At 34.2% G+C, this 72,089-nt stretch overlaps 1 protein-coding gene across 6 annotated transcripts; it reads left to right on the top strand.

Moving 5' to 3' along the window:
* Positions 1 to 12,794: 12,794 nt before the first annotated feature.
* LOC131804077 (C-type lectin 37Db) lies at positions 12,795 to 68,352 on the top strand. Of its 6 annotated transcripts, none has more exons than XM_059126389.1 (5): positions 12,795 to 12,966; positions 13,668 to 13,901; positions 32,336 to 32,436; positions 57,308 to 57,416; positions 67,993 to 68,352. In XM_059126389.1, the coding sequence occupies exons 2-5, from the start codon at positions 13,811 to 13,813 to the stop codon at positions 68,238 to 68,240; spliced, it is 549 nt and encodes a 182-aa protein (XP_058982372.1). In that variant the 5' UTR covers positions 12,795 to 12,966; positions 13,668 to 13,810; the 3' UTR covers positions 68,241 to 68,352. The 6 variants fall into 6 exon arrangements, with proteins under 6 accessions (XP_058982372.1, XP_058982371.1, XP_058982377.1 ...); XM_059126388.1 differs by lacking the exon at positions 67,993 to 68,352 and adding an exon at positions 63,945 to 65,034 and having other exon boundaries at positions 12,812 to 12,966; XM_059126394.1 differs by lacking the exon at positions 67,993 to 68,352 and adding an exon at positions 63,945 to 65,034 and having other exon boundaries at positions 12,818 to 13,181; positions 13,689 to 13,901.
* The last annotated feature ends 3,737 nt before the right edge of the window (positions 68,353 to 72,089 follow it).

Below are 72,089 nucleotides of genomic sequence, written 5' to 3'. Positions count from 1 at the left end.
AATACCCTCGGGTCAATGATTTCCAAGAAGTCTTTGAACCTTGTGCTCGTGATGGTTTAACATTTTGTGATTCACATATCCACAAGGTAAGAGCCGGAGATTTATGGTAACTTTGCCGCGAAAAGATAACAATTATGTTGTGAAACCCAAGAAACACCTTTCAATCGTAAATTTTGTCGTTTTCACAACAAAGCCAAGCTAAGAAAAACAGCAACGGCAACAACAACCACATCCCAACCGTCTGCAGAAGCCAAAAGAGAATGTATGACTAATATTTAGGAGACAAGTTAAATCGTTTGAATAAAATTGATGGCTATAAGCTGAAGCTAATAATAATACGGATTGTGAGCGGGTTATTTTTTTGTTGGGGTTTTTATACCCTACACCACAAGGTGGTCAGGGTATTACGTCTTTGTGCACGTGTTTGTAACAGGCAGAAGGAAACGAGATAGACCTATAGTTCCTTTTGATGATCTGCATAGAATCACATTCTGAGTGGATTTATGCATGTCAGTCCGTCAGTCCGTCTGTCCGTCCGTCCGTCTGTCCATGTATTCTTGTGAACAAAATGCAGGTCGCATTTATTATCCGATTGAGATGAAATTTTGCAAACAACATTTGTTTGGCCCAAGGACGAACCCTATTGTGAAATTGGGATAATCGGAGAAGTGAAATTGGAGATAATCGGTAAAAATTTAGATATAGCTCCCATATATATCTTCGTCCGATTTGCCTTTTATTGTGCACCAAACGTGTAATATCAGCCCGAATTGTATGGAATTTTGCATATACAACCAAATTAGGCCTGAAAGTAAGTATGCCAAATTTGATCGAAATCGGTTCAGATATAGCTATAGCTCCCATATATATTGTTCATCCGATTTGTTATTTTTGTCCTCCGCAGCCGTAATATGCACTCTGTAACAACAATATTTGGGGAAATATATCAAATGCAGCTCAGAAATACCTTTGCTAAATTTTATCGGTTCAGATTTGGATATAGCTCCCATATATAACTTCGTCCGATTAACATTTTATTGTGCACCAAACGTCTAATATTTGTCCAAATGGGATGGAATTTGGCACTTACGACCGAATTGAGTCTAGAAGGTAGTATGCCAAATTTGGTGAAAATTGGTTCAGATATAGTTATGGCTCCCATATATATTGTTCATCCGATTTATTGTATTTGTTACCCACAGCCGTAATAACGATATTCAGGGAAATATATGAAATACAGCTCAGAAATATCTTTGCCAAATTTTATCGAGATCGGTTCAGATTTGGATATAGCTCCCATATATATCTTTATACGATTTCAAATTAATTGTGCACCAAATGGGCCATACAATTCCGAATTTAAAAGATACAAATGCTTCGGCATATTTAGTCCTTTGAACTTTAAATTATAATTATAATCATAGCGTGTATGATTGAATTCTCCCATAAATTTTTTTAATTGTTATGTGGAGCTCTACTAAATTAGCAAAGTGGTGTAGGGTATCATAAAGTCGGCCCCGCCCGACTTTAGGACTTTCTTTACTGGTTATGTATGGAGATATGTCGGTATGCCTTCCATTGGTTTTTTTATGAGAACACGTAGTGGGTTTCTAAAAAAAGAGGTTTTACGGGAGATCTAACTGATCTTCAATACAAGGAAATGTACTTACTAAGAAGGCATTAAAATCGTCTATGAGAAGAAAAGTTTTTTTCCGGGACCATTTGACGCATAAAAGAGAATTTGTATACCCCCAGCCATAGACTTAAAAGAGCTAAAGAGTTGCTTCGCTTGGCCAAAAGTGAAGGACTGGCGAATTTTGTTTCCTCCGATGAGAAAACATTCCATGTCCAGCAGTTTGTAAATAATCAAAATGATCGTGTTGACTTGGCAAAGAAGTCAGCTGAAAATGTGCACCTTCGGTTGGCCACCAGAACTATAGCGCCGGCCATGGTGATGGTGTGGGCTGCCATAACAGCCGAAGGTCGCTCGTGTTTATCGACCGTGGCATCAGAATAAATGCCGAATATTATCGGGTGTATTAAAGCCTTGGGCACGCAAACATTTTGGCCGCAGACCTTGGACATTCCAACAGGACTCAGCACCACCGAACTCATCACGCGCCACCCATAAATGGTTACAAAATGAAATTCCTCGCTTCATTTCCATCGCACGAATCTCCGGATACCAATCCGTTGGACTATTGTGTCTGGAGTATTTTGGAAAGCAAAAAAATACCAAAGTGTCGATCACCTCAAGCAAGCATTTCGCCGGGAATGGGCCAAAATTCCGCAGAACAACATTCGGGCAGCGTGTGACGGTTTCATTGGCCGTTTGAAGCCCATAATTCGTGCCGAAGTTGACCAATTCGAACAAATCTAAACTTATTCTAAAATTTGATGCTATTTCCGACATTTTTTGGCTTTTAATTTAAAAAAATTTTTAAAATTATGGCGTTTGACTTTGTTGCAGTTTTTTTATCTCACCCTGTATGTCTTCAACCGATTTCGGGTTAATTGTTACCAAATGGACAATATCAGTCCAAATTACCTGCATTTAAGCAAATCCGACCGAATTCAGTCTAGAAGCAAGTTCGCCAAATTTGGCGTACTGTTCAGATATAGCTATATCTCCCACATATACGCTTCATCCGATTTGGGGTATGTCCCTCAAATGCGTAATATGCACTCGACAAGAATGATATTTGGTACCAGATAACTTATGGAGCTAAAAATACGTATGTCAAATTTTATCGAGATCGGATCAGGTTTTTTATATTGCCCCAAAATATATATCTTTATCCGATTTCAGGTTTATTCTGCACCAAATTGCTAATATAAGCCCAAATTAACTAAATCTTGGCAATTCCGACTGAATTCATTCTAGAAACAAGAAAAGTTTTGTGTAAGTACAAATTCGGTGATAATCGGTTCAGATATAGTTATAGCTGCCATATATATATGTTTTAACCAATTTGGGGTTTAAAATCCCTCACATGCGTAATATGCATGCCACAACAATGATCTTTGGTATCAGATATCAAATACATCTCTAAAATAAGTGCATCAAATTTTGTCAAGATCGGTTCAGATTTCGATATAGCTCCCATATATGGCATCAACCGATTTCGTGTTAATTGTGCACCAAATAGCCAGTATCAGTCCAAATGACCTGAATTTCGGCATTTCGAACCGAATTCAGTCTGGAAGCAATTGCGTCAAATTTGCAGAAAATCGTTTCAGATATAGCCATAGCTCCCATATATATGTTTCATCCGATGTGGCATTTTAATTTGCACTCTACAACAATTATATTTGATAGAGAGCATCAGATACAGCTCGAAAATAACTCCACTAAATTTTACTGAGATCGGTTAAAATTTTTATATAGCTTCAATATACATCTTCTTCCGATGTTATGGCTATTGCTCACCATATATGTCATATCAGCCCAAATTTAGATTTTTCATATTTAACCAAATTTTACCATTTTGTGAAACTCCGTCCGAGCTCCAATAAAAATTTTTTTAATATAATCCTTATCGTATCCATATCATGGTTCATAGGTGGTGTGATGTACTTCACATAAATTCCCAATATACTCTACCGAAAGCGCATAGTTCTGTAGGGTATCATATAATTGGCATCGCCCGACTTTTGACTCTTCCTCACTGATTATACCCTACACCACAAGGTGGTCAGGGTATTATGTCTCTGTGCATTTGTTTTTAACAGGCATAAGGAAACGAGATAGACCCATAGTTCTTTTTGATGATCTGCATAGAATCACTTTCTGAGTTGATTTATGCATGTCAGTCCGTCTGTCCGTCCGTCCGTCTGTCCATGTATTCTTGTGAACAAAATGCAGGTCGCATTTATTATCCGATTGAGATGAAATTTTGCAAACAACATTTGTTTGGCCCAAGGACGAACCCTATGGAAATTGGAGATAATCGGTAAAAATTTAGATATAGCTCCCATATATATCTTCGTCCGATTTGCCTTTTATTGTGCACCAAACGTGTAATATCAGCCCGAATTGTATGGAATTTTGCACATACAACCAAATTAGGCCTGAAAATAAGTATGCCAAATTTTATCGAAATCGGTTCAGATATAGCTATAGCTCCCATATATATTGTTCATCCGATTTGTTATTTTTGTCCACCGCCGCCGTAATATGCACTATGCAACAACAATATTTGGGGAAATATATCAAATGCAGCTCAGAAATACCATTGCTAAATTTTATCGAGATCGGTTCAGATTTGGATATAGCTCCCATATATAACTTCGTCCGATTTACCTTTTATTGTGCACCAAACGTCGAATATTTGTCCAAATGGGATGGAATTCGGTACATACGACCGAATCTAGTCTAGAAGGTAGTATGTCAAATTTGGTGAAGATCGGTTCAGATATAGCTATAGCTTCCATATATATTATTCATCCGATTTGTTATATTTGTTACCCACAACCGTAATATGCACTCCGTAACAACGATATTCAGGGAAATATATCAAATACAGCTCAGAAATATCTTTGCCAAATTTTATCGAGATCGGTTCAGATTTGGATATAGGTCCCATATATATCGTTATCCGATTTCAAATTAATTGTGCACTAAATGGACAATACAAGTCCGAATTTAAAAGATACAAATGCTTCGGCATATTTAGTCCTTTGAATTTTAAATTATAGTTATAATCATAGCGTGTATGATTGAATTCTCCCATAAAAACTTTTAATTATTAAGTGGAGCTCTACTTAATTAGCAAAGTGGTGTAGGGTATCATAAAGTCGGCCCCGCTCGACTTTAAGACTTTCTTTACTGGTTTTTATTTTGATTTTTTTTACAATACCAAAGTTCGAGGTTCTGTTGTAGAGTTGCAAGGCCATAAATGCTTTTAATTTTATGATAATTATTGTAAATAAATTGGTTTTTATGCAAAAATCGAAATTATTATTATTTATTTAATCAAAAAATTATATACATTTTTGTGTGTTATTTATTACCCAACAAGTTTGCAAATGTGAGTAAAGTTATCTGATCATAAATCTTCTTCACATTCCGCCTAATATCAATCATAAATGGTAGGCCTTGTAAACGCTAATTTTACAAGGCCATCATAAATAATATCTTGCAATTATTCTCTTGAGGATGGAGTATTGCCCTAGCCAGCAGCATCTTTTTGTGGGTAGCAAATGAAGTTGTTGAAAAAATACAAAAAAAAAAAAAAAAAAAAAACACAAGGTTTACCAATGACTTAAAACTATTCTATGATGACATTGCATAGCAGTAACAACAAATTCCATTTTTCCTCTCAAGTTTTGAAATAATAACTGAAGAACATGACACAATCATGATTGGCAACAAGTAATAACAACATACACACAACTTTTGTTGTGTTACGACGTGTATGTAGTACATGTACATATGTTTGCCAACACCCAATGCTGTCTGCAAGGAAGTACATTCATGGGGGGGGCATTTTGAAGTGTTTTATTTGATGAGTTTGACCACAAAACATTAATTGATAAATGTACTCATCCGCCATAGCCAGCAATAACTACTAAAACATAAAGTTTGATTAAATGCATGGTCAAATATTTCAACATTCTCAGTGAGGTATCAAAATCTCTACAAAAAATATGGAGTTTTTTTTGGGTGGAGAATACAGTTTATCAAAACACGCAAAATCATTTATCATATTCTGCAATTGGCCGAGGAGTTGTTTTTGTGGTATTTATATTTATATGTATGTTGTATGGCATAAATGGCATTCCTAAGTGTCTGTAATCATTATTTTTATTATCACACACACATTTGTATGTATGTAAATATCAATAATTGGTTTTTGCTATTTTCGCCAACAGTTTTGGTTGTTCCTTTTTTCCTTACGAAAAAATCATCTACCGGTTTCCCCAACATTATTGGATCCGAATATATATATGTTTTTGGTATCACACCATAAAGCGCATACTCACACATACTTACATTACTGACACTTTAACTGGCCATATGGAGCCACTTGATAATATACATATGCATGAAAATTGTTGGTCATTCTACATAATTTTCCAAACTCGACGCAGCAAAAAAAAAAAAAAATGTTGGCCAAATAATTGTGTCAATTACCAACAAGGTTTTTGCCACTTGCCTTAGTTACAGATTTTTCAGAGTTATGACACCATAGGAATTATGAGTGTGTGTGAGCCATTTTAGCCAAAATTTGTGCGAACAGCTTTTAATTAATTTCGAAAAAAATATAATATTGTAATTACATGGTAATTACAAATGTCGATATGTAAAATTGCCGCAAGAAGGAAATAAATATTAAAAATAAAGTAAAAAAGCAGTAAGTTTGGCCGGGCCGAACTTTGAATATTCTCCACCATTTTCAAAAAAACAAAATCCATTAACAATTCTGTTAAAATCTTAGAAATATCGAATATAGCCGTTATATTAGGGTCTATATGAAGACGTGAACCTGCCAACTTTTGTCATAAGCCATTACAACATTCAAATACAAAACTGAACAAGTTAAAAAGCAGTAAGTTCGGCCCGGCCGATCTATTAATACCCTCCACCATTTGCAACGAATTTGAAAATTTTCAAAAAATAAAATCCTTAAAAAATTCTGTTAAAATTTTAAAAATACCGAATATAGCCGTTGGGGTCTATACGACGTGGACATACATAGGCATTGTTTGTCATAAGCCATTACCATATTCAAATTCGAAACTTGAAATAAACGGTGAATAATGTAGCTAAAATCATCAAAATATCGTATATAAGGAGGTGTCGTTAAATTGGAGCTGTGCGAAGACCTGGACCAGCATAGACAATTTTCTGTCACAGGCTGTAGCATCCATTACGAACTTCAAATACAACATATCAAAATGAACATGTGTGCAAAATTTTAGCCATCTATCTCAATTCATTCGAAATATAGCGTGATTACAACAGACAGACGGACAGACAGACAGATGGGCATCGCTAAATCGACTTAGAATTTTACGCTGATCAAGAATATATATACTTTGTTGGGTCTGACATGAGTATTTCGAGGAGTTACAAACGGAATGACAAAGTTAATATACCCTCCATAGTATGGAGGAGGGTATAAAAAATCCGGTGAATAATGCATCAAAATACCGGATATGGATTGGTACCGTAAAATTGGGGCCATTAGGAACGTCAAATACGAAATTTCAAACAATTTCGGTGAATATTGTACCTAAAATAGTTATAATACCGAATATGGGGAGGTAATGATACATTTGGGTCTATACGAAGAACTGGGCCTGCATAGACTATTTTCTGGCATAGACTGTAGTTCCCATTACGAACTCCAAATACGAAATTTGAAACAACTCCGCTGAATAATGTCCCTGAAATCGTCATAATATCGACTATCGGGGGGTACCGTTGTATGTGGGCTGTACGATATCTTGGACCTATATAGACATTTCTCTTCCAGGGAATAAAGTACTTGAAAGAACTTCTAGTATGTATTTTCAGACAATTCCATTGCCAAATTTAGCAAAAATCGTCAAAATACCGGTATAGGGAGGTACTTAGGGAAGTAAGCTGGTCTTATAGACATGCTCTAAAGCTAGTCTTTATAGACGAGCTCTGAAACTGGCCTTTATAGGCGAGCTCTGAAGCTGGTCTTTATAGGCGAGCTCTGAAGCAGGTCTTTATAAATGGGCTCTGAAGCAGGTCTTTATAAATGAGCTCTGAAGGTTTTCTTGAAAGACGAGATCTGAAGCTGGTCTTTAAAGATGGAATGAAGCTTACCTTTATCGACGAGTTGAAGCTTTAGATACGAGCTCTGAAGCTGGTCTTTATAGACGAGTTCTGAAGTTTGTCTTTATAGACCAACATAAGCTTGCTTCTCTTGTCTCGACGAACTAAAAAGGGGTTTTTTGTAGAAGACCACCGGGAGTCTATTTCTACGGAGCTGAGTCGTTTTGAGTCAACATATTCTCATTATTGAAAATGCTTATTATGTCCCCAATTTAAAAGACTAGACCACATTCCTTTATATCCAAACCGTTGGAGTTCATTACTCACTTATAAAAAAATCCAACTCGGTTTGAAATTTCAGAAATGATGTTTCTAGTTTTGCATGGTGGAAATGGTAATGGAATTTTATTGCAATACCCTTGAAAAGTATTTTTTTTTTCTTCGACAAACTATTCGTGCAATGTATCGCTTTTTTGCAATATTTTCTGTATTTGTCAGACAGGCAACCTACGTAGTACGAACCAACAGACAACCATTCAACCAGTTATGCGCTTTGCCATCAACCAGTGTCCAATTGCATTGTTATAATTTTTTATGTCCAGTTTTTGTAAGTTTTTGCAACAACTCCAACGACACTTCTTTATGTCGTGCCAAGATGTGAAGGGCAAAATATGTTATTAACGAAGTGCAGTTATTGTTCGATGGTTGGTTGGTTGGTTGGTCAGCCAGTTGCCTATCCGCCTATAAAAAAAAAAACGGGTTGATTGCACCAACGGTTCCGCATAAGCAGCCTGAATTCACGGTAGTTGATGTAACTTGGATGGGGAACAACTGTAATACCTTTTTTCGCTTGGACAAAAAGTCAGGCCAAGTATCGAATATGAAATGACAGGTAAATGTTGCCTCAGACAAATCCAAAACAACAAAAAGGCAGTAATAAAAAGTAATGTGGACAATATGTATACATATGTGTAATCTGAGATAATACCAAGATGTTGTATGATTTTGTAAAACCAAAAAAAAAAAAAAAACTGCTTACAACTTGGCGGTTATAAACCTTAACTAAGATTGGAGATTTTGTTTTTTACGGCACCAACTACCGCAGAAACTACGAGACTAGTGATTTACTTTATAATAAGTCATACAAAAGTCAATGTCGCATAAAATCCGGTGTGAAATGTTGGAGTCGTTGTGTGTAACGACATCTCGTTTTGATTTTTGTTTAGTTTCTCTGTCGATAGTCTCCTTGCAATAGCATTCGCAAAAAAAAAACACTTTCCATGTCCATTTGGGATTCCAAGTAGGCAGTCAGTAACGTGGATAATGTCACTTCCACAGTTGCCGATGTATTTCATTTTATTAGATGTTAATTAAAAATCACTCGAATCGTAGGATTTGACGTGGTGGGAATTCTCTCCTTTGGTAGGATTACAAATAACAAGTAATCAAAGGCTATATTTGAACACTAAAATTTGTGGTAATGTTTCTGCAAATCTGAAACCCTTTTGAAAGTAAAATGAAGGTTTCACTACGAAACATTCTCATATCTACCAAATAATAAAAACCAGTAAAGAAAGTCTTAAAGTCGGGCGGGGCCGGCTTTATGATACCCTACACAACTTTGCTAATTTAGTAGAGCTCCACATAACAATTAAAAGTTTTTATGGGAGAATTCATCCATACACGCTATGATTATAATTATAATTTAAAGTTCAAAGGACTAAATATGCCGAAGCAATTGTATCTTTTAAATTCGGCCCATTTGGTGCGAAATTAATTTGAAATCGGATAAAAATATATATGGGAGCTATATCCAAATCGGAACCGATCTCGATAAAATTTGGCAAAGATATTTCTGAGCTGTATTTGATATATTTCCCTGAATATCGTTGTTACGGAGTGCATATTACGGCTGTGGGTAACAAGTACAATAAATCGGTTGAACAATATATATGGGAGCTATAACTATATCTGAACCGATCTTCACTAAATTTGACATACTAGCTTCTGGGCTCAATTCGGTCGTAAGTGCCAAATTTCCATTTGGAAAAATATTAGACGTTTGGTGCACAATAAAAAGTAAATCGGACGAAGTTATATATGGGAGCTATATCCAAATCGGAACCGATCTCGATAAAATTTAGCAAATGTATTTCTGAGCTGTATTTGATATATTTTCCCAAATATTGTTGTTGCAGAGTGCATATTACGGCTGCGGAGGACAAAAATAACAAATCGAATGAAAAATATATGTGGGAGCTATAGCTATATCTGAACCGATCTCGATTCCGATTTCAAATTTGGCATACATATTTTCAGGCCTAATTTGGGTGTATATGCAAAATTCCATACAATTCGGGCTGATATTACACGTTTGGTGCACAATAAAAGGCAAATCGGACGAAGATATATATGGGAGCTATATCTAAATTTTGACCGATTATCTCCAATTTCAATAGGGTCCGTCCTTGGGCCATTTATTAATCTGTGCAAAATTTCATCTGGATCGGATAATAAGTGCGACCTGTACTTTGTTTACAAAAATACATGGACAGACAGACAGACGGACGGACATGCATAAATCGACTCAGAATGTGATTCTATGCAGATCATCAAAAGGAACTATGGGTCTATCTCGTTTCCTTTTGCCTGTTACAAACAAATGCACAAAGACATAATACCCTGACCACCTTGTGGTGCAGGGTATAAAAAAAATAAAAATAAAGAAAAGACATTAAGTTCAGCCGAACAGAATGGAGGTGGTTCCCGAAATGCGTACTATAATTGTACGAAAAGTAGCAAATTTAAATAAATTTGCTATTGGTTGGATGGAGCTGAAATCCCGATATTTGATATTGAGGTTTATGTTGGTATGTGGGGTTGCGATCTGGTTGTGGTGGCGATTGGGGAAGTTCTGATATTTTATATTGAGATCACTGTTGGTTTCTAGGTTTATATTTATGGAGGCGTTGAAAGATTTTTGGTCAGAAAAATGTATGTGTGTCCATTTTCCAATAGCCTTATTAATACCCCTTGGTCCTGTGATACTTCCCGAAGAAGGAAAAACTTGGTTAATATGTAAAACCTTGAAAGACTAAAAATTTAGTACGATATTTGAAGTTTACATTAAACAATTAAAAAACCAGCTAAGTTCGGGGCCGGGCCGAACTTTTTATACCCTCCACCATTTGGAAGAAACTTGACAATTTTCAAAAAAATTCTGTCGGAAAATACCGCTCAATTGCAAACCGTTATATGATGGCTATACGAAGACGTGGTCCTGCATAAGTAATTTGTGTCATAGGCTGTAGTACCTGTTTCGAACTTTATATACGAAATTTGAAACAATTCCGTTGAATACTGTTGCAAAAATCATTAAAATACCGAATATTGGGAGGAACCGTTATATAGGGGATATATGCTATAGTGGACCTATATAGACAATTCTCGTCCAGAGGGTAATGTAATGACAAGGAATTTCTTTTGTGGATTTTAAAAAAAATGCCATTGACAGATTAGGCTGAAATCATCAAAATACCGAATATCGGGGGGCGCCATTGTATGGGGGCTACACGAAATCGTGGACCAATAAAGATAATTCTCCTCCAGGAGATATGTACTCACAAGAATTTCTTTGTGTGGATTTTAACACAATTCCGTTGAAAAATGTGGCTAAACTTATCAAAATACCGAATATTGGGGGTACCGATATAGGGGGCTATACGATATCGTGGACCGATATGGATAATTCTCTTCCAGGGGATAAAGTGCTCACAAAGAACTCCTTGTTTAGAATTTCAGACAATTCCAAAATGTGGCTAAAATCATCAAAATATCGAATATCGGGGGTACCGTTATATGGGGGCTATACGATATCGTTGACCAATATAGCCCATCTTCGAACTTGACCTGCCTGCGGACAATATACAGATTTCTGCAAAATTTTAGCTTCTTATCTCAATTATTTTTGACTGTAGCGTGATTACAACAGACAGACAGGGCTAAATCGTATTTTACGCTGATCAAGAATATATATACTTTGTTGGGTCTAAAATTATTTCGGAATGACGAACTTAATATATCCTCCATACTATGTTGGTGGAGGGTATAAATATTTGTGAAACTGAACAAATTAGGCAATTTGAGTACTAAAAAAGCCTAACACGAATTATTGGAAAGAATTTAAAATTGTTGAAGTGGACTTTTCGCGGACGAAGTAGCCGATACTTGCTAGTAGATTATATTAGAAAAAAGCGTTTCTCTTTAGAAAATTAAGGAAATTTGAAAAAAAATTGAAACAGGCTCAGGGAGAGAGTATATATTTGTATATCAACTCACGCCGTAAGACTTGATTTTTAAATAGTTTCAATATTCCGTTACAATATTTTTTAGATTTTCCAAAAAGAACTCTTTAATCCCTATTCAATTGCTTATTGCTATGTACACATACAAAATATCATTCATATATATGTGTGTACATGTGGTCAGTTGCTGAGCTTTTAAAGATTCGTTTTCTCAATGGGTTTTAGCTTCTTGGAATTCCCTCTTGTCTGTGTGAGCATATTAACCAACAAATAACTAAAAGAGAAACCAGCCAGACAAGTCCGCTACAGAAAAACCCAAGCTAAGGCTATAAAAAAATTGCTCGTTTAACTCCAATTGTTGGCCAAGTTAAAAAGCTGCTCTCTGCAGCACAAAAAATACTCTGCAAAATTTATCCAAAATCAAAAAAGCCAAGAAACTCGATTAAGAGCTTCAAACAAAAGAGTCAAAATTTGTCTGCAAATTTTTCAAAGAGAGAGGAGAGAAACTCGTTGTGAAATTAAGCTGTATTTCCAGATTGTTGAGATTTTATTTTCTGGTAGGGAGATTTTGAAAACCTTAAGATGCTAATAAACATCATGACGGCGGCATGATTTAATGAGGCCCGAGTGCCATAAAGAAAACAAGAAGTCCCACCAAAAGGTGAAACAGCAACAAACACAACAACCACCACACCACACCACAACGTTTGGAGCAAGCGCGGCTATTTTTGTTAAGCTCTTATTTTTCATGTGTACACAAAGCCCTGGTATCCGAGCGGAGTCTCCACGATATTGTTTAGTTCTTCGTCGACGGTCAGTTTAGGCGCACATGCGCAAAATACTCACAAAATCGAAAGCTTCCCCTTAAAAAAGAATAGAAAACAACAACAACAACGAAAAAAAACTTTAACGGTGATTTGGATTTGAATATTTTTAGAAAAAAAAAAAATTAATAAAATATAAAGAAAGCCGAAAGAAAGAAAAAAAGTTTTGGAAAACTGGCAATTTCATAACGAATAAAAATTATTCAAAAAATAATAAAAAAATTAAAAACTAAACAAGTTAATTTATTAAACGGTTTCACTTTCGCTGGCTGCTTGTTCGTCGTCTATGCTCGAAACTCGCTTGTAACATAACGTAACAAAGATAATCAAACTCCTATATGTTGACCGCCACAACAGAGAAAAAAAAAACACAAAATTTGTTTTGAAGACTTCCAGTAAAAAATTTACATAAATCTCACATTCCTGGCGTCAACAGACCACTCTCCGAGAAATAAAAGAAAGAAAAAAAAAAGAAATAAAAACATCAAATCTGCATTTGGAACAACATATTTTGGGGGATTGTTTAAAAAATTCCGCATTTTTTTATGGGGGAGATTTAGTTACAGGGGGATATGTTTAAAATAAATTTTTAAGCTTTTAACCTGTTTGGGCCTTAAAAATTTAATTTTTATAAAAATTAATATTTAAACCTTTTGTTTGTTCAAAACATTTGCATTTAAATATTTGTTTTCTTTTTTTGGTAATTAATTAATTAATTAGGTGAAATTTTTTATTTTTGTTTTGAAATTGATTTTGTTGTTTTTGTTTCTTCTCGGTGTTTATATTTAGAAAAAAGTGTCCTCATTTCAGTGTCTAGTTTTTTTTTGTTAAAAAAATTTGATTTAAAAAAAGATTCCAAACAAATACTCAAACAATAACAACAATTTGTCACCATAAAACATTTACAACAACACCACTTGACTGACACCAAAATGCAAAAATATTTGTTTATCGCTGTGATATTGGCGCTGCAGATGATCGGTGCAAACACGGCATTGCCAAAATCAGTGCCACCAAATGCAGGTAAGGCCAAAGGCCACTCAACTTTTTGTTTATTTTTGAAGCAGCAGAAAAAATGCCAATAGTTTTTTTATTAATATTATTGTTATTGTTATTGATGTTTTGTTTCTTACAAATACAACAAAATTGCCAATGATTTAGTATTCAAATTTTTGTTAAATTTATTGGACACTGATGGTCAGTTAGATGCGAGTTAACGAGTTATTCTGCCATGGCAGATGCTTTTTTTGCATGACTGCATAAATTAATTGTAATATTGTGATAGAAAAAAAAAGAATCAACCAGTTTTTCGGATTAATAAAGTTTTTTTGTTAATAATTGTTTAAATAATTACACATTTAAGAGATGGGATTTAAAATTTAACAATGCTTTAGAAGGTCATTTTTGGTGACTGGATAATTGTATTATTTTATGTGTTGGATATTAATTTTCCCAAGTGAGTTTTTCTTGGATAATTAGAATTTTCTTTTTCTGTAATGTACGAATTTGTATTAATTATTCTAATGGAAAAATCGAAAAAAATAAATAAATGAAGAATAAAAGTCTTTTAGGTGTCCTATGAAAATTAATTATTTATTTTATTTTTAATTAAAAAAAATTCTAATCCGTCGTGTTTCTCGATATGTCTGGGGATACTTCCCATCGAAAAAATTACACCATTACATCCCACATACAAATGGAGGGCTCACTGCTATACCGAACCAAGTCATGAAAAATAAAAAATGCCGAAATTAGTGCCAATGTCCCGGTATATGGAAACTCTGTTTACTCTATAAAGCACAATGTCAAAAAGTGTTTCGTTCCAAAGATAACGGTAAAAAACCTAAGTCAACGACTGACAATTTCGACTTTTTTCAAAGCAAAAATGAACCAAGTCAGTGTGTTTCACGTTGAATCAGTACTATTAGTGAGAACGTGTTTATTGTCGTTCAGTTTTCAGCAAAATTAAAAAAAATCAGTGTTTTCTATAAATGGATAGTAATAATAGCAGCACTAGTGATTTTTCCAGTAATGAAAATGAGGAATATTTGCCAGCCCCAAAAATGATGAAAACGGAAATGACGAATTTTTTATGTGTAAATATTTGTTGAAACCATGGTAAATTAAGGAAGGTAAAGTCATTTCATATAAGCATATCCATCTCTGCATTTTCTGTAATTTACCCTGTCAACTTTCCCTGCAACGTTGAAAAAAAGAAACAAGTAAAAAAGCTGTAAGTTCGGGCCGAACTTTGAATACCCTCCAACATTTGGTACAAATTTTGCAATTTTCAAAAAATTTAAATCCATTAAAAATTCAGTTAAAATCTTAAAAATACCGAATGAAGCCGTATATTAGGGTCTATATGAAAACGTGGAGCTGCACATACAATTTGCTGTCATAGGCTGTAGTATTCATTACGAACTTCAAATACTTAATTTGAAATAGTTCCGGTAAGTAATATCGCTAAAATCATCAAAACACCGAATATCGGGGGACACCGTTATATGGGGGCTATACGGAGACGTGGACCTACATGGCCCATTTTCAATACCAAAAGTCCTACAGTCATAATACGCATTTGAGTAAATTTTTATCAACTTACTTCATTTCGTTCGGAAGCTAGAGTGATTTCCACAGACGGACAGACGGATAGACTGTTATGCTGATCAAGAATATATATACTTTGTGGGGTCTAAAATGTATATTTCGAGGTGTTACAAACGGAATGACAAACTTAATATACCCTCCATACTATGGTGCAGGGTATAAAAATGTAAACATATAATTGCATGACTTTACCATCTTTTTCTACCATAGTTGAAACCTTAAATTTTCCTTTGTCCTTGTTGACATTAATTTATTTTTTTTTATACCCTCCACCTTGGAAAGGAGGGTATATTAACTTTGTCATTCCGTTTGTAACATCCCTAAATATTCATTTTAGACCCCATAAAGTATATATATTCATAATCAGCATAAAATTCTAAGTCGATTTAACGATGTCCGTCTGTCCGTCTGTCTGTCTGTCTGTCCGTCTGTCTGTTGAAATCACGATACAGCCCACATTATTTGACGTAGAGCTCCAAAATTTAGCAGAGCTATTTGCATTGTGTCTAGGATGGTTGGTATTGAAAATGAGATATATCGGTCCACGTTCTGGTATAGTCCCCATATAACGGTACCTCCCGATATTCGGTATTTTGATGATTTATACCACATTTTTTCACGGATTTGTCTTAAAATTGGTATTTGTAGGTCATAGCGGGTCCCTGAGCGTGTGGCAAAACATTGCATGTACAGGTCCACGTTGTGGTATAGCCCCCATATAAAGGTACCTCCCGATATTTAGTATTTTAGTTTTTTTGCCACATTTTTTCAGGGATTTGTTCGAAAATTGGTATTTGTTGGTCATAATTGGTTCCAGCTTCGGTGGCGAAACATTGCATGCATGGGTCCATGATTTGATATAGCCCCCATATAACGGTACCTCCCGATATTCGCTATTTTGATTGTTTTTGCCACATTTTTTCACTGATTTGTCTAAAAATTGGTATTTGTTGGTCATAATGGGTTCCAGCTCCGGTGGCGAAACATTGTAATTATAGGTCCACGTTTTGGTATAGCCCCCATATAACGGTACCTCCCCATAATCGGCATTTTAATGGTTTTTGCCACATTTCTTCTAATGTTTCTTTTACCCTAAAGTGGAGGGTATTAAAAGTTTGGCCCGGCCGAACTTAATGTTTTTTTACTTGTTTTTAAATGAATTTATTTTATTTTCCAAAAAATCACAATGGTTGTCAATTACAACAGATGTACACGCAGCTGCCAGCCGCTAAAGCAAAACATGACTCAAAATAAAACTCCGAAACTAGTGGGAAATTAATCGCTGAAGTGAACTATATTTAGTCATATAACGAACACCTTATTTATTTTTTTGACTTGGTTCTCTTTAGCTGTGAAACCTTCAAATTTTATTCAGAGTAATAATGAACCAAAGTAGGTTTTTTTGTTTTTGAATATTTTTTTAGTAATATATTTAAATTATTTTTATTTTAAATTAATATCATTAGTTAATTTTGAATATAGTCTTTTACATTTTCTTTTGGTAGACTAAAATATTCCTTCCAGAAATTAATGGCAGTGCATTTACTTTACCTCTAAATATCTTCGAATTATGTTTTTATGACTTAGTTCGGTATAGCTGTGAGCCCTTCAAATACAGTCCTAAATACAGATGCAGCATTTTTTACAAATACAAAATTATATAATAATAGTTAATTTTTTTAAAAACATTTTTTGAACTTTTAGGTTTTTTTTTTTATTTTTTTTTTAACTGTAAAGGGAGAATTTTATTGAATATTCTTTATTAATTTAGTTAAATTTTTAAGAATTATTTGATTCCGGATTTTTTTAGTTCTTAAAATAATTATTAAATATTTTTTTTAAATTTTTTAATTGTGTAATACTGTAATTATGTAATACTTTTAAGAACTGCAGGAGGCACGTAGATTTTTTTTTTAAATATAAAAGGCTCTGTGATTTTTTAATAATAATAATAATAATAATAATAATAATAATAATAATAATAATAATAATAATAATAATAATAATAATAATAATAATAATAATAATAATAATAGTAATAATAATAATAATAATAATAATAATAATAATAATAATAATAATAATAATAATAATAATAATAATTTTTAGTTCTTAAAATAATTAATATAATTTTTCAAGAGACTTTTGCTTTTTTAACAATTTTTTAATTATGTAATACTGTAAAAGGATTAAGGATCTTTGAAAACAACTTTGAAGAACTATAGGAGGCACGTAGATTTTTTTCAATAATAATAATAATAGTAATAATAATAATAATAATAATAATAATAATAATAATAATAATAATAATAATAATAATAATAATAATAATAATAATAATAATAATAATAATAATAATAAGAGTAATAATAATAATATAAATTATAATAATAATAATAATAATAATAATAATAATAATAATAATAATAATAATAATAATAATAATAATAATAATAATAATAATAATAATAATAATAATAATAATAATAATAATAATAATAATAATAATAATAATAATAATAATAATAATAATAATAATAATAATAATAATAATAATAATAATAATAATAATAATAATAACTTAACTTAACTTTTTTAAATATTTTTTGAACTAAAGGAAGCGTGGGGTTTGGTTAAAGATAAGTTTACAGAATATAGGAGGCTTGTAAAATTTCTTCAAATTCGTAGATTTTAAATAATTGAAATAAAAACCCATAGGAGGCTCGCGTTTTTTTTTTTAATATTTTTGAAAATTGAATGAGAATCTTGGAGAAAAGGCCTATAGATTTTTTAAATATTTTTTAAGGACTCCGAATGGTTCGTAGATTTTTTTAACTATAGAAACTTTGTTAATTTAAAAAAAAATAAAAGTTATAAATATTTGTTGAATTTTAATTTAATTTTTAAGAACTGTGCACCTTAAGGACTTTATAGGGTAGTCCTTAATTTTTTATATATATATTTTATGTATGAAGTGAATCTCGATAATTTTCTTAGGATTATTTAAAGGACCATATGAATTTCGATGATTTTTAAAAATGATTGAGGTTTTTTAACGAACCATACGAAGTTTACAATTCTTCAAAAGATGACGATTTGTATTGAAAATGAGATATATCGGTCCAAGTTTTGGTATAGCCGCCATATAACGGTAACTCCCGATATTCGGTATTTTGATGATTTTCGCCATATTTTTCCACGGATTTGTCTAAAAATTGGTATTTTTAGGTCATAGTGGATTCCAGCTCCAGCGGCAGAACATTGAAAATATAATCCACGTTTTCCTATAACGATACCCACCGTTACTCGGAATTTTGTAATCCTAGTCACATATACCCACGAAATTATTTAAAATTTGGTATTTAAGAAGATTTCGTAGATGACAGACCTTGAAGTAAAGTTTTGTCTATGGAGCTTCCCGTTTTGGTATGGCTCCCATATAACGGCCCCATCCACTTTATGATTATTTGAAAAGTTTAACAGCGTTGTGAAAAAGTTCTTACTGGTTAAGTGTGAATTAAGATACTTTTATATAAAAAATGTTTTCCTTACCCCAAGGTGGAGGGTTTTTTTTAATTTCAAATTTTTGAGGAGAGTTCTTAGTAGAAGTGGGCCGGAATATGCCATATTCGCTCTGGTATTGAAATGAATATTGTAATATGCAAATAATAAAATTATTATTATTCATTACTTTAACCCATTGCGATTTTGTCAATATTTTATAATAAATTCTACATTAACTAAAGGGAGAATTCGATTCGGGTTTTATGCATTTTGTAATTATGTTAAAAGTGTTAAACTTTTGTGAAGTATTCCGAAGTATGAAGTAAGTTTGGACCACAATTAATACTATCCTAGAAATGGAAACATGGATTATCAAGCTATTTTTTGGGCAGAGCAGAAATGAACAAGCTCAAATATTGCACTTAATTTTGCTATATAAATCGAGATGTGAATGATGTTAAAAACTATCAATCTGTTCAATATGGGCTTTACAACACAAATATTCAAATATTTAAGATCATCATATTTCATTATTCATTTAATATTTCAGATTTTGGTTTTTTTTTTTTTTGAAACAAGTGGGTAATATAATAACATAACATCATTCGGAAAAAAGTTCTATTTTAAGTTGATTCAGTAAAGTTTGTACATGAATGAAGTGTTCAGTCTTCCCAACGCTTTTATTCCGCAAAAGAATGAGTGACTCATCTTAGAATGTGTAATTAATAGCATGACAATAATTTCAAAATATCTCCCGTTATTGCAATTCATTTTCAATTCACATTCACACAATGTGAAATATATATAAAAATTTAATTTAAAAAAACAAGAATCATCTAATTTATTTACTTTAATTATATCTTTGTTTGTGCAGAATTCACTTCTTATTGTATATAATTCAACACATAAAATATAAAAGCTTATTGAAGCAAGAATACATTGTCAAGAAGTACTTACAGAAAGAATCTACAACTTGTATTCAATATAAAAAATAGAATAGACTATTAACAGACATACACAAATCATTGTTACCCACAAGAGAGGGGAAAAATGAACGCTTGGAAACTAATTAAAAATGTGATGACCGCAGAGTTTTTTTTTGTGGCATTTATAACAATCGAAAATAGAAGATGGAGGAACAATAAGAAATTACAAAATAATTAAATGCAACAAGTAAAAAAAGAAAACATTAAGTTCGGCCGGGCCGAACTTTTAATACCCTCCACCTTAGGGTAAAAGATCAATATTCAATGTTCTGCCACCGGGCTATAACCCATTTTGAACTACAAATACCAATTTTTACACACATCCGTTGAAAAATGTGTGCAAAAAATCATAAAAATATCGAATATCGGCAGGTGCCGTTATATTAGGCCTATACCACAACGTGGACCTATACATACAATGTTTCGCCACAAGAGCTAGAACCCATTTTGAACTACAAATACCAATTTCTGGACAAATCCGTTAAAAATTGTGGTAAAAATTATGAAAAACACTGAATATCCGGAGGTACCGTTATAAAGGGGCTATACCAAAAGTGAACCTATATAAATAATTTTTCGCCACCGAAAACAAATACCAATTTTTAGACAAATCTGTGAAAAAATGTGGCAAAAATCATCAAAATACCGAATATAAAAAAAAACCCGTTCTATCGGGTCTATACGAAAACGTGGACCTATACATATAATGTTTCGTCACACGAGCAAGAACCCATTATGAACTACAAATTCGTAAAAACAAGTAAAAAACATTAAGTTCGGCCGGGCCAACTTTTAATACAAATCCGTTAAAAAATGTTTTAAAAAATCATCAAAATACCGAATATTGGGAGGTACCGTTATATGGGGACTATACCAAATCTAGACCCATACATGCAATGTTTCGCCACATGAACTAGGACCCATTATGACCCACAAATACCAATTTTTAGACAAATCCGTGAAAAAAATGTGGCATAAATCATCAAAATACCGAATATCGGGAGGCGTCGTTATTTCGAGACTATACCAGAACGTGGACCGATATATCTCATTTTCAATACCAACCATCCTAGACACAATACAAATTGCTCTGCTACATTTTGACGCTCTACCTCAAATAATGTGGGCTGTATCGCGATCTCAACAGACAGACAGACGGACATCGTTAAATCGACTAAGAATTTTATCCTGATTATGAATATATATATACTTTATGGGGTCTATGACGAATATTTAGGGATGTTACAAACGGAATGTCAAAGTTTATATACTCTCCTTTCCAAGGTGGAGGGTATACAAATATAAAAAATAAATAGTGGACTATTTCAAGAAGATTTTTGAATGTTATTATTGATACTTTATTTGTTGGTAATAAATTTTATTATTGCTGGACCCAAACCGTACATATGGTTGGAATGAAATGGTAGAATTTACAAAAAGTCCAGAATGAGCTAATATAATAAAAAAAAGTGCATTATTTAATATTATATGTTTTAGATATTTTTTGGCCCTCCATCTTACATTTAATAATGGGGATCAAAAAAAAAAAAAAAAAAATATATATATATATATATATATATATATATATATATATATATATATATATATATATATATATATAATTTGTAATTATTAACATTTTATTTCATATCATAAAAACTCAGAATAAATTCATATAGAATTTCAAATAATTTTTAGGAAAACGAATACCATTTTTTTCAATGAAAAAAATTAGTAAAGTCATAGAAAGAAAAATCCAAAATTATTAATAAATCATTTGAAAATTCCAAATGTTACTCGAAATTCGTAAAACTAAAGCTAAAACCACGTTACCACACAATAAATAAAACTTGATTGTGGTTTTTATTTTGAAAAATCACCATCGACCATTCTTTTTTCGCTTTTTGGTATTTTCTACTTCTTTTTATTTTTGGCTACTATTGATGTGGCCAGACATATTTATTAATTACTCCAATTGACCTTCAGTCATAGTGTAATTATGTAAGCGCTTCTATGAAATTTTCGACCGCAGACAAGCTTTTTTTTTGGAAATAATAAGTTAGAATAGCATCATCACCGTTGGCCAACACTTAATAATTTTCTATTTTTATTATTTTGGTTTTATTTCGAAAAAAAAAAAAAAACATGTTGCCAACAAACCGTTATTAACTCTAATGTTGCGCCAATCATTCATAATGACCGAAATTAATCAAAGCAGCAGAAATCTTGATGACGTCCAAGGCTGTAGAAAAATATTTTTGCAGTTATACATCATAAATGAATGAATTAAATATTATTGAGTGATAAATATTTAGAAAACAAAACAAGTAAGCAAAGGCTATAGTCTTGTGGGGCCGACTATGTGATACCCTACAACTCCATACCTCGTTAGGTCCAAACATATTTTAGTCGATTATTTGAAATAATGCTATACTGTCTTGCACATACGTTGCCTTTGTTTTTTTAACCGGGGCTATTTTCCTTATATTTACAGGAAAGTTTTAATTTTTGGTCCATTTGATCCCCCACCGATTTTCTTATGTTTTATCCTTTCTAAGAAGAAGCCATTCCGAATTTGGGAGAATTGTTAGAATCCGTCTAGCCGTTCTTGAGTTATAAGCGGTCTAACTAACATCCCCTTCATTGATATAGAAGATTTTACATATTTTGCTATATATGCGATATCTTGGATATGAGCATCAATGACATTTTCGTGCATTTGTGATTTCGCCAGGATTAAAAATATTCGCGATTTGGTGGAAATTATCATATTATTTTTACATAAAAGTTGTGGAGATTGTAGATATTTTGCTTTATATGGGATATATTGGATATGAGCATCCATGTAACGGTCAGAAGTGACACTTTCGCGCATTTGTGATTTCGACAGAATTAACAAGTAAAAAAGCTGTAAGCTCGCCCGGGCCGAAATACCCTCCACCATTTGGAACGAATTTGGCAATTCTCAAAAACAATAAAATCCGTTTAAACTTCTGTTAAAATCTTAAAAATACCGAATATAGCCGTTATATTAGGGTCTATACGACGTGGACATACATAGGCAATGTTTGCCATAAGCCATTACCATATTCAAATTCGAAACTTGAAATAAACGGTGAATAATGTAGCTAAAATCATCAAAATATCGTATATAAGGAGGTGCCTTTAATTGGAGCTGTGCGAAGACCTGGACACGCACAGACAATTTTCTGTCACAGACTGTAGTTCCCATAACGAACTTCAAATACCAATTTCGAAACAATTCCGGTGAATAATGTCGCTAAAATCATGAAAATACCGAATATAGGGAGGTACCGTTTTATGGGGGCTATATGAAGACGTGGACCTGCACAGACAATTTTCCGTCTTAGGATGTAGTATCCATTTTGAACTTCAAATACCAAATTTGAAACAATTCCCGTGAATAATGCCGCTAAAATCATCAAAATACCGAATATCGGGAGGTACCGTTATATGGGGGCTATACCAAAACGTGGACCTACATAGCCCATTTTCAATACCAAAAGTCCTGCAGACATAACACATGTTTGAGCAAAATGTTATCAATCTACTTCAATTCGTTCGGAAGCTAGAGTGATTTCCACAGACGGACAGACGGACGGACATTGATAAATCGACATAGAATTTTATGCTGATCAAGAATATATATACTTTGTGGGGTCTAAAATGTGTATTTCGAGGTGTTACAAACGGAATGACAAACTTAATATACCCTCCATACTATGGTGGAGGGTATGAAAATATTCGCGGTTTAGTGGGAATGTTCATATTTATACCCTACACCACAATGTTGTCAAGTTATTATGTCTTTGTGCATTTGTTTGTAACTGGCAAAAGGAAACGAGATATACCCGTAGTTCCTTTTGATGATCTGCATAGAATCACATTCTGAGTCGATTTATGCATGTCCGTCCGTCCGTCCATCCATCCGTATGTCCGTCTGTCCATGTATTTTTGTAAACAAAGTACAGTTCGCATTTATTGTCCCATCCAGATGAAATTTTACACAAATCATTTGTTTGGCCCAAGGACGAACCCTATTGAAATTGGAGATAATCGGTCAAAATTTAGATATAGCTCCCATATATATCTTCGTCCGATTTGCCTTTTATTGTGCACCAAACGTGTAATATCAGACCGAATGGTATGGAATTTTGCACATACCTGAAAATAAGTATGCCAAATTTGATCGAAATCGGTTCAGATATAGCTATAGCTCCCATATATACTGTTCATCCGATTTGTTATTTTTGTCCTCCGCAGCCGTAATATGCACTCTGTAACCGCAATATTTTGGGTAATACATAAAATACAACTCAGAAATACATTTGCTAAATTTTATCGAGATCGGTTCAGATTTGGATATAGCTCCCATATATAACTTCGTCCGATTTACCTTTTATTGTGCACCAAACGTCCAATATTTGTCCAAATGGGATGGAATTTGGCACTTTCGATTTGTTATATTTGTTACCCACTGCTGTAATATGCACTCCGTAACGACGATTTTCAGGGAAATATATCAAATACAGCTCAGAAATATCCTTGCCAAATTTTATCGAGATCGGTTCCGATTTGGATATAGCTCCCATATATATCTTTATCCGATTTCAAATTAATTGTGCACCAAATGGGCAATACAAGTCCGAATTTAAAAGATACAAATGCTTCGGTATATTCAGTCCTTTGAACTTTAAATTATAATTATAATCATAGCGTGTATGAACTTTTAATTTTTATGCGGATCTCTACTAAATTAGCAAAGTGGTATAGGGTATCATAAAGTCGGCCCCGCCCTACTTTAAGACTTTCTTTACTGGTTTTCCTTTACGCGCTAAGTATTGCCCGATGACCAAACAATATGGTAAGCGTCTGACCAACCCTGAACTCTAGCCCCATGCTAAATTCGGCGTCGAATGGTCTGTAATTGGAAATTTTTCTGTTTTTTGTCCATTTCAACCTCTAAATATTATGTTATCATCTCCAAGAACAATAGGGTTCTATTCTGACCCTAACTCCACCTCCATGCCGAATTTCGTGAGGACTGGACCATGAGTGACCTGTAGAGTGCTTACAAATTAACATGGACAGATGGACGGACAGACATACATAGCTAAATCGGCTCGAGATAGGAAGATCCATATATACTTTCCTATGTGGGAAATCAATATTTTGAGGTGTTATATAATTTTTACCACCACTAGTCAGAGGTTTTAAATAAATAATGATGTTTATGTCCCTACAAAATCGGCGGCATATAACGTCTTCCAAAATAGTCATAGCCGACCCGCTTCCTCTCTCTCTCTTTTGTGCTTAAAAACACTGACACCTTACCCCAACTAATAATATTCAGTATAATAATCCCAAACAGCAAAAATTAATATTGAATTCACCTTTTTATTTAGGCTATAAAAACCAATGAGACAGATAATCTTAAAAAATGCAATACTTCCTATCGGAAAAAGTCTAGTGTTAAGCGGCATTTCAATAAGACAATGTGAGTTTATATATGGGCGTTAAAAAAATCAAAGCAAACTGGAAACTACAATTTTGCACATATTTAATAATTTAATAACAAGTTTTAGATATCCAAACCAGAAAATTTGTATTATTATAAATACCTTAAGTTTTGAATATATTAAATAACCAGCAAATATAAACTATGTTCTATGGTAGTTTATGGCTTAGTTAAAATTAAAACCCTGTAGCATTCTTTTTCACATACCTAAGTAAGAACATAATTTAATTAGTTCTAAAATAAAAAATAATAATGAGTCGCTTTAGCCCCTTATTTTTCATTGACAGCATACAATTGAAATAACTCAAATGTCAAATATTAAGTTTAATTAGCTTTTCAATAAAAAATAGTCTTATATAAAAAAAGACAAAAAAGGTAATCCCAACAAAATTCGATTTCGAAATTTTCTGTTATTTAATTTACACCTTTCAAGTGACCACAAACGAAGCGAATGCAGTTTTTTTTTTCAGTGAATGTCATGAATAAGACAAAAATCATTGAAGCGTACAATTGCAAATTGTGAATAATGTCATTAGCACATTGAGATCAGTCGTATGTGAAATTAAAATTAAAATATAAAACCAGTAAAGAAAGTCCTAAAGTCGGGCGGGGCCGATTTTATGATACCCTACACCACTTTACTAATTTAGTAGAGCTGCGCATAACAATTAAAAGCTTTTTATGGGAGAATTCAATCATACACGCTATGATTATAATTATAATTTAAAATTCAAAGGACTAAATATGCCGAAGCATTTGTATCTTTTAAATTCGGACTTATATTGCCCATTTGGTGCAAAATTAATTTGGAATCAGATAAAGATATATATGGGAACTATATCCAAATCTGAACCGATCTCGATAAAATTTGGCAAAGATATTTCTGAGCTGTATTTGATTTATTTCCCTGAATATCGTTGTTACGGTACAAATACAACAAATCGGATGAACAATATATATGGGAGCTATAGCTATATCTGAACCGATCTTCACCAAATTTGGCACAGTACCTTCTAGACTCAATTCGGTCGTATGTGCAAAATTCCATCGCATTTGGGAAAATATTAGACGTTTGGTGCACAATAAAAGGTAAATCGGACGAAGTTATATATATGAGCTATATCCAAATCTGAACCGATCTCGATAAAATTTAGCAAAGGTATTTCTGAGCTGCATTTGATATATTTCCCCAAATATTGTTGTTACAGAGTGCATATTACGGCTGCGGAGGACAAAAATAACAAATCGGATGAACAATATATAAGGGAGCTATAGCTATATCTGAACCGATTTCGATCAAATTTGGCACACTTATTTTCATGCCTAATTTGGTTGTATGTGCAAAATTCCATACAATTCGGGCTGATATTATACGTTTGGTGCACAATAAAAGGCAAATCGGACGAAGATATATATGGGAGCTATATCTAATTTTTCACCGATTATCTCCAATTTCAATAGGGTTCGTCCTTGGGCCAAACAAATGTTGTTTGGAAAATTTCATCTCAATTGGATAATAAATGCCACTGCATTTTGTTCACAAAAATACATGGACAGACGGACGGACGGACTGACATGCATAAATCAACTCAGAAAGTGATTCTATGCAGATAATCAAAAGGAACTATGGGTCTATCTCGTTTCCTTTTGCCTGTTACAAACAAATGCACAAAGACATAATACCCTGACCACCTTGTGGTGTAGGGTATAATTATTGTCTTAGGAAATGCCGCATTTGAAAAACTATTTTTATAGAAGCCCGCGTAAAGGGACTCTGATGAACCTTGAAAAAAATTCTGTAACAAAATCTCTGTCTGATTCTTAAAAAGTCCATGTTCTTAAAAATGAGTGTTAAACTTTCAAAAAATAGTATTAGTTTATTACTAAAATTCCATGGTAGTGAAATATTGAATGTTAAAACACGTTCCTAAGAATCCAGATTTTGTGGTATTGCTGTTCCCTGAACATCTTTTTAAATCCACGTATTTTTATACAATCAGCCATATGGCTACAGAGGGTATAAGAATCCGATTGTCTTAAAATTTCACACATCCCAATACTTTTATACACCCAGGATCTGGTGTTAAGAGGGAATACATTGGTCTATTCCTTCTGGTATCTCCCCCACAAAAGGTCGAAATTTTGAATAACCTTTAAGCGAAATTAACATCCGATTCCATTTAGACTTGACACATCTGAATATTTCTATTAACACAGGATCTGTTACAAAAACGGTAGAGATCGGACGATTCCTTCTGGTACCTCCCCCACAAAGGGTCAAAGTTTTGAATAATTATAACTTTTATAAAATATTATGCAAGTGTCCGATTGTCTTAAAATTACACACATCACAATTATTTTTTATAACCCACGGCCTGGCGTGAAAATGAAATATATAGGTCGACTCCCTCACAAAGGGTCAAAATTTTGAATATCCATGAAGGTCATATAATGCGAAATTAACATCCGATTCAATTCAAACTTGGCACATCTCAATATTTCCATCAACACAAGATCTGTTATAAAGTTGATAGAGATCGGAGCATTTCTTTTCGTACACCCACAAAGGGTCAATTTCTGTTGCTACCTGCCCCACATAGGCACAACAGAAGTCGAAATATTTTTAAGTAATTGTACAGGGTTGCCCATATTCGATGGACGTTTGGGCCCTTTGGGCCCATTCCAATCGACGAGGCTTGTCCGCAGGCAACATTCTTTGCGTCAATTGAATTTTGTACGGGAACAAATGCAAATCAATGCGAATAATCCGTTGTAAAGTGGACCGAGCCATGCCCAACTGCTGAGAACGGCGTTTTTGGGATGTTCTTGGGGACCTCTCAACACTGGCTCGTACGGCAGCGATATTCTCTGCCGATCGCCTTGGTCGACTTTTATATGGTCTCTTCGGATTAGAAAGAGCCTTACCAGTCGAAAAATTTTCGTATAAACGCTTAATGGTGTTCTTAGAAAGCGCACTTCTCACATTTTTTTTTACAATTGACTTCTTCTGTTGAATGTAAATTTCAACTATTTCAGAGCGCTCGAGTGGCGTGTATTGGTTCATGGTAAAAATCTGCTTGGACTGACGCTTCAAATGCGGTATGTCATTAAGCGATGTGACATGTCTGTCTGGGTATACATCTGTCGGCAAAATCGACAGATAATTTTTAACTTTTTAAAATTTAGTTTTGATGGGTTTGTTAAATATTTAACAAGTAGTCTATATCGATATTGGGGATCTATATAGACAATACTCTTCCAGGGGTGAAGTACTCAGAAGGTACTCCTTTTATGGATTTCCAGACAATTTCATTGAAAAAGTTGACTACAATCATCAAAATACCGAATAGCGTGAGATATAGTTATATGGGGGCTATACGATATCGGTGACCGATATAGCTCATCTTCGAATTTGATCTGCCTGCACACTAAAGATTAATCTTTCCAAATTTTAGCTTTTTTAGACGGACGGACAGAGAGGTTTAAATCATCTTTGCGCTGATCAAGAATATTCAATGTGAGATGAAAAAACTGCAACCAACTTCAGACTGCTGTTATTTCTAATCCACTTCTCCGACAGCTGTTAAAATTATTCCAGTGACAGCTCATTATATTGCTTACATGTGTACCAAAGCATTTTGGTGACAATTTTCCAGAAAAAAAGATATTCGTGCTGGAATTCAAGCGTGATAGTGTGATTTCTTTATATTTGACTGGAAAACCACAAGTGGCTATTTTTAGAGCACTCCAGCATTAAAAAAAGAATATGTCTTTTGTGTCTCGTACCATCGCTCGTTACCGTGATACTCGTAGCATAGCCCGACGTCAAGTAAGTGGACGGAAGCAAACAGCAACATCAGCAGAAATGGTTCGAAAGGTAAAGAAACGACTTGATCGAAACCTGCGTCGCAGTGACCGAAAAATGGCTCGTGAGCTGAACATATCGCAATATTCCATTCGACAAATATTGAAAAATGAGCTCGGGGTAAAACCATTGAAATTCCAAAAAGTGCAAGAACTTACACTGCAACAGAAAGAAAATAGACTCAAGAGTTGCTTCGCTTGGCCGAAAGTGGTGAACTGCCGAATTTGGTTTTCTCCGATCTCCGATGAGAAAACGTTCGTTGTCCAGCAGTGTGTAAACAAACAAAATGATCGTGATGTTAGCTGAAATGTGCTCCTTCGGTTGGCCACCAGAACTCAAGGGCCGGCCATGTTGATGGTGTGGGCCGCTATAACAGCCGATGGTCGCTCCCCGCTCGTATTAAGCGACCGTGGCATCAGAATAAATGTCGAATATTTTCGCGAGGGTTTATTTAAGCCTTGGGCACTCAAACATTTTGGCCGCAGACCTTGGACATTCCAACAGGATTCATCACCATCGCACTCAGCACGCACCACCCAAGAATGGTTATAAAATGAGGTTCCTCGCTTCAGTGTTAGCGCACAATGGCCACCAAAAAACCCTGGGTACCAATCCGTTGGACTATTGTGTCTGGAGTATTTTGGAAAGCAAGGTTGGCGCTAAAAAATACTAAAGTGTCGATCACCTCAAGCAAGCGATTCGCCGGGAATGGGCCAAAATACCGCAGAGGAGCATTCGGGCAGCGTGTGACGGTTTCATTGGCCGTTTGAAGGCCATAATTCGAGCCAAAGGTGACAAATTAGAAGAAATCTAAACTTCTTCTGAAATTTAATGCCATTCCCTACATTTTTTTGCTTGAATTCAATAAAATTAAAAAAAAATGTAAAAATTATGGTGTTTGACTTTGCTGTAGTTTTTTTATCTCACCCTGTATCACCCTTTCCCTTTACCTAATACCAAATTTTGTTCCACTTAATACTTTTCGTACAAATATAGGACGCATACCCAAACCACCGCCAAATCTGAGAATACAGATTCTATTAGTAATCGAAATTTCAAATTTCAGAATTTTATCTCTATCTCTTCACCCAATAACAAATATAGTACCATTTAGTACTTTTTGTGCAATTATAGTGCACAATTTCGAAACCCCCTTCAGGCAATACATTAACAGTGACCCCAGTACATTATGTATGTTGAAAGTTATAATAAATGTCTTAAATTATATCAACTCCCTAGAAATATAACTTATAAAATATAAAATATTATAAAATAATAACAATTATTTAAATTCCCTAAAAAAAATTAAAAAAAAATAACAGACAATAATTGAAATGTGGATTGGTGGCTTTTCTAAAAAAATTGAAAATAAAAAAAAATGATTTTCGGCTTTATAAGTCCTTGGAAAAAAATCAGAAAAATCACTTAAAAAATCGACTGACCAAATTTGAATTTGGAGTTGTCATTAAAACAAATCACAATTTAAAATATTCAAAATGTCAATGTAATAATTCGTCTTCATATGGACAAAATCTTGTCTTTGGTATTGTAATCAATAAAAATTAGTGACAGCTACTACAGACTGTGGCAAGCAAAAACGTTGCAATTAAGAATAAATTGAACAAGTTAAAAAGTAGTAAGTTCGGCCGGGCCGAACTTTGAATATCCTCCACCATTTGGAACGAATTTGGAAATTTTCAGAAAATAAAATCATTAAAACATTCTGTTAAAATTTTAAAAATACCAAATATAGCCGTTATATTGAGGTGTATACGATGTGGGCCTACATAGGCATTGTTTGTCATAAGCCATTACCATATTCAAATTCGAAACTTGAAATAAACGGTGAATAATGTTGCTAAAATCATCAAAATATCGTATATAGGGAGGTACCGTTATATCGAAGCTGTGCGAAGACCTGGACCAGCATATATAATTTTCTGTCACAGGCTGTAGCATCCATTACGAACTTCAAATACCACACCTCAAACAATTTCGGTGGGTATTGTACCTAAAATCGTCAAAATACCGAATATAGGGATGTACTGATATATGGGGCCTATACGAAGACCTGAACCAGCATAGACAATTTTCTGTCTCAGGGTGCAGTATCCAATTCGAACTTCAAATACCAAATTTGAAAAAATTCCGGTGTATAATGTCGCTAAAATCATCAAAATACCGAATATAGGGGGGAACCGTTATATGGGGGCTATACGAAGACGTGGACCTGCACAGACAATTTTCTGTCTTAGGGTGTAGTATCCAATTCGAACTTCAAATACCAAATTTGAAACAATTCCGGTGAATAATGTCGCTAAAATCGTTAAAATACCGAATATCGGGAGGTACCGTTATATGGGGGCTATATGAAAACGTGGACCTACATGACCCATTTACGAACTTAACCTGCCTACTGGAAAACTAAACATGTGTGCAAAATTTTAGCCATCTATCTCAATTCATTCGAAAGATAGCGTGATTACAACAGACAGACGGACAGACAGACGGACAGACAGACGGACAGACGGACAGACAGACAGACAGACAGGCGGACATGGCTAAATCGTCTTAGAATTTTACGCTGATCAAGAATATATATACTTTGTTGGGTCTGACATGAATATTTCGAGGAGTTACAAACGGAATGACAAAATTAATATACCCTCCATAGTATGGTGGAGGGTATAAAAATCAGTTATGATTGTTTATCGCTGATTTTTACAAGAGTTTACATAATTTCGGGTATTAAAATTCTTTTAAATGTCATAACATTGAAACACTTCTTTCATTTTCACTCAACAATTTATTCCCACGTTTGGGTTTTTTTTCACAGTTATTAACAAATTGTAATTTATGTTTTAAATATTATTCTGCATCGTTTTTCTTTTGATTTAATAATCCATCTCTCTCTCTCTCTCTTCTCTGTTTCTCAATGTGTTTTTTATTGCAGATTGTCCACACTGTGTAGACGACACGCAATACATGAACAAATGGACAATGCCGCTGTTGAAACTTGGCGAAAAGCGTTATTATCTTGGCATCTTCTTCAAGGTAAGTGACATTCCATGCAGCAGCGTTGCCTGCCGTAGCGTAAGCGTAACCAAGCTCAGCTCGCCAGCCAGCCAGCTACTTGACAAGTCCATTTCGACCGTCTTCTGCTCTATTCATGGAACTTGTCTTGTGTAGCTGGGTTGGTTGGTAGGTTGCTGGGCTGGCAGATACCTCACATTTACATTAATTGATGATGGGTTAGTTGGCTGGCTGGTTGGTTGGCTGGATAGATGGATGACCGGTTGCCTAGGTGAGACCGGCCAAATGAGTGTTATTTCGTTGTAGCAGTAGAGGTTGAAATATTCAAACGGGTGTTTTGATTTGAATTGCTTTGCTTTGCCATTAAAATTCAATAAATCAATGATTGAAAGACAATTGTTAATGGAGGGAGATTCTATAAAGTGTGTTTAACTTTTTAACTTTTTTCCATGGAAATGCGTTCGACAAGTCAATGGCATAGAATGCCGTCTATGTGAGCATCCAATATTCAAAGAACAAGAATCCATTTTAAATATTTTAATCATAAATACTTGTCCAATTTAATTTTCAAAATATGGTCATATTGTTTTCAAGACAAGCACACATTTAATTAATTATTTATATAAAACAAATGCGATATGAAGGCAGGTGTTTCCATAAATATACAAGTGTAGTGTATATATATAAATCTACTTATTGAAGCAATGTTCCATAAAATTAAAATATTAAATCGGAAAAATATTTTTGAAAACTAAATTTGGAGTAACATTTTAAAAATACACAATTGGGACATCTGCATTTGGCAAAATATTTTCAAAAATTCGCGTATGGGAAAATATTTTAAAGATTATTTTAAAATAAAGATTATTATATTACGCGAATTTTTGAAAATATTTTGCTAAATGCAAATGTCCCAATTATGTATTTTTAAAATGTTACTCCAAATTTAGTTTTCAAAAATATTTTTCCTATTTAACATTTTAATTTTATGGAATATTGCCTCAATAAGTAGATTTATATATACACTACACTTGTACATTTATGGAAACACCTGCCTTCATATCGCATTTGTTTTATATAAATAATTAATTAAATGTGTGCTTGTCTTGAAAAAAAAATATTTTTGAAAACTAAGTTTGGAGTAACATTTTAAAAATACACAATTGGGACATCTGCATTTGGCAAAATATTTTCAAAAATTCGCGTATGGGAAAATATTTTCAAATAATCCACTTTTTTAATTTATTCGGCCTTTTTGTTTCTAATACTGAATACGTTTTTTGTCCTCGAGCTTGAAAACCTTATTTAATATTACAATCAACAATATTTTCAAAAATCCACTTCAGAAAAAAATAGTAAAAATTTTTGAAAAAAAGATAATTGCAAATATCCACACTTGCAAAAGTATTTTCAATAATCTGCGTATGAAAAAAATATTTTCAAAAATCCGCGGTTGGAAAAATATTTTTTTTAATTATCGACGTTTATAAACGTTTTCTAAAAATATTTTTTAAATTGTTTTAAAAAATTGTTTCAAAAATATTTTTTTTAAATTTACATTTAAAAACATATTTTTTAAACGATTTTCGAAAACCCAGGTTTTTTAAAAATATTTTCAAAAATAAAAAATCACATTTGTAAAAATATATAACTTGATAGGAATTATTTTAAACAGGTAAAAAAGCAGTAACTTTGCATATCCTCCACCATTTGAAACAAATTTGGAAATTTTCTAAAAAAATAAAATCCTTGAATCCCTCAGTTAAAGTATTAAAAATACCGCATATAGCCGTTATATTGTGGTCTATACGAAGACGTGGACCTGCATAGGCAAGTTTTCTCATAAGCCATTAATATATTCAAATAAGAAACTTGGAAAAAACAAAATCCGGTGAAATACCGAATATAAGGAGGTACTGATATATGGGGGCAATACGAAGGCCTACACCTGCATAGACAGTTTTTTGTCATATTTTCTGTCATTGAAGTTCCAATTTCGAACCCTAAATACGAAATTTGAAACACCTCCGGTGAATAATGTTAAAATCATCAAAATACCGAGTATTTGGAGGTACCGTTATATCGGGGATATACGAAGAAGTGGACCTGCATAGACAATTTTCTGTCACAGGCTATTTGGAAGTACTTATCAGGAACATCGAATACGAGATTGTAAATAATTTCGGTGTATATTGTAGGTAAAATCGTTAAAATACCGAATGTAGGGAGGTACTGATATATGGGCCTGCATGGACAATTTTCTGTCATAGACTGTAGTTCCCATTTCGAACCCTAAATACTAAATATCCAATATCGGGGGGTACCGTTATATGGAGGCTATACGAAGACGTCAGCCTGTATACGCAATTTTTAGTCAACTCCGGTGAATAATGTTCCTAAAATCGTCAAAATATCTGTTCCAGAGAGTAAAGTGCTCAGAAAGAACTCCTAGTATGGATTTTTAGATAATTTCATTGAAAAATGTAGCCAAAATCATCAAAATACTGAAAATAAGGAGGTACCGTTATATGGGTGATATACGATATCTTGAACCTATACAGACAATACTCTAACAGAGGGTCAAGTATTCAGAAAAAAACTCATTTTGTAGATTTTCAGACAACTTCATTGAAAAATTTGGCCACAATCATCAAAATTTCGAATAATGGGACGGTTATATGGGGGCTATACGATGTCGTGGACTTCGAACTTAACTTGCCTGCAGACAAAAGACTGATATGTGCAAAATGTTATCTTCCTGTCTTTATTGGTTTTGAATCTAACGTGATTACAATATGAATATGGACATAGCTAAATCGTCTTAGAATTTTATGCTGATCAAGAATATATATACTTTATGTCTAAAATAGTTATTTCGATAAGTTACTAACGGAATGACGAACGAGGGTATACAAAAATAAACAAGTAAAAAAACAGCTAAGTTCGGCTGGACTGAACTTTTAATAGCCTCCACCATTTGGAAGGAACTTAAATTTTTTCAAAAAAAAAAAAAAAAAAAAAGTAAAAAAGCAGTAAGTTCGGCCGGGCCAAACTTTGAATACCCATTTGGAATGAAATAGAAAATTTTCAAAAAAATAAAACCCATTAAAAATTCTGTTAAAATCTTTTAAATATCTAATATCGGAACGTGCCAATATATGGGGGGGATATACGACATTGCGGACCTATATAGACAATTACCTTTCAGGGGTTAAAGTGCTCACAAAGAACTCCTTGTGTGGATTTTCAGACAATACCATAGGAAAATAAGGCTAAAATCATCAAAATACCGAATATCGGGGGTACCGTTATATGGGGGATAAACGATATCGTTAACCTATATATGTCAGGGGGTAAACTGCTCACAAAGAATCTCTTGTGTACAATTTCAGACAATTCCGTTGAAAAATGTAACTAAAATCATCAAAATACCGAATATCGGGGGTACCGTTATATGGGGGATATACGATATTGTGGACCTATATACATAATTATCTTCCAAGGGATAATTTACCCACAAGGAACTCCTTGTGTGGATTATCAGACAATTCCGTTGAAAAATGTGGCTAAAATCATCAAAATACCGAATATCGGGGGGTACCGTTATATGGGGGCTATACGATATCGTGGACCGATATAGCCCATTTTCGAACTTGACCTGCCTGCAGACAAAAGAGGGATTTTAGCTTCCTATCTTAATTCGTTTAGACTGTAGCGTGATTACAACAGACGGACGGACATGGCTTTGTTGGGTCTAAAATGATTATTTCGATGAGTTACAAACGGAATGACGAACTTAATATACCCTCCATGCTATGTATGGTGGAGGGTATAAAAAAATCCGAAAATTACCACTTAAATGAAAACCGTTGTATGAGGTCTATACGAAGACGTGGCCTAGTTATGAAATTTTTTGTCATAGGCTGTAGTACCTATTACGAACTTCAAATACGAAATTTGAAATAATTCCTGTAAATAGTGACGCTAAAATCATGAAAATACCGAATATCGGGAGGTACCGTTATATGAGGGCTCTACGAAAACGTGAACCGCCATGGCTCATTTACGAACTTAACCTGCCAACTGCTAAACTATGCATGATCGTCTTAGAATTTTACGCTGATCCAGAATATATACACTTTGTAGGGTCTATTATGAATATTTCGAGGAGTTACAAAAGGAATGAATATACCCTCCGGAGAATTGTTGAGGGTATAAAAATATCAAATTTTTAAAAACTCAACTCTTCTTTGGATCAGATGAGTTTTAACAAAATATTCATAAAACTTCACATTTGATGACTCTACTGCTCCTGAATAAATATTCTCTAAAAGTCCTCGTTTGGTGGCTCGGTTTACCCTTGAAAAATATTCCCAAAAGTCCAGATTTAATGGTCCGTTTGGTAATGATTTTTAAACACAATTTAATTGGATATACAGGTCCTTGAAAAAATATTTAATATTATAATTTTATAGTATTTTGTTGTTGCAAAATATTCAGACTTAATCCCATTATTGTTGTTTTTATAAAAACAACGTTGGTTTATTTGTGGAGAACGATGGTAATGTTTACCAGGGGGTAAGGCAGGGAATACCTAGGTTTGGGAAAGGCTCACCGATCCTCATTTGTTCCCTTGTTTTTTGTCTGGAATATTCTCCCCAGGAGTTATTTTAAAAATAACTCCTATATCAAAAAAACCTTTTTTACCCAAGTGACGAGATCGTAGGCTCAATAGAAGAAGAACCAAAGAGTTACATAAAACTAAAATTCTTTTGAAAAATCTTCTAGTTATTAAATATTCATTAATAGGACACGATTTGCGGTGCAGTCACTGAATAATATTCTCAAAAATCCAGTTGATAATTTATAAAATATTTTTCAAAATCCCACAGTTGTTCTCAAATGCCTCTGACATTGGCTCGAAGTCACGTGGTCTGCCATGAAGACTATTGGTTTTCCCATTCCTTGCATTTTTTGTAAATTCCAATTGACTTCAATGAAGAAAAAAGTCACAAATTCTTTTCAAACGCCTTCCATCCATCCATTGGCCATTTGTAATGCAAAATAAAAACTATATTTATTTTTTGTTCAATAAAAATTTAAATAACAACAAATCAAGGTGACTATGAAACTAGAATAAACACATATAATCTGGTTTAAGTTCAAGGTCATTATACAAGAGACTTGATCGACAATTTGTTGGTTTTTTGTTGTCGTTGTTGTGTTTTTTTATTATTTACACTTGTGTTGTTGTTTTTTTTTTTGTTGCTGCATAAATAAGAGTGTAATTATTATAATAAACCAACCGACTATTTTATTAAACGTCACAAATCAGATTATGGTTTTTCTGTTTGCCGCCTAAACTTTTAACCTGTTCTTTTATTATTTTTATTTACGAATTTTATATTTGCATTTTGAAGCTACTATGACACTAAGTCAAATACGTAAAATGTTGATTCATTTAAATAATTGGAAATTTAATATTCTTTGGGGTATTTTGATGATGATCATTATTGTTCGCAGAATGGTGATGAGTAGCGAGTTGGATTTTTCAGACTTGAAATGGTTCGTAGTTAAGAATGTTGGATCTTTATTCGACATATTTTTTTTTTAATTCATAGAAAATATTTAACTATTTGTGATTGAAAACTAAACAGGTTTTTGTGGTCGAATGCTATTTGGATATTAATTATTTTTTTTTATGTACAACAAATTATTTGTAAATAGATCACAACATATTTTGAGCCACTTATTTTTTCCTAATTTCTGTGCGAATTATGATAAATGATTTTTTTTAGAAAAAAAAAAAAAAAAAAAAATAGTTCCACAGTAATATTTCAATTGGGCGCCACCCAGATCTTATCTCTTAAATATTGATATAAATCTATTTTGTTTTTTCGAATAGACACAGAAATAGGAAATAATGCAAATTTGATGTTATATGACGGAAGGAAGTAAAGGTGTGAAACGCAATAATGAGCATAACATAAGCAATTCAGGTTTTGCATTAAAATAAGAAGAAATCTTCTATGTATATCAAAAAAGTATTGTTCTTGTTGGCAGACTTGAAATTGAAATTCCATATTGGCTTATTGTATAATCTTCTCCATGGGATGCCCAGCAAAGGTTAGGCAAAAAAAAATCAAAAATATCATACCTTAATATTATAATATAAAATATGCTAATCATAGCCAAGAATTTTAAATATTTTGTCGGAAGGCAGGGTTTGACATTTTTTTTTGCGAATTTGCAATAAAAAGTGTTGGACAAATAAATTTGAATGGCCATCGATTGTTGATTTTGCGACTTAATATCTGAAGCTACATTTTTGAAATTTTGTACGAGGGTTAGTCTTGGGGCGTTGGCATGTGATGAAGCTGAGTTTATGGAAATTGGTACTAAAAGGGTATGGAATCTACGAAATATTGAATAGTGGAATAACTAACTGACCGAGAATCAACACCCAGGCGAAAGGGCTGAAGGTAGTTGTGTGAAATTTTGTACGAGGATCAGGGGCTGCGTAGGCGTGTGGTAAGGCAGGGTTTTTGCAGATTCGGACTTAAAGGGTATGAAATCTAATACAAATTAAATACTTTGTATCGGGGCAAACGGAATGAGCTAGAATTCTGAAATTTTGAGTCACTGATAGAGAGCGGTATAGACGTACCAAAGGATTTTTCGAAATCCAAACTTAAAGCATACAAAAAGTTCTAAAATTTAATAAACGTTTAAAAATGGACCATTTGGTATTACGTGAACGGATAGAGCTTGAAATTTGGTATGAGAATCAAGAAGGTGGTTGTTGAAATGTGCCCTAAGTGTGAGAACTGTACTAAATGTTATTAAATTTGGAACAGTTTGGTTTAGGGTGAACGTATGAAGCTGGAATTTTGAAATTTTGTATTGAGGTCTCTTGGTGATAAAAAGTGGTTTTGGAAACGTGTACTACAAGTAGACAAAAGTACTAAATAGTTCAATATATGGTACAATTTGGTGTTGGGTGAAAGTATAATGCCTGAAATCTGAAATTTGGTATTAGGGTCGCTGTTCATGTGTAGGTGAAGATGTGGCGTTGGTTTCGGAAATGTGTACTACATAATTGTACGAAAACTACTAAGTGATACTTAATTGGGTGTCTGGAGTTATCAAATATAATATTGTGGACTGACTTGGTATTTGGAAGTGAAATTTAGCGGTGGTTTGGAAATGTGTACCATATTTGTACGAAAAAGTACTAAATGGTACTACATTTGGTATTGGGCATAGGGATAGGGCTGGAATCCTTAAATTTGATAAGGAGGTCTCTGTTTGTATCTGTAATTGATAAATGGAGGTGGTTTTGGAAATGTGTACTATAATTGTACGAAAAGTACTAAATAGTAGCAAATTTAGTATTGGGCGAAGGAATAGAGCTTAAATCCTGAAATATGATATTGAGGTCTCTTTTGGTGTCTGCGTTAAGATATGGAGATGATTTTGGAAATATGTAATAATATGTAATAAAAGATTAAGATAAAATTCTGAAATTTGATATTTAAATTACTGATTGTAAATGTGTATGCGATTTTGCAGAGGCTTGGAAATACATCCTATGTTTGTACGAAAAGTACTAAATGGTACTGTATTTGATGATGTGTGAAGGTGTCCTCCAATATTTGATGTTGAGGTCTATGTACGTATCTGGAATTAAGATATAGAGGTGGTTTTGAAAATGTGTACTACAATTGTACGAAAAGTGCTGAAATCCATAAATTTGATATGAATATCACTGCTGGTGTCCTTGGTTGAGAGAAGGAGATTGCTTTTGGAAATACGAAATACGAAAAATGCAAATGACCACAAAGTAAGCCTTTGGGTTTTTGGATACAGATGAAATTCCGAAAGGAGGTTGAGAAGGAGGTTTTTTGATAATATATATGGGACTGGGTCTTAAGATCGTTCTGAAATTCTGAAATTTATTATGGAGGTCACAGCTGGTTTCGAGGATTTAGATATGATGGTGGGTTATTTTATTATAAAAAGACGTTGACATAGTTTCGGCCAGAAAAATTGAATGTGAACCATTGTTCACGGACTAACTATTGTGCTCTTCGGAAAAAAAATTACAATTTTTCGATTATCCTTTTCGATAAAGGAACTGGTGCTGCTGAAAACTAAGTGAGATGTATCAAGTTTTGTTAGGAAATTTTGACCAATTGCTTCAAATTTTGGAACAAGTTTATATTTGTTCGAATTGGTCACCTTTGGCACGAATTATGGTCTTCAAACGCCCAATGAAACCGTCTCACGCTGCCCGAATGTTGCTTTCCCGGCGAAGCGCTTGCTTCAGGTGATCGACACTTTGGTAATTTTTAGTGCCAACCTTGCTTTCCAAAATACTCCAGACACAATAGTCCAACGGATTTGTATTCGGGGTTTTTGGTGGCCATTGTGCGCTAGAAATGAACCGAAAAACCTCATTTTGTAAACATTCTTTGGTGGCGCGTGATGAGTGCGATGGTGCTGAGTCCTGTTGAAATATCCGAAGTCTGCGGCCAAAATGTTTGCTTGCCCAAGGCTTTAATACACCCTCCACTGTGCAGTGTGAGTTCTTGCACTTTTTGGAATTTCAATGGCTTTAGCCCGAGCTCATTTTTCAATATTTGCCGAATGGAATATTGGAGTGCTCTTACGATAGCCATTTGGGGTTTTCCAGCCAAATATAAAGAAATCACACTCTTGAATTCCGTCACGAATATCTTTTTTTCTGGAAAAATTCTCACCAAAATGCTTTTGCACGTTTGTAAACAATATAATGAGCTGTTACTGGAAAAAATTTAACAGCTGTCGGACGAGTGGCTTAGAAATGACAGCAGTCTGAAGTTGGTTGCAGTTTTTTCATCTCACCTTGTATATGTCCAAAGGGGTAGAAGTTTTTGAAAATAACAAGTCACTTATCTGAAAAATTAGATCGGGTGCGAAAACATGCAAAACTTTCAATTAGTCTTAAGGGGTCTTTTCAGGCCCAACTTAAACCTGGTAAAAAGTAGAGTCCACCTATAATATGTCCACTTATGTTGAGCTCGAAGACCCCTTAAGCTTATTTAAGACCCATTTAAAGTTTTCATGTTTTCCCACCCAAAACAATGTCTTACTCGGCCTGGCAACTCGCTTCGATAATAACGATACCCTGTATAAACTCCCATTATCAAGCAATGAGTTTTCAAACCAATTTTCGGCCATCGTTACTATTTAAAACCAGTAAAGAAAGTCCTAAAGTCGGGCGGGGCCGATTTTATGATACCCTACACCACTTTGCTAATTTAGTTGAGCTCCACATAACAATTAAAAGTTTTTATGGGAGAATTCAATCATACACGCTATGATTATAATTATAATTTAAAATTCAAAGGACTAAATATGCCAAAGTATTGGTATCTTTTAAATTCGGATTTGTATTGCCCATTTGGTCCACAATTAATTTGAAATCGGATACAAATATATATGGGAGCTATATCCAAATCAGAACCGATCTCGATAAAATTTGGCAAAAATATTTCTGAGCTGTATTTGATATATTTCCTGAATATCGTTGTTACGGAGTGCATATTACGGCTGTCGGTAACAAATACAACAAATCGGATGAACATTATATATATGGGAGCTATAGCTATATCTGAACCGATCTTCACCAAATTTGGCATACTACTTTCTAGACTCAATTCGGTCGTAAGTGCCAAATTCCATACCATTTGGACAAATATTAGACGTTTGGTGCACAATAAAAGGTAAATCGGACAAAGTTATGTATGGGAGCTACATCCAAATCTGAACCGATCTCGATAAAATTTAGCAAAGGTATTTCTGAGCTGCATTTGATATATTTCCCCAAATATTGTTGTTACAGAGTGCATATTACGGCGGCGGTGGACAAAAATAACAATCGGATGAACAATATATATGGGAGCTATAGCTATATCTGAACCGATTTCGATCAAATTTGGCATACATATTTTCAGGTCTAATTTGGGTGTATATGCAAAATTCCATACAATTCGGGCTGATATTACACGTTTGGTGCACAATAAAAGGCAAATCGAACGAATATATATATGGGAGCTATATCTAAATTTTTACCGATTATCTCCAATTTCCATAGGGTTCGTCCTTGGGCCAAACAAATGTTGTTTGCAAAGTTTCATCTCAATCGGATAATAAATGCGACCTGCATTTTGTTCACAAGAATACATGGACAGACGGACGGACGGACTGACATGCATAAATCAACTCAGAAAGTGATTCTATGCAGATCATCAAAAGGAACTATGGGTCTATCTCGTTTCCTTTTGCCTGTTACAAACAAATGCACAAAGACATAATACCCTGACCACCTTGTGGTGTAGGGTATAAAAAAAGAAAACAAATAATAACCCATTACTTTCAATCTGGTGGTAATTCATAAGGTAGTTTGTTTACCTTACCTTTTAATGGGTGTATGTGCGAGAGATAATTCTCTCAGTACAAGTTAATGAGTAATTTTTGCCGAGGAATATTATCCTGCACACATTTTATTTGTATTGCTGGTCATTTCAGTATTGCTCATGGTGAAAAGTATAAAATGTTCCATCTGGCCGACTTATTTACTTCTTCTGATATGGATTTGATATTTCATATTTACATTTTAGGATTTTGCAATGATTACTTAAAAATTCTTATCTTAATATTTCTTCAACACAAATCATTAGTTTCATACGTTTTTAATTTACAAATAAAATTAGTTATTTGTATCTGTCACAAATTTCTTAATTTGTCCACTCAAGACAATTAACAACAGTCTGATACTGCAACTGGCAACAAGTAACAAGTAAGCAATGAATGGTCGTTCAAACAGATGGTGCGTATGCGTACGGAGCGAACGCCAAGAAGAACTTCAATCAAAATGTAAACGAACCACCAACTAAGCCGAACTAAGCCTAGCACTAAACCTGTAACTAGCCCAACTGGATTACTTCAATTGCAACATTTTTTTGGTCTTGCATTAAATTGTCATAATTACCATGTTTGGCATTTGCCACAAATGTGGCAGGCCACACCGAATAATGGTGCTGCGTTGCAACGATGCCATTGATATTTAATTCACACAAATGTCGATACTCCATCTCCGGTCGAAGCTGGTTAAATGATATCAACGACAGTGTCTTTGGCAATTAAAAAAAAACATGTTATCGTTACGATTTTTTTTTTTTTTTTGAGAATTTTCCAATGATTTTCATTCCATCAGTTGGACGCTGAGAAAATGATGCAATTCTCTTTCGAGGCGTTTCTTGAAGAAATCTCACTGGACAACCCACATTTCACATTGCCCATATTGCGGCCAAATTCTTCGCGCTGACGTTAACGCTGTCTTGTCAGCCTGGCCAGATGTTTGGCGAACGGATGTCTGTTTTTGTGATGAAAACTTCATTGCGTTAATTAAAGCATTTGTTACGGAATTTATGACGATTTCAAAATAAGAAAAATGTTGTAAACATCTATGCAGACACAAATTGTTGTTGGATATGTTGTAAATTTGTCTATGGTGAATTTATGTGGATATTTGGAAAACAACAAGGATTTGCGGGGTGCTTGGTCAGCTGAAATGGCGTTCAAAATGACATTTAGCCAGTAGCTGATATTGGCGCAGTGACAATTGAAATATACTAATTGGTAGTGATATCAACAAGGAAAGGAAATGTTGATCATTTTATTTGGTAGCGAGAAAATAATTGAGAGATGAAAATGTTTATAAGTGCGGTTTAGAAGCCAAAATAATTTTAGTTTAATTTAATTCTTTGGTTCTTCTTCTATTGAGATTACGATCTCGTCACTTGGGTAAAAAGTAGTTGTTTTTGTTATAGGAGTTATTTTAAAGTAACTCCTGGGGAGAATACCCCCAGACAAAAAAAAAAAACTAAGTGAGCTGATGAGAATTGGTAGCCCTTTCCGAAACCTAGGTATTCCATACCTTACCCCCTGGTAAACATTATCATCTTTCTCCACTAAATATTACCATCTTTCTTAACTGGTGTCCTTATCTCTTCATCCAATACCAAATTAAGTATCATCCTGTATTTTTCGTACAATTATGGTATGGATACATTTCTGAAACCAAATCCATTTATGACATCTATATCAAATTTCAGCATTTGAGCTCTATTCCCTGACCGAATACCAAATTTAGTACTATTTAGTACTTTTAATAGTATAGTTCACATTTTCAATACCATCTCCATACCTTTATTCCAGATACCAAGTCAGACATTAATATCAAGCGTGGATTTCAGACCTATATCTTCACCCAATACCTAACTTAGTACCACTTTGTACATTTCGAACAATTATAGTACACATTTCCCAAACCACCTCCATATCGCTATTCAAAATACCAAGAGAAACCTCAATGTTAAATTTGAAGGTTCGAGCCCTATACCCACTATCATATTTAGTACCATTTAGTATTTTTCATTTTTTCATTATTCCCTACACAACAAAGTTGGTCAGGGTATTATGACTTTGTGCATTTGTTTGCAACAGGCAAAAGGAAACAAGATAGACCCATAGTTCCTTTTGATGATCTGCATAGAATCACATTCTGAGTCGATTTATGCATGTCCGTCTGTCCGTCTGTCCGTCCGTCTGTCCATGTATTTTTGTAAACAAAGTACAGATCGCATTTATTGCCCTATCCAGATGAAATTTGGCACAAATCATTTGTTTGGCCCAAGGACGAACCCTATTGAAATTGGAGATAATCGGTCAAAATTTAGATATAGCTCCCATATATATCTTCGTCCGATTTGCCTTTTATTGTGCACCAAACGTGTAATATCAGCCCGAATAGTATGGAATTTTGCACATACAATTAAATTAGGCCTGAAAATAAGTAAGCCAAATTTGATCGAAATCGGTTCAGATATAGCTATAGCTCCCATATATATTGTTCATCCGATTTGTTATTTTTGTCCACCGCCGCCGTAATATGCACTATGCAACAACAATATTTGGGGAAATATATCAAATACAGCTCAGAAATACATTTGCTAAAGTTTATCGAGATCGGTTCAGATTTGGATATATCTCCCATTTATAACTTCGTCCGATTTACCTTTTATTGTGCACCAAACGTCTAATATTTGCCCAAATTGGATGAAATTTGGCAATTACGACCGAATTGAAGCTAGTAAGTCAAATTTGGTGAAGATCGGTTCAGATATAACTATAGCTCCCATATATATTGTTCATCCGATTTGTCATATTTGTTACCCACAGCCGTAATATGCATTCCGTAACAACGATATTCAGGGAAATATATCAAATACAGCTCAGAAATATCTTTGCCAAATTTTATCGAGATCGGTTCAGATTTGGATTTAGCTCCCATATATATCTTTATCTGATTTAGAATTAATTTTGCACCAAATGGGCAATACAGGTCCGAATTGAAAAGATACAAATGCTTCGGCATATTTAGTCCTTTAAATTTTAAATTATAATTATAATCATAGGGTGTATGATTGAATTCTCCCATAAAGACTTTTACTTGTTATGTGGAGCTCAATTAAATTAGCAAAGTGGTGTAGGGTATCATAAAATCGGCCCCGCCCGACTTTAGGACTTTCTTTACTGGTTTGTTATAGGAGTTATTTTAAAGTAACTCCTGGGGAGAATACCCCCAGACAAAAAAAAAAAAAAAAAAAACTAAGTGAACTGATGATAACCTTGGTATTCCCTTCCTTACCCCCTGGTAAACATTACCATATTTCTCCACTAAATATTACAACCTTTCTCCACTGGTGTCCTTATCCCTTCACCCAATACCAGATATAGTATCATCCTGTATTTTTCGTATAGTATCATCCTGTATTATGGTATGGATACATTTCTGAAATCAAATCCTTTTATGACAATTATGTCAAATTTCATCTTTACTCCCTGACCCAATACCACATTTAGTACTATTTAGTACTTTTAATATTATACTTCACATTTTCAAAACCATCTCCATATCTTAATTCCATATACCAAGTCAGACCTTAATATCAAGCGCGGATTTCGGACCTATATCTTCACCCAATACCTAATTTAGTACAACTTTGTACATTTCGGACAATTATAGTACACATTTCCCAAACCACCTTCATATCACAATTCAAAATACCAAGAGAGACCTTAATGTTAAATTTGAAGGTTCGAGCCCTATATCATATTTAGTACCATTTAGTATTTTTCATTTTTTCATATTTTTTTTTTAGAGTACACATTTCCAAAACCACCTCCATATCTCAATTCAAAATACCAAAAGAGACCTCAAAACCTAATTTGAGGATTCCTGTCCTATCTCTTCACCCAATATCAAATTTATTACCTTTTTGTACTTTTCGTACAACCACCACCCGATCTCAAACACAGATACCATCCGTTATCCTAATATCAAATTTCAAAATTTTATCTTTATCCCTTCAATCAATAAAGGGTGCTTGTAAAGTACTAAATAGTACTAAATTTGGTACTATTTAGTACTTTACAACTATTTTAGTACCCATTTCCAAAATGACCTCTCACCTCATCACCTACCACCAACAGGGATCTAACAAAAAATTTTAAAATTCCAGCTTCATCCGTTCATACTACAGTACAGTTCGCACACTTAGTACACACCTTCAAAACCACCTTCATTTCAAAATTAGCTCACATACTACCAAATGCTATATATATTTGGTACATCTATCCTGAACTCCATCAGTGACTCTCATTCCGAATTCTAGCTTATTCCGTGTGTTTAATAAAAAGTTTAAATTTTTAGTACCCTTTGTGACCTTTGGTACCAACTGCCAAAAACCCAACCTTACCTTATGGGGGCTATACGATGTCTATGCACCAAGACCGATACTCCTGCAAAATTTCAAGATTCTAGCTTCAGTCGTTTCGTCTTGGCATTGATTCTAGATCAGTCAGTTATTTCACAACTTTTTCATATCTAGAATATAATGAAATGACTACCTCATAGATGTGTTTTCACCTCATTATCTACACTTAACAATTTCCAGCGAAATATAATTAAAATCAGTGACAAAACAACAAAAAAAAAAAACGGAAGGGGAAGATGATTTTTCAGCTAAATTAATTTTTCACAGCCATAAAACAATTATGGGTAATTCAATAGAGTAGCAACACCACCAGTAAATGTACCACATACATAATACATTTGTTCACACATACAAAGCAAAATCGAATGCTCAATCCCAATGAACCAAACTGTTCGAGTTCGATTCGACATTTCAAAGAAAAAATAGAGAACGAAAAGCACCCCTTTATTTTCTTTTTCAGCTTATTTATTACAGATGTTAATACACAAACAGTACAGAACAAGTAAAAAACCAGCTAAGTTCGGCCGGGACGAACTTTAATACCCTCCACCATTTGAAAGGAACTTGAAAAATTTCGAAAAAATTCCGAAAACTACCACTTAAATAAAAACCGTTATATGTGGACTTTTTTGTCATAGGTTGAAGAACCCATTTTAGACTTTCCAGTACGAAATTGGAAACGATTCCGGTGAATAATGTTGCAGAAATCATCAAAATACCGAATATCAGGAGGTACCGTTATATGGGGGCTATGCGAAGACGTGGACCTGCATATTAAAAAATGTTTGCCATTAATAACTCTAAATATGAAATTTTAATAATAATTTTTATACCCTCCACCTTATCCCTCCTTATATTAATTTTGTCATTCCGTTTGTAACATCCTTAAATATTCGTCTTAGACCCCATAAAGTATATATATTCATAATCAGCATAAAATCCTAAGTCGATTTAACGATGTCCGTCAGTCTGTCTGTTGAAATCACGATACAGCCCATATTATTTGACGTAGAGCGCCAAAATTTAGCAGAGCTATTTGCATTATGTCTAGGATGGTTGGTATTGAAAATGAGATATATCGGTCCACGTTCTGGTATAGTCCCCATATAAAGGTACCTCCCGATATTCGGTATTTTGATGATTTATACCACATTTTTTCACGGATTTGTCTGAAAATTGGTATTTGTAGGTCATAACGGGTCCCTGAGCGTGTGGCAAAACATTGAATTACAGGTCCACGTTTTGGTATAGCCCCCTTATAACGGTACCTCCCGATATTCGGTAATTTGATGATTTTTGCCACATTTTTTCACGGATTTGTCTGAAAATTGGTATTTGTTGGTCATAATGGGTTCCAGCTTCGGTGGCAAAACATTGCATGCATGGGTCCATGATTTGATATAGCCCCCATTTACCGGTACCTCCCGATATTCGGTATTTTGATGGAGGAGTTACAAACGGAATGACAAAGCTAGTATACCCTCCATAGAATGGTGGAGGGTATAAAAACAAATTGTCAGAATTCGGACATCTTTCGTTTCGAAGTCGGACATAACTCGAACAGTTTGGTTCGTTGGACAGCTACACTCTCATTCGCACACAAATTCATGGAAATATCAAACGAATGAAATGGATATTTACTTTGGAGCACAGTTTCAGTTGAGGTGAGCAGCAGCAGCAGCAGCAGCAGCTTCGTTATTAACGTCAAGTAGAGATGTTTATGTCATCTGAACAGGTCATTAATGGCATTGTATTTCCACTACATATTTCCTTGTTATGAGTGAAGGGAAAATAGGTTTCGAAGACATAATGCACAATTTCTGATTTGGAGAAAAATGAAGAAGCAAAGTCTAAAGGAGTGAAATTTAAAATATGAATTTCCAGGAAATCCGAGGAGTTCTAGAAAGATGAAATATTTTTCAAGGAGGTACTTTCTTTCTATACGATTTCATATTCTTCTGTTTTCTGTCTGATAACATTGTCGTATGTTGCTCATACATACACACATATATTCACCATTTCTTTAGGATCCTCTTATGTTTCACATCGAAACACAAAGGGTTAATTACAATCTTTACACAACACCTCTGTCTTTACAACAACCACAAATGTTAATTGCTATAAAATTCCAGCACATTCATGTTCATTCATTCCTGAAATTAAAGGTAATACCTTTGGAAGACCACATCAACACATGCTATACCATGAGAATTGTTGGTTATGTTACCCCCCTTAAGTGGCGATGTAAAAGGTTTCCAATAGGGAAAGGGGAAATTATTTCATTATTGTAGAAAATAAAATTAAGTAGAAATAATCAAATGAATTTCAATGGTGGCTAACATGATTTATTTCATTCAATTACTGAATATTTTGTAAATGAGCAATGTTAGGTCATCTAAAGGTCATACAGTAAAAGAAGCTCTTTACACTTCTGGGGGTCTTGTATTTTCTGAAAGTACTGGGATTTTAGAAATGGATAATCTGCAACAAATACTTTTATGTTTTTTATAAAAGTATGGATTTTCATGTGGCTTCGACTTTGGAAATAACTTAGGGTGAGATAAAAAAACTGCAATAAAGTCAAACGCCAAAAAATGTCGGAAATAGCATCAAATTTTAAAATGAGTTTTGATTTGTTCGAAATGTTCACCTTTGGCACGAATTATGGCCTTCAAACGACCAATGAAACCGCCACACGCTGCCCGAATGTTGCTCAGCGGTAATTTGGCCCAGTCCTGGCGAAGTGCTTGCTTGGGGTGATCGACACTTTGGTATTTTTTAATGGCAACCTTGCTTTCCAAAATACTCCAGACACAATAGTCCAACGGATTGGCATCCAGAGATTTTGGTGGCCATTGTGCGCTGGAAATGAAGCGGGGAACCTCATTTTGTAACCATTCTTGGGTGGCGCGTGCTAAGTGCGATGGTGCTGAGTCCTGTCCATGGTCTGCGGCCAAAATGTTTACGTGCCCAAGGCTTTAATACACCCTCCAGAATATTTTCGCGATAATATTCGGCATTTATTCTGAAGCCACGATCGATTAATACGAGCGAAGAGCTACCATCGGCTGTTATGGCGGCCCACATCATCACCGTGGCCGGCGCTTGAGTTCTGGTGGCCAATCGAAGGTGCACATTTTCAGCTGACCTCTTTGGCATGTAAACACAATCATTTTGTTTGTTTACAAACTGCTGGACAACGAATGTTTTCTCATCGGAGAAAACCAAATTCAGCAGCCCACCACTTTCGACCAACGAAGCAACTCTTTACCTTTTTTGAGTCTATTTTAAGTTCTTGCATCGCAATATTCCGAATGGAATATTGCGATATGTTCAGCTCACAAGCCATTTTTCGGCCACTGCCACGAGGGTTTCGATCAAGTCGCTTCTTCACTTTTCGAACCATTTATGCTGATGTTGCTGTTTTCTTCCATCCACTTCCTTGACGTCACATTTAAATGCTGGAGGGCTCTAACGATAGCCACTTGTGGGTTTCCATCCAAATATAGAAAATCACGGTTGAATTCCATCACGAATAGCTTTTTTTTCTGGAGAATTCTCACCAAATGAGCTGTCACTGGAATAATTTTAACAGCTGTCGGATTAGTGGCATAGAAATGACACCAGACTGAAGTTGGTTGGTGTTTTTTCATCTCACACTGTATTTCAAATCAGGGATTTGGAATTCGCATACAAATTTAGAACTTTCTGTATCCCCCATATAACGGCACCTGCCAATATTCGGAATTTAAGTGATTTTAACCACATTATCAACAGAATTATCTTAAACTTGGCGTTTGCAGTTCGTAATAGGCACCACCTTCTCTGCCAGATAATTGGCTGTAAAGGTCCACGTTTTCGTATAGCATCATATAACTGTAATGACTATTATTCGAAATTCTTGAAATGGAAACAACCTTTTTTTATACCCTCCACCATACTATGGAGGGTATATTAATTTTGTCATTCCGTTTGTAACTCCTCGAAATATTCATGTCAGACCCAACAAAGTATATATATTCTTGATCAGCGTAAAATTCTAAGACGATTTAGCCATGTCCGTCTGTCTGTGTGTCTGTCTGTCTGTCTGTCTGTTGTAATAACGCTATCTTTCGAACGAAATGAGATAGAAGGCTAAAATTTTGCACACATGTATATTTTGCCAGTAGGCAGGTTAAGTTTATAAAGTGGTCATGTAGATCTATGTCATCATATAGCCCCCATATAACGGTACCTCCCGATATTCGGTATTTTGATAATTTTAGCGATATTATTCACAGGAATTGTTTCAAATTTGGTATTTAAAGTTCGAAATAGATGCTATAGCCTAAGACAGAAAATTGTCTGTGCAGGTCCACGTCTTCGTGTAGCCCCCATATAACGGTGCCTCCGTATATTCGGTATTTTGATGGTTTTAGCGACATTATTTACCGGAATTGTTTTAAATTTGGTGTTTGAAGTTCGTAATGAATACTACAGCCTAAGGCAGGAAATTGTCCATGCTGGTCCACGTCTTCTTCGTATAGCCACCATATAACAGTACCTCCCGATATTCGGTATTATGATGATTTTAGCGACATTATTCACGGGAATTGTTTCGAATTTCCTATTTGAAGTTCGTAATGGATACTACAGTCTGTGACAGAAAACTGTCTGTGCAGGTCTACGTCATCGTATGGCTTCTAGTATATAAAGGTAACTCCTGATGTTCGGTATTTTGATGATTTTAGCGACATTATTCACCGGAATTGTTTCAAATTTGGTATTTGAAGTTCGCAATGAATACTAAATCCTAAGACAGAAATTTGTCTGTGCGGGTCCACGCCTTTATACAACGGTACCCCCCGATAATCGGTATTTTCATACTTTAGCTACATTACTCACCGATTTTTTTCTAAGTTTCGCATTTGAATATTGTAATGGCTTATGACAAAAGTTACCTATGCAGGAACTTACAGCTTTTTTACTTGTTCTATTTCGATTAAACAGCATTTTTTGATATTTCCAAAGTCGTGTTTATAGAGAAGGTGAAAATATTCAAATATGGTATAGATATTGGGCATCCTGCCTTTATTTTAAGACAAGAGACTTCCTTTCACCGTTCTAAGTATCACTTCTTGACAAAGAACTTTTTGAATTTAAAATATTTTGAGGTCATAGAAATTAATTATGAAATAATATTTCACTTAATTTGAAATTAATCATTTAATTTTTCCAAGTGCTGCTCACACATCTCTAATGAAATCCTTTTTGAGATAACACACACACAGACACACACACACTCTAACCCATTATAAATTATTGACATGTTCGTATCTGACACCTGACACTATGTGATGCAAAGTGACTGTGAGAAGAATCATTGATCAATTACGAAACACATTTCAATCGTTGCCATTGCATAAGGACCTGCATAATGTGTGCGTGTGTGTGAGTGAGTGCATATTTGTAACTAAACCATAACTGTCCATTGAATGGCCATTGTGTATCCTTGGAGTCGATGTCCGTGATGTCGTTGATGTTGTCACAATGATTATTAATTACCAATGACTACATTTCGAAAAATGAACATTAATGACTTGCATTGTCAATGGATTGCCATGGAAATGTAGCGTTTAATGCCCCAGTAGAAGAGGTCCTTTCTCTGTTGCAATTGAGGGATATGATAATTGTTAGGATTTAATGGATTTTTGTAGAATTTTGTATCCGATTTTATGCGAAATCATAAGTTCCATATTTATCTCAGGTTTATGGTAGAGAAAAATATTTAAATATAGCAAGTTGTAAAGAATCGCTGACTTGTTCCTCAAGTTATGACAGATAAAAGTATTAACCAGTAAAGAAAGTCTTAAAGTCGGGCGGGGCCGACTTTATGATACGCTACACCACTTTGCTAATTTAGTAGCTCTTATGGGAAAATTCAATCACACACATTATGATTATAATTATAATATAAAGTTTAAAGGACTAAATATGCCGAAGCATTTGTAAATTTAGACTTGTATTGCCCATTCGGTGCACACTTAATTTGAAAACATACAAAATATATATGGAAGCTATACCCAAATCGGAACCGATCTCCATAAAGTTTGGCAAAGATATTTCTGAGCTGTATTTCATATATTTCCCTGAATATCGTTGTTACGGAGTGCATATTACGGTTGTGGGTAACAAATATAACAAATCGGATGAAATATGGAAGCTATAGCTATATCTGAACCGATCTTCACCAAATTTGACATACTAGCTTGTAGACTCAATTCGGTCGTATGTGCCAAATTCCATCCCATTTGGACAAATATTAGAGTAAATCGGACGAAGTTATATATGGGAGCTATATCCAAATCTGATCCGATCTCGATAAATTTTAGCAAATGTATTTCTGAGCTGCATTTGATATATTTTCCTAAATATTGTTGTTACGGAGTGTACATTACGGCTGCGAAGGACAAATATAACAAATCGGATGAAAAATATATATGGTAGCTATAGCTATATCTGAACCGATTTCGATAAAATTTGGCATACTTATTTTCAGGCCTAATTTGGGTGTATATGCAAAATTCCATACAATTCGGGCTGATATTATACGTTTGGTGCACAATAAAAGGCAAATCGGACGAAGATATATATGGGAGCTATATCTAAATTTTTACCGATTATCTCCAATTTTAATAGGGTTCGTCCTTCGGCCAAACAAATGATTTGTGAAAAATTTCATCTGGATAGGGCAATAAGTGCGAATTGTACTTTGTTTACAAAAATACACGGACAGACGGACGGACGGACATGCATAAATCGACTCAGAATCTGATTCTATGCAAATCATCAAAAGGAACTATGGGTCTATCTCGTTTCCTTTTGCCTGTTACAAACAAATGCACAAAGACATAATACCCTGACCACCTTGGGTATAAAAATTGTGACCCTTTGTCTGTGGGGTACCAGAAGGTGTTCACATATATATATCATCTTCACAATAGATCTTGTGTTAGCAAAAATGTTTGTATGTGTGAAATTTGAAGAGAGTTGGATGTTTATTTCGCTACCATTTTATTTTGAAAATATTGAACCCTATGTGGGAGAGGTACCAGAAGAAATGGTCAAATCTCTACAATCTTTATGACAGATCTTGTGTTGATGGAAATATTTGGATTTGTCAAGTCTGAATGGAATCGGATGTTAATTTCGCGTTTTACGTGCCAAATGGATGTTCAAAATTTTGACCTTTTGTGGGGGTCAAACTTCCTAGACATCAATCGAAATCCAAAATTAGTACCATTCAGTTCTTTTTGAACCATTAAAGTACGTATTTGCCTAACCACACCAGATCTCAACACCGGATACCTTAATATCAAATTTCGAGATTCTAGCCTTATCCAATACCTAATTTAGTACCAACTACAACTACTCCTTCACCCAATATCAAATTTAGTACCACATCCATATCAAATTTCAGGATTAATAAAAATCTTGTGATTTGTGTAATTTGAAGACAATCGGTCTCATACATCACCTTTTATAAGAGGTACTTGATAGAGTGGACCGATATTGTCAATTTTCTCACCTCGCCTAGTAATGAGAAAAATATTAGGATTTGCAAAGTTGGAGCAATCGGAATATCCTTTCTCTTTCTGTGCAGTAAATTTTTATACAAGGTGGTCAGGGTATTATGGCTTTGTGCATTTGTTTGTAACAGGCAAAAGGAAACGAGATAGACCCATAGTTCCTTTTGGTGATCTGCATAGAATCACATTCTGAGTCGATTTATGCATGTCCGTCCGTCCGTCCGTCTGTCCGTCTGTCCGTCTGTCCATGTATTTTTGTAAACAAAGTACAGATCGCATTTATTGCCCGATCCAGATGAAAATTTGCACAGATCATTTGTTTGGCCCAAGGACGAACCCTATTGAAATTGGAGATAATCGGTCAAAATTTAGATATAGCTCCCATATATATCTTCGTCCGATTTGCCTTTTATTGTGCACCAAACGTGTAATATCAGCCCGAATTGTATGGAATTTTGCACATACAACCAAATTGGACCTGAAAATATGTATGACAAATTTGATCGAAATCGGTTCCGATATAGCTATAGCTCCCATATATATTGTTCATCCGATTTGTTATTTTTGTCCTCCGCAGCCGTAATATGTATTCTGCAACAACAATATTTGGGGAAATATATCAAATACAGCTCAGAAATACATTTGCTAAATTTTATCGAGATCGGTTCAGATTTGGATATAGCTCCCATATATAACTTCGTCCGATTTGCCTTTAATTGTGCACCAAACGTCTAATATTTGTCCAAATGGGATGGAATTTGGCATATGCGACCGAATTTAGTCTCGAAGGTAGTATGCCAAATTTGGTGAAGATCGGTTCAGATATAGTTATAGCTCCCATATATACTGTTCATCCGATTTGTTATATTTGTTACCCACAACCGTAATATGCACTCCGTAACAACGATATTCAGGGAAACATATCAAATACAGCTCAGAAATATCGTTGCCAAATTTTATCGAGATCGGTTCAGATTTGGATATAGTTCCCATATATATATTTTTATCCGATTTCAAATTAATTGTGCACCAAATGGCAATACAATTCCGAATTTAAAAGATACAAATGCTTCGACATTTTTAGTCCTTTGGACTTTAAATTATAATTATAATCATAGCGTGTATGATTGAATTCTCCCATAAAAACTTTTTAATGTTATGTGGAGCTCTACTAAATTAGAAAAGTGGTGTAGGGTATCATAAAGTCGGCCCTGCCCGACTTTAAGACTTTCTTTACTGTTTTTTTTTGAAAAGTTCGACCTTTTGTGGGGGACGTACCAGAAGGAGTGGGCCGATATTGCTCGTCTCCGAACTCAATCTTGGTCATCATATTTTCATTAAAAGTTCGACCTTTCGTGGGGAGGTACCAGTAAGAGTGAGCCGATATTGCCCTTCACCGAATTCAATCTAAGTTTGATAATAATATTACGATGTACCAAGTTTGGACTACATCGGATACTCCCTTTGAGAGTCATCGTGCACCGGCCAGCCAGACAGAAAGACTGGCGGACATCGCTAGATCGACTCCAAATATCCTGAAACTGATTTGCTCCAAAGAGACCTACGCTCTAAAACCATTATTTCGATGAGCCTAGCTATATGGTAGAAGGTATAAAAATCGAAAATGAAATTGAATTTTTCAGGACCACCAGAGCCATATTCGTGATATATTTAAAGCAAAACTATAATACATAGGATTCGAGCTTTATTAAAATCCACCGGATTTTTCATTATTACAAAAATTTCAGAAAGAGCGCCACATAAATAAATTCCGCCTTTTTGAAACAAAAATCTTGTTTATCTTTAATTTATTTGTCTCTGTCTGACTCCCAAGTTTAATAAGCTTCGGGCATTATTCTAATTAAATGCTGGCATTTAAGTTTTTTTTTCTAGCACACTAACTCTCCACCCTCCAACCCTTGAGAAATAATGCATCAAGCGTTGAACACTTGACATTGATATGCATTTTATGTTTGACACATTTTGCACATTTCCCTTTTTGATGAAGTTTGTCAGCGTTTGCTTTTCACCAGCTAACAGCTCTTGGCGGAAAATGTTTCCTGGCAAAGTGGAGCAGAGCGCGCAGCACAGGCGTCACGTTTTAATGAAAATGTAATTTCTATTTCACTGTCAACAGTATGTCACATGACATTAATCCAGGCAACGAACCATCCAATGGTTGCTTCCTTCACTCATCCACCCACCCATCCAGCTTTCCCCTCAAAGTGCGAAATGAATGAAAACTGCTGCCTTCGTCGATTGCAACAGTTTTCATCATGGCCGGGACATTAATGTAATTTCCCTTTTTTCCTACGTTTTTTTCATTTTCAAAACGCTGCACTCACAATAAAGTGAAAAGAAAAAACTTAAAATGCATTCTCAATTTCGTTTTTTTTTTTTTTTTGTTTTCATTTCTTCTTCTTTTTTTTCCAATTCCAGGCAAATTGGTTTAAGGCCACACAATATTGTCGTTACCATGGCATGCACTTGGCAAGCATATCATCGCAAGAAGAGAACGATAGACTGGAGAAACATATCAAAGATTTTGGTAAGTAACGAATGGAAAGAAAACGTAGAAGAAATAAAGAAAATAAAAAAAAAGAAGACCACACATTAAGGTATTACTAAGTTTGAGTGTATTGAAAGGGAAGCAAGGTGAAACTCGAGAGTAATTAACAACCCATATGCTGGGCAGAAATAAGTGTGGTATAATTCTCCACTAATTGGTGGGGGGTGGGGAAAAACGAAATGATGTAGCAAATGGCGTGGTCACCTGGGGAAGGTAGAATATTTAATGTTAGGTTGAAGATATTCAGTATGTAGAGCAAAAATTTTAATATAATTATAGTTTCATGATTAACATTTTATGCATCGTCCCGCTGTTCAAAACTTTTACCAAAATATCCGTGACTAGCAAGTACCATCTACTTCGTCAACGAAAAGTTCATCTTAAAATTTTGATTCGTGTTTGGCCTTTTTAGTACTCAAAATGTTAGGCCTTTTTATACCCTCCACCATAGTATGGAGGGTATATTAAGTTTGTCATTCCGTTTGTAACACCTCGAAATACACATTTTAGTATAGTATATATATTTTTGATCAGCATAAAATTCTATGTCAATTTAGCGATGTCCGTCCGTCTGTTGAAATCACCCTAGCTTCCGCGCGAATTGAAGTAGATTGAAAAAATATTGCTCAAATGTATATTATGTCTGCAGGACTTTTGGTATTGAAAATGGGCCATGTAGGTCCACGTTTTCATATAGCCCCCATATAACGGTACCTCCCGATATTCGGTATTTTGATGATTTTAGCGACATTATTCACCGGAATTGTTTCAAATTTGGTATTTGAAGTTCATAATGGATACTACAGCCTAAGACAGAAAATTGTCTGTGCAGGTCCACGTCTTCGTATAGCCCCCATATAACGGTACCTCCCGATATTCGGTATTTTGATGATTCTTGCGGCATTATTCACCGGAATTGTTTCAAATTTGGTATTTAAGATTCGTGATAGATACTACAGCCTATGACAGAAACTTATCTGTGCAGGTAGACGTCTACGTATAGCCCCCATATAACGGTACCTCCCGATATTCGGTATTTAGATGATTTTAGCGAATTTATTCACCGGAATTGTTTCAAATTTGGTATTTAAAGTTCGTAGTGGATACTACAGCCTATGACAGAAAATTGTCTGTGCAGGTTCACCTCTTCGTAAAGTTCCCATATAATGGTACCTCCCGATATTCGGTATTTTAATGATTTTAGGGGCATTTTTCGCCAGAATCGTTTCAAATTTGATATTTGAAATTGAGTTTCAAATTTGGTATTTGAAGTTAATAGTAGATACTACAGCTTAAGACAGAAAATTATCTGTGCAGGTTCACGTCTACGTATAGCCCCCATATAACGGTACCTCCCGATATTCGGTATTTAGATGATTTTAGCGAATTTATTCACCGGAATTGTTTCAAATTTGGTATTTAAAGTTCGTAATGGATACTACAGCCTATGACAGAAAATTGTCTGTGCAGGTTCACCTCTTCGTAAAGCCCCCATATAACGGTACCTCCCGATATTCGGTATTTTAATGATTTTAGGGATATTTTTCGCCAGAATCGTTTCAAATTTGATATTTGAAATTCGTAATGGATACTGCAGTCTACGACAGAAAATTGTCTGCACAGGTCCACGTCTTCGTATAGCCTCCATATAACGGTACCTCCCGATATTCGGTATTTTGATTTTATCGACATTGTAACCGATTTTTATTTAAGTTTCGCATTTGAATATTGTAACGGCTTATGACAAATGTTACCTACGCAGGTTCATGTTGTCGTATAGACCCTAATACATTAGCTACATTCGGTATTTTTAAATTTTTAACAGAAGTTTTAACGGATTTTATTGTTTTTGAGAATTGCCAAATTTGTGCCAAATGGTGGATGGTATTCAAAGTTCGGCCCAGTCGAACTTACAGCTCTTTTACTTGTTAGTATTAAAAACGTTTAGTACACACATTCAAAGCATCCTAGAAAGTGATCTAAAATTAGTATTAGTATTTAGTACTTTTCGTACAAATATAGAACGTATTTCCAAATTTCCAGCAAATCGCAAATACAGATACCATCAGTAATCTAAATATCTAATTTCGGAATTTTATCTCTATCTCTTCACCCAATACCAAATATAGTATTATTTAGTATTTTTCATACAACTATAGTACACATTTCCAACACCACCTCCATATATCTAGATTTCAAGCACTATTTATTCACCCAATACCAAATTGTACCAAATACAGTACTATTTAGTACTTTTCGTGCACTTGCAGTATACATTTTCGAAACCTCTCTATCACAAATCTACCACCAACAGGAACCTCAACACAAAATTTCAAAATTCCAGCTATTCCATAAAATGCCTTGGAAGGCTCTTCTGCCGAGAGGAAACGCGTTTTAAGTATACATTTTAAGGAGTTTTCTATAGAGAGAGAGAGAGAGAGAGAGAGAGAGAGAGAGAGAGAGAGAGAGAGGAAGATAGAAAGAAATAGAATACCTTTTAGGGAAAATGAAGGTCATCACAAGAGGTCGTGAGAAGTCCCGCCAAAAGGTTATATTTTAGAGAGGCATTCTTCTAAATAATCTCCATAGATAGAAAATCATTTATGGGTACCATAAAATTAGAATTGCAGGGGAAACTAGAGAGAGAAGACATTTAACAAGTTTTTTTCAGATCGATGAGTTCTTCTGAACATTAAACATTTTTTATGGGTCTTCTGTATATAGGAGAGCTTCTAGAATAGTTATGTTGATGTGCATATCTTAGGTAACACTCTCCAACATATATCTGTAGATTATACATTTTCATTAATTAGTGGAACTTTTTCTCCAATTAATTTAATTTCTCAACATTCAACTTCCGCTTAATTGATGACCAAAATTCCTTTCTAATTACTCAACACCAGAGGATTTAATGCTCCGTTTTCTGATTTTCCTTTCTCTCACGGGAATACCGCATTCCATTTAAATGACATTTCTTTTTTTTTATTGAATTCCTTTCATTCCACCCGCTTTGGTTTCGATTAGATTTGAAGCATTTGAACATTTGCCGTTAAAATGTGAAAATTAGGTTAAATACTAGGACCGTAGTCATGTAACAAGCTAACCAAATGGGCTAAACAGAGAAAAGAGAAAAAATCAACTCCATCTGTTATCTACAAAAACAAAAAAGCGAACGAAAAATCCAACAATTGTCCATACATAGAAGTTTGTTTGTAACTTTACATTGAGATTGTAATGTTTGGTGAATGGTAATTTGGTATGGCGTTGGATGTGGCAGTGGGGGTTGGGGGTTAGATGTTGCTTGTCGCTTGTCTTGTTGTAATAAGTCATTGCTCTAATATGGGTTACATGGAATCTATTGCATACCCGGTGAGAGCAAAGAAGGCAATGCATTGCTCCAAACAATGTAGCAGCAACTCAACTCTCTGCCCATAGTTCAGAGTTAATATGGCTGCTGCTGCTGTTGTCTGTGACAAAAGAAGCCAAAAAGGAAAACTAGCGCAAAAATATTGAAAGCCATGCCATGCCATAATACCCGGAAATATAATTTCATTTAGAGACAAAAAAAAATGAAAACGAACATAAAAATAGAGTAAATGCAAGCATTTAATAAGCGTTTGTGTGACAGGAGATATAAACGGCATGCCTTGTTCGTTAGAGATGTAGAGCAGTAATAAAACTTGTTAGAGCGTTTGTTTTGTGCTCCTAAAACAAAAGTAAAATGGAAGAAATTGGAGCAAATATTTCAAATGTCAATTGTTTTCGCTTAACATTTGGGAATTGTCAAATTGTATGTATGTGAAAAAAAAGAACTCGGGTATGTAAATATTTGAAAAATGAAGGGAATCTAATTAAACAAAATTTTTTTATTGCAAATTCAAATAAAATCTGATAATGATGAATAATAGATATATGTTTCCGAAAGAATATAGTACAAAAGAATAATAATAAAGAATAAATATGTTTCCGAAAGAATATAGTAAAATAGCAGCTATACCCTCCACCATTTGGAAGAAACCTGAAAAATTAAATAAAAATCCGTCGGAAAATACCATTCAAATGAAAACCGTTACATGGGGGCTATACGAATACATGGTCCTGCCTAAGAAATTTGCTAAAAATTTAAGGGCTGTAGTAACTGTTCCGAAATTTATAAAAGAAATTTGAAAAAATTTGAATAACGTCGCAAAGACCCTCAAAATACTGACTTTCGGGAGGAACCGTTATATAAGGGATATATGATATTGGGGACCTATATGGACAATTCTCTTCCTGGGGGGGTCATGTAGTCACAAGGAATTTTGTGGATTTTAAGACAATCCATAATTGTAAGTGGCCTTCGAACAGCCAATGAAACTGTCACACGCTGCCCGAATGTTGCTGTGCGGTATTTTGGCCCATTCACGGCGAAGCGCTTGCTTGAGGTGATCGACACTTTGGTATTTTTTATACCCTACACCACAAGGTGGACAGGGTATTATGTCTTTGTGCATTTGTTTGTAACAGGCAGAAGGAAACGAGATAGACCCATAGTCCCTTTTGATGATCTGCATAGAATCACATTCTAAGTCGATTTATGCATGTCCGTCCGTCCGTTTGTCCGTCCGGCTGTCCGGCTGTCCGCCTGTCCATGTATTTTGCCCGATCCAGATGAAATTTTGCAAAGATTTTTTGTTTGGCCCAAGGACGAACCCTATTGAAATTGGAGATAATCGGTCAAAATTTAGATATAGCTCCCATATATATCTTCATCCGATTTGCTTTTTATTGTGCACCAAACGTGTAATATCAGCCCGAATTGTATGGAATTTTGCATATACATTGGCTTGAAAATAAGTATGCCAAATTTGATCGAAATCGGTTCAGATATAGCTATAGCTCCCATATACATTGTTCATCCGATTTGTTATTTTTGTCCTTCGCAGCCGTAATATGCCCTCTGTAACAACAATATTTGGGGAAATATATCAAATACAGCTCACAAATACATTTGCTAAATTTTATCGAGATCGGTTCAGATTTGGATATAGCTCCCATATATAACTTCGTCCGATTTACCTTTTATTGTGCACCAAACGTCTAATATTTGTCCAAATGGGATGGAATTTGGCACATACGACCGAATTGAGTCTAGAAGCTAGTATGTCAAATTTGGTGAAGATCGGTTCAGATATAGCTATAGCCTCCATATATATTATTCATCCGATTTGTTATATTTGTTACCCACAACCGTAATATGCATTCCGTAACAACGATATTCAGGGAAATATATCAAATACAGCTCAGATATATCTTTGCCAAATTTTATCGGGATCGGTTCAGATTTGGATATAGCTCCCATATATATTTTTAACTGATTTCAAATTAATTGTGAACCAAATGGGCAATACAAGTCCGAATTTAAAACATACAAATGCTTCGGCATATTTAGTCCTTTAAACTTTAAATTAAAATTATAATCATAGCGTGTATGATTGAATTCTCCCATAAAAACTTTTAATTGTTATGTGGAGCTCTACTTAATGAGCAAAGAGGTGTAGGGTATCATAAAGTCGGCCCGCCCGACTTTAAGACTTTCTTTACTGGTTTAGTGCTAACCTTGTTTTCCGGATTGGTATCCGGAGATTTTGGTGGCCATTGTGCGTTGGAAATGAGGCAAGAAATCTCATTTGGTAACCCTTCTTGGGTTGCGCGTGTTGAGTGCGATGATGCTTAGTCCTATTGGAATTTCCAAGGTCTGCGGCCAAAATGTTTGCGTGCCCTAGGCTTTAATACACTCTCCAGAATATTTTCGCGATGATATTTGTCATTTATTCTGATGCCACAGTCGATTAATAGAGTGGAGAGCGACAATCGGCTGTTATGGCATCCCACACCATCACTATGGCCGGCGCTTAAGTTCTGGTGGCCAACCGAAGGTGCACATTTTCAGCTGACCTCTTTGGCAGTTAAACACCATCATTTTGTTTGTTTACAAACTGCTCGACAACGAATGTTTTCTTATCGGAGACGAAGAAAACCAAATTCGGCAGTTCACCACTTTCTGCCAAGCGAAGCAACTCTTTAGCTCTTTTGAGTCTATTCTGTTGCTGTGTAAGTTCTTGCACTTTTTGCGAAACAAAACAACGGACATTTCTGGACAGGAAAGCGATATAGAATTTTTGACTTCAGGCTAATATAAGCAAAATTCTCAAAAGGGGTCCCTTATAAAACATAGGCAATTTTGTTTAAACAATCACATTGTCATTTTATTGCAAAACTTGGAGAATATTTTTTGTAATAACTACTAATTTGTAATAATTATATTAATATATATGCTATTTTATAACTTTGCTTATGTAGTTGCACTTGGTTTTTTTTTCGTTTGGTATTTAAACTAAAAATGGTGATTGGTGTAGTTAATGCAAATTGGCAATTCTTGAAAGAATCTGCTTCAATTGAATTTTCCGTATTTTTCTCTCTCTTTCTCTTTTCTTTCTTTCATTTTCTTCTCTTTTTGCCATCTAGGTTTGGGTAATGAACATTTCTGGATATCGGGTACCGATCTAGCCGATGAGGGTAGCTTCTTCTGGATGGCTACTGGACGCCCGATCACCTTCACAAATTGGAATGCTGGCGAACCGAATAATTTCCGCTATGAAAATGGTGAAGAGGAAAATTGCATGGAACTGTGGAATCGTGATGGCAAGGGTCTGAAGTGGAATGATTCACCCTGTAGTTTCGAGACATATTTCGTGTGTGAAGTACAACCCTGAGTAAGGATGAATAGGTGGAACCACAACGACTACTACAACAACCACAACAACAATGGATTTAGGATAACAAATTTTAAACGAATTAAGAAAAAACAAAACGAATTGGCAAGAAAATAAGTAAAACAAACAAAAAAAAAACATGGATAGTAATTTTTTAGCTCTCTTTTTTAGGCTTTTTTCCATATTCCATAATGCTAGTGGCTTTCACAAATGTCCTTTACATTTCATTAAACAAAATGCATTTGATTTAGTTTAGTTGGAGAAAAATATTGAAAATTTTAATAATTTGCCTAATTTTTAGTTAAAATGCATGCATGCAATTAAAGAAAATGATAATCTCTCTCTCACACACTCTCTCTGCCACTGAATCACAACAACTCACACAATAACTCACTTACTCACAAATACATGCATAATTTACACATATTGTTGCTACCACAATTAACACAATGACGATGTCGACGAAGAGCTTTGAATGACAGAAAGAAGTCTGTGCGTAGTTTATTTTTACCAAAGGATTTGTTTGGAAATCCTTACAGATTTTAGTGATACATCCGACCAATGGACCGACCGACCGCCCGCCCCTCACTCACTCACAACACAAACACTATCATATGTTGCTTTTCATGCCTCTTCATTTGTAGGAATAGTTTAAAAAATGAATGAAGAAGAATGTACGTATTTTTTAATCGTGTTTAGTTTTTTTAGTTTTAGTAATTAGTTATAATTATTTATGTTTACAACAAAAAGACAACAATCTAAATGTTCAAACAAATGATATTGTTTAGTAATTAAAGAAAGAAAATAAAATGTAAATAAAATTGAAAAAAAAAACAACAAAAAATATATATTTACAATTCATTATTTTGGGAGCTGGCCAAAGGTCGCAAGAGACATAAGTTAGATTTCATGAAAAAACAAACAATCCTAAAGATGAAACGCTCCAAGCAGGCTATGTATTGAACTAGATACATTATAGTTATATATTCTAAAATGAACCAGTAAGGAAAAGTCAAAAGAAGGGCAGTACCGACTATATGATACCCTACTTCACTATGCATATCTATTAGAGCTCCCATAAGAAAAGAATTTATTTCAAGCAGATCATACTACTTATCAACATTTGGCTTTAGAGCAGTTATAGTTTGCTATGGAGTGTATGATATCACTTTGAGAAGGATTATATTAAAAAAAAATATAACGGAGCCGAGTTGCACAAAATTCACTCCTTTTGGACTGTTATTAGCCATTATTTGCAAATAAACGTGAAATCGGGACGAATTCGATATACTTGCTTCTAGACTGAATTCAGGACTTTTGGACCAATATTGGTTGAAGATATATATAGGACCTATATCCAAATCTGAACCGATCTTGACAAAATTTTATATACTCATTTCAGAGCTGTATCTGGTACCAAAGATCACTGTTATGGAATGCATATTACTTTAAACCCCAAATCGGACAAAACATATACATGGGAGCTATAGCTATATCTTAACCGATATACACCAAATTTGAAGTACTGGTGTATATTATGAATTTAGTCGTATATCCCAGAATTCAGCCCATTTGGGCTGATAGTAGCCATTTGGTGCACAATTAACCTCATATCGTATAAATATATATATATGTGGGAGATATATCCTAATCTGAACCGATCTCGATAAAATTTGGCAGAGGTATTTTCGAGCAGTATCTGATATCCGGTACCAATATCATTCTTCTGGAGTGAGTATTACGCATATGAGGGATTTAAAACCACAAATCGAATGAAACATAGATATGGGGGCTGTAGCTATATCTGGACCGATTTTCTCCAAATTTGATTAACTTATTGCTAGACTGAATTCGGTGGGATGTACCGAAATACAGGTCATTTGGACTTATATTGGTCATTTAGGGGACATTTAACCCGAAATCGGTTGAAGATATGTGGGAGCTATGTCTAAATCGTATCTGATTATCACCAATTTCAAAATTTTTCCTAAATAGTCCACATTGATCAGTCCTAACGTTGGTCTAAAAATCAAACTGTTGGAACTTGAAATTATACTCATAAAAAATCCGAATTAGTCATTGAACACACATTCTTAAAAGTTCCATCTTTGGTCCTTGGAAGAATGTATTTCGAATATTTTTTAAGACCATGAGTGCTTTTCTAAGACTTAAAGATTGAAGTATTTAATCTTGAGGTCTTAGAAAAGCACTCATGGTCTTAAAAAATATTCGAAAAACACCAATTTTGGTTCTTGAAAAAATATTCTAAAAAGTTCAACGGCTAGTCCTTGCAAACATATTTGCAAAAAGGCCATGTTCCGTCCATTAAAATGTATTCTAAGAAAATCTCTTTTGGTAATTTGAGGAAATATTGCTTTGAAGATCATTTTTTGTCCTTTGAAAAATATTTAAAAAAACTCAATTTAAATCCTTTACCATCTATCAGTCTAAAATCTACTGTTGTCCTTGAAAAACATTTCAATGGAAGAAATGTTTCCTGCCTTGAAAAAAATATACTCAAGAGCCTTCATAGACTTTTGAAAAATATTCCAATAGCGTCTATTTTGGTTTTTGAAAAAATTTTTTAAAAAAGTTCAACGGTTAATCCATCAAAAAGACCATGAAAATTATTCTAAGAAAATCTCGTTTGGTAATATTGGAAAATATTACTCCTAAAATCAATTTTTGTCCTTTGAACAATATTTTTAGTAAAATCATGTCAAAAAGTATATTTAGTTCATTTAACATCTATACGTCCAAAGTCTACTGTTGTCCTTGAAAAAATTTTCAAAGGAAAAAAAAATTCCTGCCTTGAAAAAAATTACTCAAGAGACCAAATTTCGTGTCTTTGAAAATATTTGATCCCAGTAAAAATACTGTTAAAATGTGGACAGTTGGTTCTTAAAAAATATAATCGAAAAATTTTAGTTTGACTCCTGAAAAATATTTATAAAATATGAACATTTGGTCTCTTAAAAATATTCTTACAAGATCTTTGAAAAAATATTTCAAAAAAGTCAACGCCAGGTCCTCACGAAAATATGTTTTAAATGTCGAATTTCCTTTCTATGTTTTTCGCCTAAAATACTCCTAAAAAGGACACGTTTGTTTCTTAAAAAAGTTGTATAAAAGTATGTACTCATTTCTCAAATATCGGGAGGTGCCGTTACATGAGGGCTATACGAAGGCGTGGACCTGCACAGACAATTTTCTGTAATAGGCTGTAGTATCCATTACGAACTTTCAAATACCAAATTTGAAACAATTCCGGTGAATAATATCGCTAAAATCATTAAAAAATCTAATATTGGGAGGTGCCGTTATATGGGGGATATACAAAGGCTTCGACCTGCACATACAATTTTCTGTCATAGGCGAACCATTACGAACTTCAAATTTGAAACATTGTAGCTCAAATGTAGCTTAAATCATCAAATTAGCGAAAATAGGGAGGCACCATTATGTGGGGGCTATACCAAAAAGTGGACCTACATCACCCATTTTCAATACCAAAAGTCCTGCAGACATAACACATATTTGAGCAAAATGAAGTGTGTGGTCTAAAAACTTCGTCTAGTGGCTCTAAGGTTAATCTTTAAATGATTGTTAGTCTAGACGTACACACACCATTGTAGCTTTATATAGTCCCACATTTTTTTTTTTTTTTTCAAAATCCATAATAGTCGTCACAAATATTTGTAGGTCCTATAAAATCCACGACAATAATCCCTTTAAAAAATATTTTATAAAATACAAAATCATTGATAATTTATTCTTAAATATACGTTTCTTCCCCACAGGTCTACAAAATGAACACTTCTGGATATCCGGCACAGATTTAGCCGACGAGGGCAGCTTCTTTTGGATGTCGACGGGTCGTCCAATTACATTCATCAATTGGAATGCCGGTGAACCGAATAACTATCGCTATGAAAATGGTGAAGAGGAAAATTGCATGGAACTGTGGAATCGTGATGGCAAAGGACTGAAATGGAATGATTCACCCTGTAGTTTTGAAACGTTTTTCATCTGTGAAGTTTCCCCCTAAAACAAAAAAATGTTAAAATTAAATGTTATAATTAAGATATGTATTATTAGAAATTTATGTAAAATGTAGAAAAATAAATTTTCCATGGAGTTCAAATTATCAAAATTAAAAAAAAGAAAAAAAAAATAATTGCAATTGTAGTTTTTTGGTTAAAACATTGACGATTTTTTCGAGATAAATAATGAATGACACAAGTTAAAGTTTATTTTTTCGTATTTAGTTTTTTATTTAAGTCGATGAAAACAATAAAAATGTATAAAAAAAAATTATTTCAATTTATTTAATTGTAGTGGAATTTTAACGTCAGATTAGTAGCTCAACCCGAAAAAGACAAAAAATTATATAGGTGTATGATTGAATTTTACTGAGTAAGTTTGCCCAAATGTAAACGTTAAAAATAATAATAATAATAATAATAATAATAATAAAAATAATAATAATAATAATAATAATAATAATAATAATAATAATAATAATAATAATAATAATAATAATAATAATAATAATAATAATAATAATAATAATAATAATAATAATAATAATAATAATAATAATAATAATAATAGTAATAATAAAATTAATAAACAAGTAAGCAAAGGCTACAGTCGAGCGGGGCCGACCGTTGAATACTCTACAACACTATAATAAACCATACAGTTTATATAGGCGAAATACTCGACAGAATTCCACAAGATATTGTGACAAATAATAAAAGAAAACCATCAGGTTTCGTTCTCTAATTTTCGAATAATAGCAACTTAAACTAATTTGCTCATTTCCAATTTATTGGAAGATGTTGCACATAAATGGTCTTCCTAGATCTGGAACCAATATTTCCCAAAGACCCATAACCTCTCAGAAATGGCAAAAGATTAACATTTATTATTGGTTTTTGACTGATACAGACATTTGACTCTATTCTTCAACGAAATCAGCGTTAACGAAATAGTCAGAAGTGCGTCTTTCCTGTATTTGTGAATTCTCCAAAAAGTCACTGGAATGGACATTTTCGTATTTTGTCTACAAAAGTTGGCAAACTATTTCACACATTGAATATTTTTGGGTGGCCATCCAAAACTGTTTGGCTTTTGCAATGTCCGGTAACCCCCATTCAAATGTGCGTGAGGATCGGGCGATAATTACGACCTGCTGACAATTTTGCAGTTTTTTGGTCCATTTCAACCCCTAAATATATGACGATCATCTCCGAAAAGAGTAGGCTTCTATTCTGACCCTCATCTTATCCCCATGCAAAATTTCGTAAGGATCGGGCCATAAAAGCGATCTGTATATGATATCCTGATATCCTAACTACTTAGTTTTGTTAGCTGTAGAAATATTACCAAATGTTTAATTCAAAATGAAAATATGCCAAAAATATGACAAAATGGAACAAATATGAGAAAATATTACAAAATCAATATTTTCATATTTAGAGAGATATTTTTATGCAGTTTTTTAGACGTTTTTTCTTTCCTGCCAAAAGGCCATTCAGAATTAATGAGAACTGTCGAAATCAGTTCAGCCGTTCTCGACATATATGAGATCTTTCAAGCATATCTTCTTTGATAGACATATATATCACATGTATTTGCTATATATTCGATTTTTTGGATCTTAACATCAATGTAAAGATCAGAAGTAACCTTGTCAAGGCTTTGTGATTTCGCCGGGATTTAAAATATTCGCGGTTTAATGAAAAATTTTGAATTTTTTCAACAAACAAGATATGGCCTATTTTACCCGCTAAATATTATCCGATGACCACCCAAATTGGTTGGCTTCTTCCCCGCCCTGAACTCTAGCTACATGCATTCGATTGGTCTATAATTGCGACCTGTATAGCTACTGCAAAATCCGACATTTTTTCAGTATTTGGTCCATTTCAACCCCTAAACATTTGGCGATCATCTCCAAAAGAAATAGGCTTCTATTCTGACCCTAGCCCCACCTCCATTCTAAATTTCGTTAAGATCGGGCCATAATTGCGACCTGTAGAGTGATTACAAATTAACATGGACAGACGGACAGACGGACGGACGGACATACATAGCTAGATCGACTCAGCTCGGCGAGATAGGAAGATCCATATATACTTTCCTATGTGGGAAATCAATATTTCGTGGTGTTACATAATTTTTGGCCCAATCAAACTTATAATACCCCCAACACATAGTGTTGTAGGGTATAATAAATAACAAGTAAAAAGTTCGACCGGGCCGATCTTTGAACACGCTCCAGCGAATTTGGCAATTTAAAAAAAAAAAATCCGTTAAAATTTTTGTTAAAATCTTAAAAATATCGAATGTAGTGTCTATACGACGACGAGGCTGTAGTACCCCTTACAAACTTCAAATACCAAATTTGAAACAATTCCGGTGAATAATAACCAATACCAAAACGTATAGAATTTTATGCTGATCAAGTATATATGTACCGTGTTGGGTATAAAATATATATTTCGAAGTGTTACAAACGGAATGACAAACTTATGGTGGAGGGTATAAAAATAGTGAAAATAAAAAAAAAAAAAAATAAAACTGATTGACTACCTTACGCTTCATAATTGCTATAACCAAGTGAACATTTCAGGTCAAAAGTATACTTTTTTGTTGTAAAAATACAAAACTCTCTTTTGTGATCTTGGACACATTTTATATGAGAATGCGATGAAGTTTTTACAAAGTATCCTTTTATAGATTTAAAATTCAAATCGAATGTATCAAAAATTGAGATAGAAATTTATGGGTATACAACGTATGACATATTAAATTAAACTTATTTTCTTTATTGAAGATGTGATAATATATTCATTAAATTAATTGTATTCTCACCCACATGGCATGCCCAGAAAGGCAAGAGAGCCATTTTAACAGAGGGAAATGGGGCGTATGACATTTAACATGGAACAATATACCTCATACGCGAGGGGGGGGGGGGGGGGCACATATCCAATTTTTTGATATGGAAATAGTTTTTTTTTTCTATAATGTATATCATGAATATAAAATCTAATAGAAAATTTGAAGAGAATTCTGACAAAGGAAAATTAGACGCATGATATTTCTCTTGGAACAATATTCCTCATACGCCGCAGGAAACTGAAATAGTACCTACTTAATTTCAATTTAGCTCAAAGCGGGAAATTTCCAGTATAAGGTTTAAAGATCTCAAAGAAAAGAAACAATAAGGGAATTTTAAAAGTCGGGCGGCGCCGACTATATGGTACCCTACACCACTATGCATATTTAGTAGAGCTCCCGTAACCAAAGAATTTTTTGAAGTAGATCATACCACCCATTAACATTTGACTTTAGAGCAGTTATTGCATGCTATAGAGTGCATGATATCACTTGGAGAAGGATTATATTAAAAACAAGTAAGCAAAGGCTATAGACGTACGGGGCCGACCATGTGATACGCTACAACACTACGATATGTTAGAAGCCCTTTTATGTCCAAATGCTTTTGGAAGGTAACGCTTTTGAAATTATGTCACGGAGCACTGCCCAGATATTACCCTTAGCATTTTGACCAGGGACATTTGCCCAATATTTACGCACTCCGTCGTGCTGTTAGTTATTGTGGTCCATTTTACAGCTAAATATAATCTAATGGTCATCCAAAATGCTAGAATTCTTCCCTATCCTTAACTCTTTTCTTAGGCGTGTCGATTGGCTTCAATTGTGTGAACAGGAAATTTTTTCAGTTTTTGGTCCATTTCGACCCCTAAATATTATGCGATCATCTCCAAAAGCAATAGGCTTCTATTCTGGTCCTAGCCCCACCTACATTCTAAATTCCGTTAGGATCGGGCCATAATTGCGACCTGTAGAGTGATTACAAATT

This window comes from Musca domestica, unplaced genomic scaffold (assembly GCF_030504385.1).
Source record: "Musca domestica strain aabys unplaced genomic scaffold, Musca_domestica.polishedcontigs.V.1.1 38, whole genome shotgun sequence".
NCBI classification, from domain to species: Eukaryota; Metazoa; Arthropoda; class Insecta; order Diptera; family Muscidae; genus Musca; species Musca domestica.
Note: the sequence above shows the minus strand (reverse complement) of the source record. Positions and strands in the feature narration are given on the sequence as shown.

What these genes read in the sequence shown, in the direction of transcription:
- LOC131804077 (XM_059126389.1), top strand. Translation starts at nt 13,811, where the DNA reads ATGCAAAAATATTTGTTTATCGCTGTGATATTGGCGCTGCAGATGATC. An exon ending in ATCAGTGCCACCAAATGCAG is followed by an intron (nt 13,902 to 32,335) that starts GTAAGGCCAAAG and finishes TTTTTATTGCAG; the next exon opens with ATTGTCCACACTGTGTAGAC. An exon ending in GAAACATATCAAAGATTTTG is followed by an intron (nt 57,417 to 67,992) that starts GTAAGTAACGAA and finishes TCTTCCCCACAG; the next exon opens with GTCTACAAAATGAACACTTC.